The sequence below is a fragment of the Lissotriton helveticus genome, chromosome 3_1, assembly GCF_964261635.1.
Source record: "Lissotriton helveticus chromosome 3_1, aLisHel1.1, whole genome shotgun sequence".
Classification (NCBI taxonomy): Eukaryota; Metazoa; Chordata; class Amphibia; order Caudata; family Salamandridae; genus Lissotriton; species Lissotriton helveticus.
In genome coordinates, this window is record NC_136061.1 from 968574333 (window position 1) to 968646421 (window position 72089).

Here is a 72089-nt window from a genome sequence, read left to right on the forward strand (position 1 = left end):
TTTTTGTAGTTCGTGCAATTTCAATGGGCCAGTTGGACTCTTTATGTTGAACATTACATCAAACTATACATCTAGTGAGTATGGTTTTTCTGCATAATGCTAAGCTCGGTTTTACTGGGAATCTGGGTTTCTTCTTCCTTTGCTCTTCTCTTTTCTTTTTGCCTTGTTTAAGTTGGTTTTATTGTTATTTTTTTTGCACTCATTGTTTTACACACTTTTACACTGAAGATTTCTCGATGAACATGGTGCTCTTTGGTACTGTACATGTGACACGTTTTTGGAGAAGGATTATACATTTCACTAATGAATGAAGAATAAAGTTGGTTGTAGATAAGCAGGAATGTACATTTATAGTATTGTAACGCTAACCTTTTTTGTTTTACAGTGATGTCCCTGAAGAAGGGACAGTTGTCCAGAAATGCATTGGGCTTTAATCTTTTAGTTATGTTTTGCTGCAATGTTTTCGTTATAGTATTGTTAATTTCTGGGAGTTATTGTAATAACTGTACAGTTTTTGTATGTAGATAAGGGATTTTCATGTCTGAAACTCCATAATTGAACATTATTAAATGTTTGTTTGTTCGAAGAGTATTGAATGTCATGTTTTCAAATATGATAGATTGTACATCAATTTAAGGTGTGCACACCTGAGTCCAGTCGTCCGGTAGGCTACTGCCCCTCCCCCTTTTTTTTAATATACAGGTAAGGCATCTGCCACCTTGCACTAAGGATGTCTCTAAACGCATTTTATGCTTCAGGAATTTTCTCTTCTGCTGATTCTTCCTCCTCTGTAACGAGTTCTGGGTGGAATGGTGAACATTTAAATAGATGTGATTCTGGGTACCATTCACTGCTTTGTGAGGAATACAACGTTGCTTATTTCCCACTAATCCTGACAATAACACCTTCTCAGCTAATCTGATGATTGGTCAAACTGAGACCTTTCCATACAGGGAGAACTAAGTAGAGAGTACAGTTGTACAGATACCTGGAGTGCAGGTGAATAAATCTTTTGTGTGTCTCCATTTGTGATCTAAACAAATATACACAACTATTCAAACTGTACAGAAATACTTGCCAAGGCAATAACTAGGAAACTTTTCTAAAGATATAGTTTTTAACTAAAACGACCTTGAACATAAACAATGCGAGTGCAAGTATTAATAGTTTAAATAAAACATGTAATAAATACTTTACCGAATAAGGACTTCTAAACGGATATAAATAAACTGCTACACACAATATCAATTAATTTAAATATGCACACCCCTAATTCGAACGTGCATGAATAAAAATATAGCTCAATTCACAGATATTACTATAACGCTCAGTGCCAGCCTTCACTTTTTTTTGCTGAAGATAAATATGTATTTTTCATGCAGGCTTTATTTGGCCTGTATGTAGTTTGCAGTATTATAAATTGAAGATTTAAATGGTTTCTACTATCTGTAAATGAAAATAGCCTTTTTCTTTTAGTTATTAAACTGCACTTGTAAAACCTTGCATTATGTGATCCATATATTTAGAAAAAACTGCTTTTGTTTTCTTTCTGCAGACTCATAAATCTAGTCTGATGGTTTAAAACAAATTCATTGTTTTATTTAAGGAGCTTTCAAAAAGATGTGAACTTACATCCCTTTCTGAGCATCGGATTTTGGATTTACAGCGTTCAGGAGCTATGGCATCCTGACCCTTCCTCAGCTTACAATGTCACTGCAGTTAATCACACCCCACTCTACACTGAAACAACTTACATGCTCAGTGTTGCTAATTCACAGAGCACAGCGGATTATATTTCATAAAACGAAATCAGAAAACCTTTCAGCTTAATTAAGGCAACTTGTTTTGTGAAGGTCACACTTCCATCTGTCTGTCACTCCAACATTAAATCTTGGTTTCTCACTGTGGCTGACTTTCTCGTGAGGCTCCTCACCCACTGTGCAATGCTAGGTTGAACAATGTAGCCACAGGCTCCACGGCGGATCTCTTGCATTTTAATGGGCTTAACATCCTGTCGGGCCTAAACTAAATTATTTCCTAATGGTAATCCATTGAAATTAATGGATAAGGCCAAGGGTATCCAGATGTGCATGCAAGGCTAGAGATACCAGTGCACATTTCTAAATGATGGCTGAATTTCTTATAGTATCACCAATTGCCGCATGTTTAGTACGCATTTTAGGTCCTAGAATATATGCAATATATCATTCCAAATATCAACAATTTCTGTATAAGCTCAGTAGTGGACATCATGCATCCGGAAAAATAAATACTGTAAATAGTTTGACATATTTTCATGCTTAGTTAAATGGAAGCTACATATCCTTGTTAGAAGACAAGTTGTTGTATGCTACTTCAGATGAAAAACCAATTTGGTTCATAAATGTACATTTTAGTCATTTGAAATCAAGGCGCTCTGTGACATTAATTTAGAATTATCCTTCTTAAGTACTTTCATCACATACTTTGTACTGGTGAAAATGAAATAAATAAAGGATATACATTACCAAAAATGGATGACAGTGCTTATAGTTCTTTTGCAGCCTGAGTTGATTGGAATTGGACTTTAGTTGTGAAAAGGAGCTTTTTGGCTCCACATTGATCCATTCTTCAGTTTTTAGCAAACTACTAAAATATGCTAATCAGAACATAGTTAATGTAATTATCAATTTGCACTCAATGTTCACATTGAAGAATAGGGAGACAAGAAGCCACCCTTTCCGGAAATAAAACTGTGGGCACCTTTTAATAAAATGGTTCTGTACATCCTTCCTGTTTGTATATGTCTGTCTAGTCTCTTCTTGTTGAGGATGTGGAGGAAAATTGTTCCCTCTGACCAACCAAGTAGCCTGGTTGCTAGTTTTGTATAAATAATGAGATGCATGGTAATTGTACAACAGCATAAAAAGATTCTGTGAAAGAAATTCAGATAGGATTTGTTTCTGTCTTAATAAATGTAGGCACTTAAGACCCAACTAGTAATAGCCAGTGCTAAGATCCAGTTCCAAAATACATCTGGATGTATTGATTTTGCACCAGGAATTCCAGATGTTTTTGTACCTGATGTATGGAATTGGGGCTAAATTTGGGAGTAACGTAGGTTAGTGGTATTTGTATCCACTTTCTTTCATCATAATCAATTGGCCCTAGGTTTGCACAGGCGAGTAACGACTAGTCTAACTTCCCACCAAAACATAGGACTAAACCGAATTTGCACCCAACTGATGCTAAAACAAGCACAAATTATCACTATTGTATAGGTGTAAATTAAGCCACTGGAATTATGCAATTTCACAGCCACAGCTTTTTTTTGCATAATAATGGATATTCCGCATTTGCCACATAATTCATCATCTGCTGCATAATCTACAGATTTTAACGAAAAAATTGTTTCTAGCTCAAATGGATCAAAAGTTACCAAGAAACCTTGTGACATGTTCGCAAGCAGTGGAAGGCCCTTTGCAAAGGTTAACTGGTCACCTTTCAGTTGCTTATTTTTGTATTTGGTTGTTAAACTAATATTAATGAGGTGAAATTTTACCCAGACAACACGATAATAATAATTACAAAATAATGAAATAATACTATCAAAAAATGTGCTACATTATGCCACATAATTTGCCTTTTCTTAGAGCATATTTTGGTGCTCCCGTGCTGCATAATTCCAGAGGCCCTGGTATAAGTGACCCCATTGTAAATAATGTGTACGGCATCGAACAAACATTATTAATTTGACGTCTGTTATGAAAGAAGGGTCCCAGGTGTACATGATTGGATTGTATGTCTTATTCTTGTGCTCAAGCAAGGGTTGCGGGGTGCAGCTGAGTGCCACTGAATGGTGAGGATGATGACGATACTGTGTGTCACCTAAGCTGGTGTGAGACTGACAATGTATTCCAAATATTGATATCTTTTGGAGTTTTCTCTTTTGCTCACTGCCCTCTGCTAAGTGTGAGGGGAAACAACAATAAATGTAAAAAACATTTTGACCCCCAGCATACTGAAAGAGACCACATTTGTTCGATCTGTGGGGGTTATTAAGGGAGGCATTTATTTCACAACTGACAATATTGATTACAAAATTGCCAGAATAAAATCAGAGGTTTGCCTTGTCATGACATAAATAATGTATGCACACTAAATTCCACAGGTATGAAACAAGACATCCCAACAATGAAAAAACTCATAAGTATCACAAATTATGAGGAGTGCCCAAACCTCCCTCGGCCTTCCATTGGGGTGTCGATCCTGGGCAATCATGAAAAAATGTAAGACACCAAGCCCTGTGCCCACCTCACACCCTATAGAAAAGGATAAGTTCAACAGGAAATATCCCTGGGGAGAAAAAAAAATCTGCAAATGTTGTATCATCCATATTCTACTATGCAACGTTTAAATGCATAACAATGTAAGAGTGAACAATATTATTCCACTCTTCCTGGTGGTATACCCAGACTGGATCAAGAGAGATATCTCCAAAATATATAACAACCCCTTTCATAACCAACAGTGTCCCTTAAACCACTTAGCACTCTCGGATTCCAGTTTAGGTCCACGCAACAAAAAATCGGTAATCCAAGTTACTTCACCCTGCATGGGGAATAACGTGGACATGTGGAGACCTGTTCCCTTTCCACCTGGAGTTCCTCTTTCTGGGCTGAGTTATGGGCAAGTAAGGAGGTGGTAAGTGGCAGGTGTGGTGGGGGTAGTTGCAGTGGGTCAGAGCCCAGAGATCAGGGCAGGGGTGGGTGGAGGGGTTGCAGGGCTGGGCATGCTTGCCCTGTGGTGCTGTGTGGACTGACGTGGGTGTCAGGCTGTTCCTTGACCCACTGCCTTTAGCTTCATCAGTGTGGGTTTATGTCCATTGTTTCAGGATCCAGGACTACCGGGACCTGTATTTGTAGACCTGGTAGTCCTAAATCTGGAAACCCCGGACCACCCGCGTAGCTAGGGGGGGGCGAGGGGGGCGGACCGCCCCAGGCGGCACTGTTTTAGGGGTGGCAACAGCGCGACACTGGTGTTCCCCGTTGCGGTGGCCTTTTTATTGTACAGTGCTCTGACACCTTCGGGTAAAGTCCGCGCTTTAATGCATTAAATAAAATCCTGACATTAAGGCAGTGCTATGACACATCCATTAGTCTGGCACGGTGGGCGGACGTCACGTCACGTCCTGCTTCCAAAGGCGGGGAAGTTGGTTTTTGGAGCAGGAAGCGGCTCGGCCTGGCTCTGCGGGCGCCACCTCTATTATGGAGCTTGAAGCACCTGCCTCCTGCTCACAGATGCAAGGCCGCCGTCGTGTGCTGTCTCATTACCGAGGCGAGCTGATCTCACATTATGGAGTCGGTGACCGGCGGTTCCAGCAGCGGACGCCAGGACAGTCGAGACTCTGAGCACAGACAGCCCTGGACCAAGAAAGCGGGTGGCAAACTGACTTGAAGTAAGTTCCAGCCACCCGACTTTCTATTAACACCATGCTGCTGCAGAAATACACGATTTTTAAAACGGTGCCGTCTGCAGAGGCACACGCTCTTTGGGGGATAAAATAATGAATACTAACTTTACTACCTCATGTATTTCACAGTTTTTACTACCTCATGTATTTTGTTTGCTCACAATTGTCACTATTACCTTGTGTAAGTAATGCATGTTTTTGCAATCTGTTCTTTTATAATGTTTCTCATTATGTTTCATCTCTGTTCCTAATGTGAAGCGCTCTGACACCTTCGGGTAAAGTCCGCGCTATAGAAAAATGCATAAATAAATAAATAAATAAAAAAGAACAGAAGACTGGTGACTGGCAAGATGGGATGTACCAAAGAGGACTCTAAATAGAAAAAGAAAGTAAAGAAATAGGCAGCCTTCAGGGAGAGGCTGCTGCGAGCAGAAGGAAGAGAGTGGGCACAAGAGATGATAAGTCATGGAAGAGGGAAAGAAAGCACCAGCAGCAACAAGGAAGATGATGGGGGAGTGAGATAATTGAAGAGGGTGAAACATAATGGCATGGAGAGCGTGAAATGGAGATCGGAATAAGACACAGGTTTGGGACAGTGGTGAGTGGAAGGTTGGTGCTGTAAGAAGTTGGGAAATGAAGGGTAGGGGAGAAAATGAAAAGTAAAGCAGGAGGGGCTGATTGGGGTAAAAGAAAATGACGAAAAGAATGTAAGGGGAGAGCAATGGAATGAAGAGGGAAGGAAAGGAGAGTGTAAAGGAGACAAGGGGAGTCTTCCTGGTCCGGGGGACATGATGACTGCAGACAGAAGTGTGAGAAAACGAGAGTAAGAAAGAGAGAAGGAGGCGAGAAGGGAAGGACTGAGGACGTGAGAGAGGGAAGGGTAGGGTGGAGATACAGGGAAAGAATTAGGAAAGAAGTGAGAAAAGAATGACCGTGTGAGTGGGAGGGAAACAGAAGAGGAGGCAAGAGGGGGAAGATTTGGTGAGAAATAGGCAAGGAACTGGAAAATAGAAGGAGAGAGGGGAGGAAGGGTTAGAGAAAAGGGATAGGGGCCGAGAGGGGCGGAGGCTGTCCTATCATGGAGAGGGGGTCTGTGTAAATAAGGGAACCAGGCAAGAGGAATAGGGGAGGGGTAAGGGTCAAAGAGGGAAAGAAGGGGTGTAAATAAAAGTACGAAGCAAATGTAGGAATCCAGGAGGGACAGAAGGAGAAAAGATTGTGAGAGACCCGGTCCGCTTAAAGCCCTGCCTGAGGCTTTCATGCACCCCCATACTCTATTGTGTCTCAGTGTTAATTGCTCAGACTAGCAATACAAGTTCAGCCTCAGGTTGTGAATAAATAACGGTCGGCACCGCACACCTTGCTGTTATCTGCTAATTCATTTTTATCAAATTGCTCAGTGTGTCTTTTTGAGATAAATTACAGTCTGCAGAGGGGTTGTGACCTCTAAGGTACGCGTGTACCCTTCCATTTCCAGTGCTTTGCAGTCGTTTAACAATCTTCTTACAGTTTCTCGTTGCTCAAATGGGTGTAATTTCAGATATTTATGTTTCCGCTGTTTTTATTGCTTGATTTTAGTTGCGAAAAAAGTGTCACTCATAGTTGTTGAAATGTCACTCATAGTTACGCTGACATTATCAAAATGTCACACTTAGCAATCTGAAACCTTGGCAGCTATGCTTCCTTTATGTCCGGCCTGCTGTTGTTAGCTGTACTTCCAGTGCCAGCTGCGCCCCTCCACGTGCACAAACCATGAGCTGAACATTGCAGGCATTGCCCTGCAACTGCAGAAACGTAGACATTGCCGTCTGTTGTATAGTGGGGTGTCGGAGAACATTCCATAAAGTATAGAACCCAGTGAATGCAGGTAATTTCTAACTTGCACAGACATACATTTTTACAGATAAAACTAATATAGCGCACAAACGATGTGTGGAAATCAGGTGTCAATTCATCAAACAAACAGGATTTGCATAGGGCTACATATCACCTGTGAGGTTATCTAGGCACTGTGGGGTGGGGGCAATGCTTCTGCTGAGGGACGTTAATCAAATAACCATGTTTTTAGGCCCTTCCTGAAATCCTGCAGGGTGGCAGTCTGTGTGCTCTCTTTGTACTGCCGGTCACCGGTGTATTTAACTGTGTAGCCTTGGACCGTGTCATGTATGTGCATGTAACTCGCATGATCGAGGTAACTATTAGCAGCAATACTACGTGTCTCTCTGACATCTTTCAAAAGTGCTCACCGTCCTTTTTCCCAAGCACCCCCTATCCTCCCCCCCGTTCCCCCTCCCCCCTAAGGGGCGGCAATCTGAGGGATAGCCCCGGGCGCCACAAGCTCTAGCTACGCCCCTGCTGCCCACGCATTGCGGTGGAGTTTCCTCCCTCCAGGCGGGATCAGTCAAAATCCCCATTCTGGCTAGCGCACTTTAGGGCAGATTTGCAAGGACTGGCGCATCCCTGCATATCAGCAGGGATGCGCCAGGTGTGATGCGCCAGATAAGATGCATCACACAAGTTTACCCTTGCGACATCACTGATGCGCGGCATTTACAATGAAGCGCATCAGGGGGCAAGGATAAACAGATGCTTGACGCATCTGATGGTGTAAGGGTGGCGCATTGCTGGAGTCGTGTTGCAAGCGCGAAGCAACTCCAGCAATGCTCAGAGGCTGCCCATACCTAACATGCTGCGTCACGCCCTACGCCTGCTTCAAGCAGGCGTAGGGTTTTTATGCAGCAGTGCCGGAAAAATGACACAGTGAAATCTTGTAGATTTCACTGTGTCACTTTTCCGAGGCTTTTTCTGATGGAACGCCCACCCTGCATACATTAAACCTGATGCAGGTTTAATGTGGCGCAGGGCTTTACAACGTGACGCATCTCCCTAGATGTGTCACGTTGTAAATTCGTCGCAGCATGGCACTAGCTTCACCCCGCGCTGCGTCACAGAAGTTGCACACAGGGCTTGTAAATCGCCCCCTTTGTATATGTATATATTTTTTAGACGATTTTTCACTTTATAAATGGGTGTTCTTCATAACCCACCTGTGTTAAAGAATGTGTACTGAAAAACAAATGCGTCTCCTAATCTCTTCTTGTGATGGAAAGGCGGGCGCATTGCAACAAGATGGCTACCTGCTATAAAAAATAGAATATGAAAGAAACCATAGAGGGTGAGGCAGGAACTCACCAGACTAACGGCTAAAATAAGATTCCTCCTCTTTGAAATTGCTGTTTGCTATTTACATATAAATTACATGTTGCTAAATTTCAGTTATTTCGCGTGAGGGCGAAGTACTAACATTTGAAATTACTTTGCTCAGGCACATTGACATTTTATGCTTTCTGCTGTGCACCGCGGGCAAAATTATAAACATTGCACAGTGTCACTCCATTACTGCTGTCGAAGGTATGGAGAAAAGAGGCAGTTTTCTGCCTCCTTTGGAATTCGTTCATTTGTGTAAAGAGAGACCTGGGTGGGCTGTGCATTAAATCAGATGCCACACGTTTGTGTTCCAGGGTCACTGGTTAGTCGGTGGGCCTGAAACTAGTGACTATATGGGTTGATATACAGCCTGACAATATATGCTCTCTCTGCCCCCAAACTCTTGCACTTCTGCACCCTTGGCTTCTGCGTACTCTCAGTTTAGGCTCAATGGCATTGTTAGGTAATGGGTATGGTGCACACCTATCGCATTTGGGGAGGGGATCCGAAGTTTTTTTTCCATTTTTTGGTACTTCATACTGTTCATATTTGGCCAAGGGCATTACAGCACTTTATATTGAGCACTACATTAAATCACACAAGGCCGATTTATTTTCCATTTTTTTAAGGTACAGGGAATTAAGTGATTTGCCCCGAATTACAGTATGTTGAGCCGACGCCAGGACTTCAGCCTGCTTCCCCTCTTCCAAAGACGGTAGCTCTGGCCGTTAGGCCACACTGCGGATGATTGAAGCTTGGGTATGTCAGTGATGAGCTTTGCCAAGAAGCCTCATGCTGCTAGGCCCTGAGGCCGAGGGTGGCAAAGGATGCTTCTTACAGCGGTTGGTTACATGTATCATCTCGTAGAGAGATGTGTTTTAGCACCTTTCAGGAGTGCAGGAGTGAAGTCTCAAAGAGGATTTATAGGCATCGCTCTTCACTAGTTCATCTTCCGTCCTTCCCCTTCCAACTCGCACTTGCTCATTCACGTGGGGCCTCCTCGATCCAAACGAGTGTTATCACCTGTGGAGTCCGCCAGGATTTATCCTGCCCCTGTCACTTTCAACCTCTACATCAAGCCCCTTCTGACTCTAATCACTAATAGCTAATAGCATCATCAAAACTCACCAATACAATGATGCCAGCTCCAATGTGTGCTTCACTCTCAAACACTGCCCACATCCCACCCAGAGCTGGACGTCCAGCACATCCCTCAAGCTCAGACCTATTTATACCTTCTACTTGACACACGGCCAACACAGGCTCAACACGTAGACGCCATATGCTTTCACTTCGTTAGTCGTTTGATGAACAGAGTGTGGAATATTTGTCACTACCTCTCCATCCACTACCACCCCTCCCATTACATTGTCATGTACATTTCCACTATTATGACGCCATCAATCTATATTTAAAATTTTCACTGGCCCTACCCCGAACCTTAACCATAACTCTATCTCTATTTGTTACCAATACTCTTGCCTTTATCTTTATCCATACCCTTGCATGTCGCTTCCACTTATCCATATCAGGCTTAGACTTTGGGTACGCATGGAGGGGCGTCGTTACCAATGTAGCAGGTGCAGTGACACCAGGGCAAAGGGTTGTGGTGGCCCTCTGTACATCAATTAAAACTTTCTTTTTCTATTGGAAGGATATGATGCCCATTTTCATTCCTTGCAATAAGGCCAATTGCATGCCCTTGCTACGCCATACCATATGTCTTTTAATGCTACACTTATTTACATTGTTGGGAGCAGGGGCGTCGCTTCGGGGGGGAGGGGTTGGGGAGTAACACCCCCCTAATAATTGTATTTTTGATAAATACTTGAGTACATGTGCTTTCAGTCGAGTATTGAGAGAGGTCAGTCGGATTTCACCAGGGATGTTTACATTCACACAGACAACAATGCACACACACTCTCTCCCTCTCTGTTCTGAAGTCCTCAAAATGTTGATTATTTTACATAATATTGTGTTTTCTCTGTAAGTATTCCTACCAATTAGCAGTCACCTCCTATTCCATTGACCCTCATGCCCCTCTCATGCACCCTGCTTGTCCTACGATGTATGTAACAATATTACATGCCAGTCTGATTGTTGGAAAATCTGAAGCATACCCCCCCACCCCCACCAATCTTAGAGATCAAGCATGGGTGCAACAACAACGTTGTTTTTCTGTTGCCTGAGACCTGGATGCTGGGCTGGGCCTAGAAAGGAGACGGGTTAATTGTTATACCCTTAGCCTCCCTCGCCTGGGTGCCTTATAATTGAATAAGAAGTTCCCCAGAGCCGGAAGTAATCCGACACCGGGGACTAATGGTGGGAACGAGGCGCCAGTCGCAATGATGTCATTGCTCTGGGCCACCGTCCCACGCAGTGTGCGCACGTGGATCAGCCGCGGTTACACAATCCCCTAATGCTGTCAGATGAACTCCGGGTGTGAAAGGAGTATTTTATTTATTGTCAAAATCCGGCGGAAGGGAATATTTGCCCTTCAGGCACACAACAAGAGAGGCGGAGGAGAGAGTTCTTGCACACCACACCCTGAGAACCGGAGCATGTTTAGGCCTTTGGTAGAAATGTGCTTATCGATGTGGTACAGATGAAAAGTACCGAACCTGGAACACGAGCGGCGAAAGTTGCATACAGCATTGCAAGCTCTCACAATGTCCACTAGAGTCCGGTTCTCAAAATACGCACCTGTGGCAGCAGTGACGTAGTGACGTAACGAAACTGGACCCCCACCCCCCTGCAAAGTACGTGGAGGCGCCCCCTTCACCCACCCCCTGCACCCACACACTCCAGACCCAGTCGTCAGGAGATAGGCCAGAGTCCCACCACCCGTACACAGTGGTGGAGGGGGGCCCCTGAAACTCGCCCTACCACTGGGGCTTGCGAGGAGTGGGGGAAGGGGTGAAGCTGCTGTTAGACACCTGAGTGGCAGAATTTCATAGCTTCCCGCCAATATCCAGGGGGACATGGGCCATGGGCCCTGGGGCGGGAAGGGAATGTCCCCTTGGCTGCTCTTTGAATTATAATATACAACAATAATCAGGGTTTGTGGACCCCTCAGGTCTCTAGGCCCGGTGCCACTGCGCCTACTCCACCAATGAAAGCTACGCCATGCTTTCAGCTGTGCAGGCTCCTAGCACTATTTCCACCTTTGACTCTGATCTAGGGGGTCCAGCTTATGGTGACCAGAATTTTAAAGCCAAAAACCGGGACGTTTCACAGAAATAGAAGAAGGACTGCAATTTTACTTCAAGGCAGCGCACAGAATGACACCACTCATCAGCAGAAAATTATAGAACAGGCAGTAAGAACATACATAAAATGCTATTTGAAGTCTAGTAGCTTGCCTGTTAATGAAATTACTTTCTTGAAACAACTGCTAACTATCCCTGCTTTGAAAAACATAAGTTGATAAATAATTTGAAATAATTCCTTCAGGAACTTTTTTGTTTATGTTATTGATTATACCCAGTTCCGTGGGAATATTGGGTTGCCCTATTCTGTTATTATAATTATAACCCAGAATTCTGGCGCTAGGCTGCAGTTCCTTAAACACATTGGCTCACTACGAAATGACAAAACTTTAAAAAACCTTCTAGGTAACAAGGAAGTTCGAAGGAATTTTGCGAGGCAGAACAGTTTTGTGAAACCGGCAGCAAATCATTTCTACTTACAAGCAATGTCCTTTTGGGTAGTTTTCGCACGTTTTAGTGGAATGTTTTGCTCAAGCTTAGGTGCAGGTCACGTGCAAAGTATAGTATTGTACTTTAATCGTATTTATTTAGCGCTTACTGCCCCTGACGAGGTGTCAAAGTGCTTTTCGGTGTGTAGCACGTTACTCCAGAACCCAGTAAGGATTAGTGGTGGATTAGTATAGTGAAATATGAGTTAATTTTAGCAGTGGACATGTGGATCTGTTAGTTGGATTTAAAAGGAAAATGGGGAGATAGAAGAGGGAAGAGTCTAAGAAAGTGTTTATTTGGACATCATTGTAGTAAGATGAGGTTTGGGATGAGTATAAGGAGAGATGGAGGAGGGTAGAATCTCTAGAAATGGATTAGGGGGATACAATGAGTATTGGATGAGTCAAAGGAGGGATAGGTGAAGGAAGAATTTAGATGAGTTGTTTGGGGATCTGTGTGTGTGTGTGTGAGAGAGAGAGAGGGAGAGAGAGAGAGACTTTGAAACTGAGTATTTTGGAAATAACCTGTACTTTATTTGTGACTGCCAATTCATAATAACTGAAGTTCCCCTTTGAAGATCCAGCTCAGGCAACAGCATCTGTAAATAGCCTCTTTACACAGAGAAGCTGCTGAAGCATACATCATACACATGGCAGACCCTGGGATTGCTAGGGACCTGGGGTATTTCAAAGGAAGAAAAAGGGCAGTAGTCCCTATTAAAAGCAGGACATAAAAACAATAACAATGAAAAAATAGCTAGTAAGCAACTGATATGAAGCTCAGAAATGTATCAGTAGCTGTGCCAGTGGGGTAAAACACACATGCGTGACACAGACAAAAGAGTGGCAATATATGTGTATCACAAAAGGTTTAAAGTGCACATGACCTGTATAGTCAAAATAAGGTACATAATATGAGTGTTTCGTAAAAATCGATGGCATTTTGATCCTCAAAGGGATACAGGTTCATCATCAGGACTCTGATAATTGGGAACCTGAGAAGTAGGTCAGAGAGATGTTAATCCACATGTGTAACAACAACGGGCAAGAGAGTGTCTGCAATGCTTGGAGACCCAAACCAAATCTGACAAAAAATGGAATCTGATCATAAACCGCTCGGTGGGCCTATAATTGGTCCTTATCTAATGAATGTGCTGAGAAGGTGCTAGGAAGGTGATGAGGCCAAAAGGTCTAGTGGAGGGGCCACAAGTCACCTGCCCGGGGAGCAATTAAGGTCCAGTCGGGTTGGGGGCATTGCAGCAGTAATCTGATGACCGGAATAGCCTGGCCACAACTGAGTGACAATGCTACGAGTGGTGTGCAGGTCCATGTGAAACAAAAAAGCCTCTGCAGCTGGTATGGGCCTAGATCAGAGCATACTAGCACAGCAGTGTAAATGAAATAAAGAGGCCAGGCACACCTTCGCCTGTCTCTCTCTATTTTTAGGCTTGCTTTAGTAGTCTATTGAAAATGAACTATTGTGCCCGATAGAGAGTTTGATTTTGGCCAGGCACTTCCTCATGAATCAATTGCATTCTTGTCATTCTTAGTTCCCTGCTCCTGATTTAATGGCCTTCCTCCCTGTTTGTATTCTCCTGCCCAAGGAGCATTTTGGTCACATTGTATTTTGATGGATGTACGTCAGTACAACGCGATCTTTTGATTGCGGTACTTTACAACACTGCCATTACAACGCAAGTCGTTACAACGACTTGCGTTGGTGTGCGCGGATTGAGGATTATTATAATTTTATATTCCAAAACCAGCCCACGTAACAGTAGGGAAGGTGTTGGAATATAAAATTACAATATTCCTTATCAAATAGCGCCATCCAGTGCAAGTCGTATTAACGACTTGCGTTGTAATGGCATTGTTGTAAAGGTAGTGCGGTGTAAACACCGCATTGTAAACAATGTTTCCCTATTTTGATTGTATGAGTTTTATCCTTGCGTGGTCGACGTCAGAACCTTGCAGTAAAATGAGTGACTCCCTACTGCCTTTTACCCTCTACTTCCAAAGTTCTACAAAACAAAGCCTCCCTCGTGCCTGCCAGCCTCACCTTGATGAGTCAAAAATTTTTAACCCCTCCCATGCTCATGACGAGCTGAGCTCGTCATGAGCCACGGCGCTCCGGTGCTCATGACGAGCTCAGCTCGTCATGAGCCGTGGAACGCTCCCATGCGGGGAGAATTCCCCTGCTGTGCGAGCGTTCCATGGCAGGTAATGCACCTGTGACGAGCTGAGCTCGTCATGAGCACAGGAGCGCCGTGCCTCATGACGAGCTCAGCTCGTCATGAGGGTGCGGGCGCTGTGCGCGCACCACTCCCCCCCAGCGCTGCGGGGGAATAACACCCGCAGCGAAGGGGTTAAGTGATTTGTAAATCATTTCACAATGAGATCAAGGCTGCCAACTTGGAAGGATGTTTCTTCTTTCACTATAAGAAAGATCATTTTAGAATAGGTGTCATTCATTCGAGAATGTGCACAGTAGACATCTTAGAGAGCTATTTCTTAATGAGAAAGAACAAGCATTTCAAGACGGCCATAAGCATGCATGCACAAAACGACGACACAGAAGGGGGGACACTACTTCAATAGTAGATATGTGCCTCTGCTACAGTGGAGACGTGCTTTGGTGTATTCTACCAATGTCAAAGGGCCTGTACACTGCAAGATTGGTCCCCTTGAATAGGGTGGCAGTCCTGATTTAGGGCAGCATGGGGTGGCCTGGCTCATTTGCCTTTATGGATTTCTTGTAGTAGAAGACCTTTAAACGCAGTCTTGAACATAGGAAATGAGGTAAGGACTCGTTGGCCAATAGAAGCCTCTGCTTGTTCAAGGCTTGTGAGAGACAATGGCTGAAATGAATCGTAGCAATGGTTGAAAGGGTTCATGAAGGGTGAGAGCCCAGGAGAACTAGTAAGGAAGTATGTTGATTGTGCTGAATACCAGGATCAAACGTGCGAAAATAGTACAGTTTTTAGCTGATGTCCATGAGCACAACTCTACAAAAGCCATAAATACACCTTGGCCAATGGTTAATGTAGATCGGGGGAGATCTAACCCCCACCACACCCCATAAAAAGCACTTTTAAAAGATTAAGCAGCGTGCATAACATTTTTTTACCCACCATCTTGTGGCTTTTCTTCGCAAGGGCATTCTTTCACAGAAAAGTTAATCAATGCACCGCAAGAGACTGGTTCGAGCAGAAAATGTCTTATCAAGAAAACATTCTGCTCGAACCAGTCACCCAGGGGGGGAAATATCTCTCACTCTCTCTCTCTCTTTCTGCATATACGTATATATATATTACCTACTGGCGATAGCCAGTAGGTATATATAGTTAGGATTGTTTTTCATAGGGAAATCGCAACATTCTATTGAGAATAACTTTGGCGCCGGTTGAGGAATCTTCCTGAAATTTTCCTTAACTTTGCCTCGCGGCGCTCCGGTCCTTCCCTGAAAGTTTGGAGGGGATCCGTCAAGCGGGGGCCGAGATAAAAGGGGGGTCCCAAAACGTGTTTTCCCCATGTTAATTTTCATAGGGCGGTTGGACTCACTTTTAGCCCGAACGGCTGAATGGTTTTCCACCCAACTTGGCAAAATTGTAGGGACTGGTAGCCCGATGTGCCTTTGCTATGTCTCAAGATATATGCTCCAGTGGTTTTTACGAAAATTTACTTTGAAAAAATATATATTGGGCTACATTGGGCTATATATATGTTAGAGCCCAAATGTAGCCCAATGTAGCCCAATGTAGCCCAATGTAGTCCAATGTAGCCCAAAGATAGCCACCAGAGACAAAAAAAAAACAAATGTAGCACAAATATCAGCCAGATGTAGCCCAACTATAGCCCAATGACAGAATGTCCCAGAGTGTTCTAAAGAACAACTAGAGCGCTAACAGTCTTACTTATGACAAAAGTATGGCACACCTAAATTCACTGAAAAAACATAGGTTTCAGGCCTTATATAGTTAGGAATTAGGCACAAGAAAGCAGAAAAACAAACGTGTAGAACTCAAAAAGGGGGCAGGGTAGAAACACCCTGACCCCTTAGGGCTGCTCAGGTGGTCCCACTAGGATATTAATATATTTAAACGTTATCCGCTAATAGAATTAGCATTTAAAAAACCTTTGAAATTCACTGAAAAAACCATAGGTTTCAGGCCTTATATAGTTAGGAATTAGCATTTAAAAAACCTTTGCAATTCACTGAAAAAACCATAGGTTTCAGGCCTTATATAGGTAAGAATTAGCATTTAAAAAACCTTGCAAATTCACTGAAAAAAACATAGGTTTCAGGCCTTATATAGTTAGGAATTAGCACTTAAAAACCTTTGAAATTCACTGAAAAAACCATAGGTTTCAGGCCTTATATAGTTAGGAATTAGCATTTAAAAAAACCTTTGAAATTCACTGAAAAAACCATAGGGTTCAGGAGTTATATAGTTAGGAATTAGCTTTTAAAAAACCTTTGAAATTCACTCAAAAAACTATAAGTTTTAGTGGTGTTATAGTTAGCTGGACATTTTACTCATACAAAACCATTGAAATTGCTCCTATATAGTAAGTTGTAGTAACTATATTTCGCGCACCCGCAATCCACTGCTGATGATGTCACATATTAGATCATTCATGACATGGTCAGTGACATCACTGATGACATCTCAAATGACATCACTGATGACATCACTGATGACATCATCCACGTGACACTCACATACACCTTTTCAAACACTATTACAATTTTTCATCACTCTTTGTAAAATACAGAGTATCATATTTAAATCCATTGTCACAGCAATACAAGTATCTAAAAATCCACTCAGTGATTCATATACACACATCTAATCACTTACCTATGGATTCACTCATACATGCTGTCAATGAACAATAGAACACTATCAAAAATACTTATACATCAATATCGACATTAAACAACAGCACGCATCCTATTCACATATGAAGTCATCCTACTCACTTATGCAAACAATGGACCATACTTACATATTTACTTAGCAAAACACTTATACAAACACCACTTCTTCTATTCATTTAGATAGTAAGTCATACTTAGTGAATTATAAAATCATTATTACAAGTATACAGTTATCCATACAGTCACTCACACAATCATTGTGTCTTATGTATACTTATTTATATTCAACAACTGACACATACACTGCCTTTTATTTTTCTAGTTTGTTGGACATGTACCATCGAGAAATATATTTGCTCATCACCACACCCATAAAGAGATTCACTCACCCAAACAACTGTTAGAACATGTAGTTTTAACTTCATTTATCTACTGAATCAACTATTCACACATCTTTGGACAGTCACACACCCCCCACCAAACCACACACACTTTCACACTCCCATACAAATACTCAGTTAACTAATCAATAACTAACATAGACTTTCACATAGCTAGTAACCAACTGTAGAATCAGTTTACACAACAACTGACAAAGTGATACAGATATTCACACAGTTTAGTCACTATCCACTATATTTAGTGAGACATTATAAATTGGTCAAGTAAACAGTCAATTACACTGCTACTAAATCCTCCATCCAAATATTTATTTATATATATCCACTTATTCTTCAATGCAAATTGCTATATATATAATGCATATTTAAATAACGAAGCAAACCACATTCACTGGGTGATGTCATCAGTGATGTCATCAGTGATGTCATTTGAGATGTCATCAGTGATGTCACTGACCATGTCATGAATGATCTAATATGTGACATCATCAGCTGTGGATTGCGGGTGCGCGAAATATAGTTAGTACAACTAACTATATAGGAGCAATTTCTTTACACTGAACTTTATATTTTATTATTTAGAACATTTTTATTGGCATACAAAAGAAGGTCGTACAAAAATATATATATACAGGTCTGAGTACAATGGTGGCGGTCGTATCTATGACAGTCCGTTCGTGGCAGCGCGATTGTTCTCCCTCCACTGGAGGAGAAAAGAAAGAAGAAGAGGAGAAGAGGGGGGGGGGGGGTGCGCACGCACGTTATTGTCCTTAATTGTCCTTTATTGGGTCTTCCTCAGGAGCTCGTCGAGCGGGTCCCACATGTGCAGCTTGGCTTTATGTTCTTTTGAGAAAGTGCCTGTAATGTTGTCGGCTCCTCTCAGGAAGGTGACCCAGTTGATCCATGTTTTGAAGTTTGCTTTGGCTGTGTTTTTCCAGTTCGTTAGGATTATTTTAAGGGCTGCTGTGAGTAGTAGGTCTAAGAGTTCTCTCTCTTCTCTACTTTTTAGGTTCGCTGTTAGGTGCTCAGTCGCCAGGCTGACGAAGCTGATTTCCAGATCTGTTTTGAGCATATCGTTCAAGAAAGTGTTGATTTGTGCCCAGAACTTCAATGGTTTTGTATGAGTAAAATGTCCAGCTAACTATAACACCATTAAAACTTATAGTTTTTTGAGTGCATATATATATATATATATATACACATACATATATATATACACACACACACATATATATACAATGCAATACTTTGTATATATATATATATATATATATATATATATATATATATATATATATGCAAAGTATTGCATTGCGCTGAAATGGTGAGCATTTCAAACATTTCACACGAATTGAAAAGGTAGAACTTTACAGGATTGTGCCTACATAATGAGAATTTCTCACAGGACTGCATAAAACTAGGAATCGTTAAGTCATGTGCAAAGTTGGCATGTGCAAAGTTGGCCTATTAAGTGTAATTTCTGTGCTCTTATCAATTGTTTTATATTACCTAGCAGATTAGATACCTCAGTGGGTTGAGCTTCTTTTGCACGGATAAAACATTCATGGTGTGGTCTGTTCTCAGTTTGAAGAAGTCTAAATCTTTCCAGGACTGACTTTCAGGTGCAATGCCCTATGCAAGACAGGAGCAGTGACCTTGGAAGGATGTCACAGTCATCAGCCTCCGAAGATGGAGAGGCTTAGGGCCGAGGCAGATGGGAGTCTCATGAGGGAGAGAGCGGGTTCCTGCATGCAATGTTGTGCCCGGGTGTCACTAGCCAGAGACGTAGGGGGTCAGATGGTTACAGTGACTTCTGGCTAGAACTGCACAGGCAGCGAGAGGGTCCCTGTTGGTTTAGCCCTCTAGTGCTAGAATGTGCTGCCAGTAGGTCCAAAGGTAGACATGTTTACAGTGGACTCAGGTAAGAGAAGGCACCAGATTCATGAAGATTCAGACTGGGATGGTTGAATAAAGACAGAAAGGAGCAGAAGGACATGGACGGCAGGGCCGGAATGTGAACCCAAAGCAGCCCTGGCAATATTCTCAAGCCAGCTCATGAAGTACTGCCTGGCCACAGGAGGATGGAAATGCTTGCCTGCTGCTTTTGTTATTGGTGTCGGACACTGCAACACAGCTGCAAAACATGCCCCACTAAGAAAACCGGCCCCTTGCCCAACCAAACTCTTCCAGCCTCCCGGGAAAAATGCCCGCTGTCCGGTATGGCCAGTACAGCCCTGGTGGACAGGGTTACTGTGGATTGAGGTAGGAGGAGGTTCAGATAATACCTGCAGGAGATGGTTCTTCTCAGAGTGGTGAGTTCAGATAATACCTGCAGGAGATGGTTCTTCTCAGAGAGGTGGGTTCAGATAAGACCTGCAGGAGATGGTTCCTGCCAGTGATATGGGTTCAGATAATACCTGCAGGAGATGGTTCCCTTATAGTGATGTGGGTTCAGATAATACCTGCAGGAGATGGTTCCCTTATAGTGATGTGGGTTCAGATAATACCTGCAGGAGATGGTTCCTGCCAGTGATTTGGGTTCAGATATTAACTGCTGGAGATGATTACTGCCAATGATGTGGGTTCAGATAATACCTGCAGGAGATGGTTCCTGCCAGTGATGTGGGTTCATACAATACCTGCAGGAGATGGTTCCTGCCAGTGATGTGGGTTCAGATAATACCTGCAGGGGATGGTTCTTGTCAGTGATGTGGGTTCAGATAATACCTGCAAGAGATGGTTCCTACCAGTGATGTTGTTTCAGATAATACCTGCAGGAAATGGTTCCTACCAGTGATGTTCTTTCAGAGAATACCTGCAGGAGAAGGTTCCTACCAGTGATGTTGTTTCAGATAATACCTGCAGGAAATGGTTCCTACCAGTGATGTCGTTTCAGATAATACCTGCAGGAGATGGTTCCTGTCAGTGATGTGGGTTCAGAGAATACCTGCAGGAGATAGTTCCTGCCAGTGATGTAGGTTCAGATAATACCTGCAGGAGATGGTTCCTGCCAGTGATGTAGGTTCAGATAATACCTGCAGGATATGGTTCCTGCCAGTGATGTGGGTTCATATAATACCTGCAGGAGATGGTTCCTGCCAGTGATGTGGGTTCAGATAATACCTGCAGGAGATGGTTCTTGTCAGTGATGTGGGTTCAGATAATACCTGCAAGAGATGGTTCCTACCAGTGATGTCGTTTCAGATAATACCTGCAGGAAATGGTTCCTACCAGTGATGTTGTTTCAGAGAATACCTGCAGGAGATGGTTCCTACCAGTGATGTTGTTTCAGATAATACCTGCAGGAAATGGTTCCTACCAGTGATGTCGTTTCAGATAATACCTGCAGGAGATGGTTCCTGTCAGTGATGTGGGTTCAAAGAATACCTGCAGGAGATGGTTCCTGTCAGTGATGTGGGTTCAGATAATACCTGCAGGAGATGGTTCCTGTCAGTAAGGTGGGTTCAGAAAATACCTACAGGAGATGGTTCTTGCCAGTGATGTCATTTCAGATAATACCTGCAGGAGAAGGTTCCTGCCAGTGATGTCATTTCAGATAATACCTGCAGGAGAAGGTACCTGTCAATGATGTGGGTTCAGATAATACCTACAGGAGATGGTTCCTGCCAGTGATGTCATTTCAGATAATACCTACAGGAGAAGGTACCTGTCAGTGATGTGGGTTCAGATAATACCTGCAGGAGATGGTTCCAGCCAGTGATGTGGGTTCAGATAATAACTGCTAGAGATGGTTCCAGCCAGTGATGTGGGTTCAGATAATACCTGCAGGAGATGGTTCCTACCAGTCATGTTGTTTTAGAGAATACCTGCAGGAGATGGTTCCTGCCAGTGATGTGGGTTCATATAATACCTGCAGGAGATGGTTCCTGCCAGTGATGTGGGTTCAGATAATACCTGCAGGAGATGGTTCCTGTCAGTGATGTGGGTTCAGATAATACCTGCAAGAGATGGTTCCTACCAGTGATGTCGTTTCAGATGATACCTGCAGGAAATGGTTCCTACCAGTGATGTCGTTTCAGATAATATCTGCAGGAGAGGGTTCCTGTCAGTGATGTGGGTTCAGAGAATACCTGCAGGAGATGGTTCCTGTCAGTGATGTGGGTTCAGATAATACCTGCAGGAGATGGTTCCTGTCAGTAAGGTGGGTTTGGAAAATACCTACAGGAGATGGTTCTTGCCAGTGATGTCATTTCAGATAATACCTGTAGGAGAAGGTACCTGTCAGTGATGTGGGTTCAGATAATACCTACAGGAGATGGTTCCTGTGATGACGTCCACAGTGACCACAGTAGCAGGGCACTAGGACCAGCCCGAGGTGGGACGAGGGCGGGCGGAAAGAGACCAGCTGGGGGCTAGGAACGGCAGTTAGCTGTTAGCTCACACGGAAGAAGCATGAGAAATAAAGGAGCTGTGACCAGCAACCCGTGTCTGCGTGTATTTGCATGACTCTAGACACTACATCTGGCGACGAAGGTAAGGGATGCGGCTAACTCGGTGCACTTCCCCATAGAAGAGGCGTCCACCCCAGCAACCCGGCGGTAATCGACCCGCCCGGGGCTCGCCCCACGTGTAGAGGGCTCGAGCGTGCTGCACAAGCGCCCACCAGCGGCGGAAGGAGCGAAGCTCGCCCCACGTGTGGAGGGCTCGAGAGCGTCACCAAAAGTGCCCACCGGGAGCCCACTCCGGCGGCGGAAGAAACGGAGGAGCTCGCCCCACGTGGAGAGGCTGGAGCGTCCCATCGAAAGTGCCCACCGGGAGCCCACTCCGGCGGCAAAAGTAAAAGAAAGCTGCCCCACCTGACCGTTGACTCCAGCGGTGGATCCAGGCTGCAAGCGGTAAGTGGAAACGCCGAGTAAATGTGACTCCGGTGAAGAAAGAAAGAAAAACGGCCGAAATCTCGCCAGAAACGAGATTCCCGCACGGCCATCTTAAAGTCAGGCAGCAGTGTCCAATCCCCTGCGAGGGACCATCGGCGGCCATCTTGAAGTCAGGCAGAGGAGGCAAACAGCAAATAAGCACTGGTAAATGTGTGTAACAAACAAGCATCGGTAAATGCAACAGGCAAACAGCAAATAAACATTGGTAAATGCAACAGATGTAACAAACAAGCATTGGTAAATGCAACAGAAGTAACAAACAAGCATTGGTAAATACAACGGAAGTAACATACATGCATTGGCAAAGGCAACAGAAGTAACAAACAAGCATTGGCAAATGCAACAGAAGTAACAAACAAGCACTGGCGAGTGCAACACATAGTGCAAACGAACACTGGCAAGTGCAACGAAAGCATCAAACAAGCACTGGCGAATGCAACGGAAATAAACAAACAAGCACAAGCGAATACAAGAGTCAACACATACGAGCCCGAGCAAATGCAAGGGGTACAAGAAAACAAGCACGAGCAAAGGAAAGTATTAAAGTAAACATTTAACGCTACGCGAAGAGAAATAATTAAAATTAAGAAGGTGAGAAAATAAATGATCCAGAATCATACCGAGATAGCGGCGGATCTTATCAACCTGGAAGGAAACGACTAGACCAAGGATCGCGGCCGAAGAGGGTCAGCAAAGAAGACGGGAAGCAAAAGAAACAGTCCTGTGACCGTAGCAGATCAAAATCTTCCTCCCTCATGGCGGTGGGAAAAGCAACACAATGATCCAATCCCTACATTGAAGTGCCACCCCCAGTGACACAGACTGACAGTCAGAGTTTGGGTCCTAAATGGAACAGGTGGCTGGAATCACTGGACGATTTTCTTGACGCAACCGGTGAGCGAAGAGATGGAAAATGTCTGATATTACTGCTCCAGTTGGTGGGTCATGAGGGCCGACGTTTAATCAGAACATTTTCTGAAAAAGACACAGAGACTTATGAAAGACTCCAAGAGACGCTACGCGCCCATTTCAACGCAAAGGACGACGTGGATCATGAACGCATCGCCTTCAACACAGCACGGCAGGAACCAGGAGAATCATTGCCAAACTTCATCACCCGGTTGTACAATGCTGTCACTTCAACACATTTACAAATGAAGACACAGTTCGACTCCGGGTAATCGAAGGCTGTTCAAGGTCTAATACAAAGCACAAGATTCTTCGAGGGCATTTGTCGCTAAAGGAAATAATCAGGAAGGCCGAAGGTGGAGAGCGGGTCAAAGCAAGAGAACTATCAAAAGAATTGCACCTAAGTGCAAGACACCAAGATTCCAGGAAAGAGACATCTCTAAAGTCTGTGAATGAAGCCCAAGAAATAAACAAAACCAGAAACAGGGAGGGTGAAGACAGATCAGAGATAAGACAACGAGAGAGACAAAGTAACATGAAGTACTCTGAGTCAACAACACAAAAGACCGGGACGATCCAGGATTGCGACAGCTTCACTGACACGACCTCAAGGAGTTATCTAACCTCAAGGAGTCATTCAACATATGGTGCAAGCGATTATGAAGCAGATGAAGTGTCAAGTGGGACAGATCGCACCAATGGACCAGATGACAGCCTGCCCAACAAATGTGCAAGAAAGGCAAACTATAGAAGACTGGACCAGTCACGTCAACACTGGAAATCGGTACATGATCACACCCGTAACCCAGATGTCAGTGCACAAAACAAGCAGGAAGAAGAAGCAAACCGGATAAGACGGACTGATCCACTCAGACACCGGGAAGAGGAATACGAACGCATCCACGACATCCGAGACAATGAAGAAACTGAGAGGAGGCCATTATCATCACACGAGAGAGGCAGAGACACAATACCAAGTGGTCAAACACAAGAAATAAATATGTGGTTATCAAACAACCTCTCCAATAAGATGACACCGAAGTCACTTCGAGAAAGGTACCCGGAGAAACATCCCACAGAGAACTCCGACTATAGGAGCAGCTCGTCACGGCCTACCTGTTTCAGAAATCCTCCATTCAAGACACACTCAAAGGAACGGTATCAAAGGACATCGACAAAAGACTCCTCTGATTCAGAAAGCACGTCTGTTCGATCCCTTGAGTCGACTGAGTCATGGTCCCGACGACGGCCATGGCGTCAACCACCTGAACACACCCCAGAACCAAAGGACATTATTCCCATCAAGAGTAACGTATCTCACACCAATGTCCCTCAGTACTCAATCACTCCACAAGACAACCTGTCATGTCAGTCGCAGGTACATCAAGATACAAACAAGATACCTTCACCCCTGATAGGGTCAGCGAGGCTGACCCAAAGGGCCTACAGAAAGAAAACCGAGATAGTGGGCATTACCCACCGGAGGGGAAAGGACCATCCAGTAACTCTGCAAGTAAAATCAGACGTGTTAACAGAGACAGATCATCATCAGATGAGAGAGAAACATGCACATGCCCAGACAGTCAAAGGGTTCACCAGTCCCAAATGTGAGTGGGAGTGGGTGAGACAACCAGAGGCCGCGAATGAGTCCCCGAACCAAACCAAGATGGTCTCTTCAGATAGCGCCTCACCGTCTGGTATACATGACTTTGAACAGGAGGGCAGTGCTGCCCTCGACAGGACAAGACAAAAAGAAGTAAAATCATATGCGGGTGCTCGGAAGAGAACCCGAACAACATCCCCTCATGAAGGAGATCGAGCGTCAATCAAACAAGAGCCACAAAGGAAGACAGACTGCCGACATCAAGCTGAGCTTTTCACGTTCACCTCAGAAACTGAAGATAAGTGGATCACCCAGAAGCTGATTGGAAACCACCACGAACCTGAGCACAAGAAGACCACGCGAGACGTGTCGCAATTCCAAAGATGCACTCCTGTAGTAAAAGATGTTCTCGTCAAAGCGACAGAAAGCCACACAAAGGAAATGGAGATGCATCTCCATAGCTTAAACAGGCGGCCTGCAGACCTGTGTGGCTGATTGAGGAACTATAAACATGTTGGACGCTAAGTTTATTTTGTTAACAAGGGGGAGATGTAATATTGTGATGCAGTCTAGCGTTTCAACAAAACTGAACTATGATCACTGCGGTGGTCGACGGAAGACGACTCACCCGCAATGTGACGTACTTTAAGAAGTGCAGTCCCAATGTCAAGGAACTACTGACTGAACCAAGATTAGAGAGAGGAGAAGCAGAGACACTACCAAGTCGCAGTCAGGCATTGATAGAGATCACTGACGAGCGCGAGCCTGACAGTCAGGATCTTCAGGCGTGACCCAGACGGGTCACCACAAAAAAAACGTCTCGCCTGAATGAAGAACTATAAACAGACAGTTGACGACTAGAATGAAGAAGGTGCGAACAGTTTGCTGTGTTTTGTTTGATTTGTGTGTGTTTTGTTTACAGAGGGGGAGATGTGATGACGTCCACAGTGACCACAGTAGCAGGGCACTAGGACCAGCCCGAGGTGGGACGAGGGCGGGCGGAAAGGGAGGAGCTGGTGGCTAGGAACGGCAGTTAGCCGTTAGCTCACACAGAAGAAGCATGAGAAATAAAGGAGCTGTGAGCAGCAACCCGTGTCTGCATGTATTTGCATAACGCTAGACACTACAGTTCCTGCCAGTGATGTCATTTCAGATAATACCTACAGGAGAAGGTACCTGTCAGTGATGTGGGTTCAGATAATACCTGCAGGAGATGGTTCCAGCCAGTGATGTGGGTTCAGATAATACCTGCAGGAGATGGTTCCTGTCAGTGATGTGGGTTCAGATAATACCTGCAGAAGATGGTTCCTGTCAGTGATATGGGTTCAGATAACACCTGCAGGAGATGGTTCTTGTCAGTGATGTGGGTTCAGATAATACCTGTAGGAGATGGTTCCTGTCAGTGATGTGGGTTCAGATAATACCTGCAGGAGATGGTTCCAGACAGTGATGTGGGTTCAGATAATACCTGCAGGAGATGGTTCCTGTCAGTGATGTGGGTTCAGATAATACCTGCAGGAGATGGTTCCTGACAGTGATGTGAGTTCAGATAATGCCTGCAGGAGAAGGTTCCTGCTAGTAATGTGGGTTCAGATATTAACTGCAGGAGGTGGTTCCAGCCAGTGATGTGGGTTCAGATAATACCTGCAGGAGATGGTTCCTGTCAGTGATGTGGGTTCAGATAATACCTGCAGAAGATGGTTCCTGTCAGTGATGTGGGTTCAGATAATACCTGCAGGAGATGGTTCCTGCCAGTGATGTGGGTTCAGATAATACCTGCAGGAGATGGTTTCTGTCAGTAAGGTGGGTTCAGAAAATACCTACAGGAGATGGTTCTTGCCAGTGATGTCATTTCAGATAATACCTGCAGGAGAAGGTACCTGTCAGTGATGTGGGTTCAGATAATAAGTGCAGGAGAAGGTTCCTGTCAGTGATGTCATTTCAGATAATACCAGCAGGAGAAGGTACCTGTCAGTGATGTGGGTTCAGATAATAAGTGCAGGAGAAGGTTCCTGTCAGTGATGTCATTTCAGATAATACCAGCAGGAGATGGTTCCAGCCAGTGATGTGGGTTCAGATATTAACTGCAGGAGATGGTTCCTGCCAGTTATGTGGGTTCAGATAATACCTGCAGGAGATGGTTCCTGCCAGTGATGTGGGTTCAGATATTAACTGCAGGAGATGGTTCCTGCCAGTGATGTGGGTTCAGATAATACCTGCAGGAGATGATTACTGCCAATGATGTGGGTTCAGATAATACCTGCAGGAGATGATTACTGCCAATGATGTGGGTTCAGATAATACCTGCAGGAGATGGTTACTGCTAATGATGCGGGTTCAAATAATACCCGCAGGAGATGGTTCCTGCCAGGGATGTGGGTTAAGATATTAACTGCAGGAGATGATTACTGCCAATGATGTGGGTTCAGATCAAACCTGCAGGAGATGGTTCCTGCTAGTGATGTGGGTTCAGATATTAACTGCAGGAGATGGTTACTGCTAATGATGTGGGTTCAGATATTAACTGCAGGAGATGATTACTGCTAATGATGCGGGTTCAAATAATACCTGCAGGAGATGGTTACTGCCAATGATGTGGGTTCAGATAATACCTGCAGGAGATGATTACTGCCAATGATGTGGGTTCAGATAATACCTGCAGGAGATGGTTCCTGTCAGTGATGTGGGTTCAGATAATACCTGCAGGAGATGGTTCCAGCCAGTGATGTGGGTTCAGATAATAACTGCTGGAGATGGTTCCAGCCAGTGATGTGGGTTCAGATAATACCTGCAGGAGATGGTTACTGCTAATGATGCGGGTTCAAATAATACCTGCAGGAGATGGTTCCTGTCAGTGATGTGGGTTCAGATAATACCTGCAGGAGATGGTTCCAGCCAGTGATGTGGGTTCAGATAATAACTGCTGGAGATGGTTCCAGCCAGTGATGTGGGTTCAGATAATACCTGCAGGAGATGGTTCCTGCCAGTGATTTGGGTTCAGATATTAACTGCAGGAGATTATTACTGCCAATGATGTGGGTTCAGATAATACCTGCAGGAGATGGTTCCTGCCAGTGATGTGGGTTCAGATATTAACTGCAGGAGATGATTACTGCCAATGATGTGGGTTCAGATAATACCTGCAGGAGATGGTTCCTGCCAGTGATGTGGGTTCAGATATTAACTGCAGGAGATGATTACTGCCAATGATGTGGGTTCAGATAATACCTGCAGGAGATGTTTCCTGTCAGTGATGTGGGTTCAGATAATTCCTGCAGGAGATGATTCCTGCCAGTGATGTGGGTTCAGATAATTCCTGCAGGAGATGATTCCTGCCAGTGATGTGGGTTCAGATAATACCTGCAGGAGATGGTTCCTGCCAGTGATGTGGGTTCAGATAATACCAGCAGGAGATGGTTCCCTTATAGTGATGTGGGTTCAAATAATACCTGCAAGAGATGGTTACTGCTAATGATGCGGGTTCAAATAATACCTGCAGGAGATGGTTCCTGTCAGTGATGTGGGTTCAGATAATACCTGCAGGAGATGGTTCCAGCCAGTGATGTGGGTTCAGATAATAACTGCTGGAGATGGTTCCAGCCAGTGATGTGGGTTCAGATAATACCTGCAGGAGATGGTTCCTGCCAGTGATTTGGGTTCAGATATTAACTGCAGGAGATTATTACTGCCAATGATGTGGGTTCAGATAATACCTGCAGGAGATGGTTCCTGCCAGTGATGTGGGTTCAGATAATACCTGCAGGAGATGGTTCCTGCCAGTGATGTAGGTTCAGATAATACGTGCAGGAGATGGTTCCTGCCAGTGATGTAGGTTCAGATAATACCTGCAGGAGATGGTTCCTGTCAGTGATGTGGGTTCAGATAATACCTGCAGGAGATGGTTCCTGTCAGTGATGTGGGTTCAGATAATACCTGCAGGAGATGGTTCCTGTCAGTGATGTGGGTTCAGATAATACCTGCACGAGATGGTTCTTGCCAGTGTTGTGGCAAGGGTTCCAAGTCCCTAATTCGAGGGAGTAACATGGCCTCCCTGCCCTACGGCTGGATAGTTAAAGACAAGATATAAGTGGTAGCAGTGGGTCCTGCTAACCCTGGAACCCAGTGCCACAGTACCTGGCTCAAATCCTGCAGGTTTAGACCGTGTTTGAAGAGAGAGAGTAGAGGGGTGGAGACGGTTCCCGTAGATTCAGACGGCTGTTACTCCCACTTTCCCCTGGTGGGAAGTGGCTCACTGCTCTGGAATCCTCGATACGCCATCAGAGTGATATGAGTCACAGGAAGTTGCGTCAATCAGACAGCCCCTCCACAACGTAGTGGGAGCTCGGCATGTGGCCATAACTCACAGCGGCTGCCTCTCCTGCTCCAAATAATTTTCTTATTGCACCAGACATCACTGTTGCACTTCCGAAATGATGTGGCCAGCGAGTATGTGCCCCAGGGGCTCTGAACCACCTCGGTTCCCTGCTGCTGCTGAGTAAAGCCCATCACCGAACACCTACGCGCTACCTATTAACCGATATACCTTGCTCCATTGGCCGTTTTAGCACCGTCTGCTCTTGAGAGGCCCTGCAACACAGTGGCCTAACACAAAATGACCCCACCCCCACTTTTAACCTTCCCCTTGCAGAATGCGACGAGAGCGGCTCCCGAGTCTTCATTATTCACAGATATTCATAGGCCTCGTGCTGAAAGGGGCACCATCTGAGCGCTGGGGGCCTTCTGAGGGTTGCCCCCACCCAGGCGGGCAACTAGAGCCAAATTTCGGGGGAGGCTGAAAATATTTCGGGGGGGGGGTGCCTGCTTTACACCCCTGCTGCTACAGCCTTCATTATTTACACCTGTCTCTGACGCTGAGGCCCTGCGACACGCCCTCCTATGGGAATCCACAGCTGAAAAGCTGAAAGTCCCTGCCCTGTAGCACTAACTAGAACTGAAAGTCCTACGTCAGAGGCCTTCAGCCAGTTCCCATTGTAGCACCCTCAACACCTGGAAGGCCTTGCACCAGTTCCTGTTATAACACAGCTCGCAGCAAAGAGGCCTTGCCCCTGTCCCCATTCCTCATTCATACACACAGCCAAGAGGCCTTAATCAATCTCCTGTTTGTTCCACCTGACAGTGTGAGCTCCATCACTTGCAGAGTTTTGCAGGTTGTCCCCACAGCTGTGATTTGAAAAAGTGGGGTGTGAGTATGTTAAGAGAGGTGAGCTACATTCAACAAAGAAAGCGAGTTAACCAAATGAAAACAACAAAACAAACACCCCCACCTAGAGAGAGAGAGAGGAAAGAGAATGAATATCTGTTAGTACAACAAAATATTCGAAACAAGCATTGGAAATGCAATAGGTCTCGCACCATTAGAGTTAGTGTTTTTAGAATTGTTTATGGGTTTTTTTTGTAAATGTTTAAAATTTTTGTTTCCTGTAGCCAATGCTAAAGAATTACAAATAAAAAAAGCCATAAACATTTCTAAAAGCTCTAACTGAAATGGTCTGAGACCTATTGCACTGTGTGAGGGTGAGGGGTTGAGGGTGAGTGAGGGTGAGGGTGAGGGTGGGTGAGGGTGAGTGAGGGTGAGTGAGGGTGGGTGAGGGGTTGAGGGTGAGTGAGGGTGAGGGTGAGTGAGGATGAGTGATAGTGAGGATGAGTGAGAGTGAGGGTGAGTGAGGGGTTGAGGGTGAGGCGTTGAGGGTGAGTGAGGGTGAGGGGTTGAGGGTGAGGGTGAGTGAGGGTGAGTGAGGGTGAGTGAGGGTGAGTGAGGGTGAGGGGTTGAGGGTGAGTGAGAGTGAGGGGTTGAGGGTGAGTGAGGATGAGTGAGAGTGAGGGTGAGTGAGGGGGTGAGGGGTTGAGGGTGAGGGGTTGAGGGTGAGTGAGGATGAGGGTGAGTGAGGGTGAGTGAGGGTGAGGGGTTGAGGGTGAGTGAGGGTGAGTGAGGGTGAGGGTGAGGGGTTGAGGGTGGTGAGGGTGAGGGTGAGTGAGGGTGAGGTGTTGAGGGTGAGTGAGGGTGAGTGGTTGAGGGTGAGTGAGGGTGAGGGTGAGTGAGGGGTTGTGTCTTAACTTTGGTCCCAGCACCATGAAACAGGAGTCTCTTGAGGGGATAAAGGTGGGCCTGGCAGTCAAATGTGTGCTGTCATTGGCGAGGAGTCAAATAATCAGTGATGCCTCTCGTTGCTCTTAACTTTGGTCCCAGCACCATGAAACAGGAGTCTCTTGAGGGGATAAAGGTGGGCCTGGCAGTCAAATGTGTGCTGTCATTGGCGAGGAGTCAAATAATCAGTGATGTCACTTTCGCTATCCTCGGCGAATTAATGAGCTGATGTCCATGTGCATATACATTCCACTCTGTACCGCGAGGATTGTTGTGGGTGAAAAACGCTCTTAAACTTATATCCTGGAGGCGTGATCCAAACCAGGTTTTCTAGACGCACAACAAAAAGCAACGGTTTATAAAAAATATATAATTGGAGAGGTTAAAATGTGATTCAAATAGTAATTCAATTCCCCCCCCCCCCTCTCTCGTGGTCCTTGCTTCCTGGAAGGGAGCCAAGCCCTTGGGGCGGGGTGCTGCAAAGCAGGACAGGCTGTGGTATGCACGTGCAACAGGAAATGAGGCAGCCTGCGCCCACGAGGACTCTCTCGAGCAGGGTTAGGTGCACAGTTTGTTTTTATAATGTGTCCGTCCTATAAGCTGAATGTTGCACCTTTGAACTTGTCGCGGGAAAGGCAGAGTTTTGTTTTTAATATACAAAATGTTTTACCTCTGCAGAGACGTCTGGTCCTCGAGGAAGGAATGCATGGTTTCCCAAAGTCCAGCAGCATGCCCTACTCCCAGAGTCGAGGCGAACATCCATCACCCCATAAACCGTTTCCCACGGCTTTTTACGAAAGTCAATAGATTACAGATATAAACAAGACGGAGGGAAGGAAGATAAGGGGAGGGGGGAGGAGAAATGCGACACGGCGGGCAGGGGAGGGGGCGGAGCAGGGAGAAGGAACAGACGAAGGAACGGCAGATAAGGGGAGGGGGGAGGAGAAATGCCCCCTGGAGGTCTGAACCTGGTGCTTACTTCTGGAGGGCGTTGGAATCACCCTGTGAGAAGCGGCTTATTGTGGCTCGAGGAACGGAGGGAGAGAGCAGCAGCCCGGGTGGGGCTTTTTCCTGTGCGCGGGATGTTTGTCAAGCATGGTCGCATTTCAGTTACAGGAAACGGTACCCACGTGAGAGCCGGCATACTGACCGCGTTGCTCAATGTGGGAAGCACGTGGTGGCTGACGGGGGGTGGGGGGGGGGGGTATATGGGATGTGTGCGTTTGAACATTGTGCACCTAAAGCAACTGCTTTCAGCGTTGATGAAGCAATAAATGTTCACGCTCTTGAGCAGTCATCTGTGCAACTCCCAAAATGCACAGTAATCGGCCGAAGCACACTTGCGTGCAGTTGTGACATTAATAACTCCCTTTTAGGGTTGGACGCTTTGCTGTGAACTCCGTGAACTGCAAATTATTGTAATGTTTCTGAAGAAAAAAAGCAAAACTCACGCTTTTTTCAATGAAAAGTAACAATATAGATACTTCAAAGTTCTGCTCAGACTGTGGAGTATTCCCCAATCATCGGTGTGCTTATACATTGCGAATTCAGAGCTACAGATTTATCTATACTGGCCGTAGGCTGCTTTGGAGCGACACGGCGGGCAGGGGAGGGGGCGGAGCAGGGGCCTGGCAGCTGGCAGGGGTCAGGCCATATCTAAATTTGAGTGACACAAAATGGGACTATAACTAATGTGGCAGAGATATGGGGAGTGGGTGGGCGAAGCTAATCCCCATATGTACGTTAAAAATGCTAAAAAAATCTGCTGCTGTTTTTATCTCACCATTAACCGATTTCCAAACTCAAAAACCGTGCAAGAAAATAGCAGCAAGGAATTATCACAAGCACTCAGTGGGATTCCATGATGGCGGTACATCAACTACTGGGCTGAGGTGGACTGGAACTGACCTAGGAGGGGGGAGGAGGGAGGAGAAATGCGTCTCGGCCGGAGCAGGGGGCGGAGCAGGGAGAGCGGGCTTTTAAAATGTACTTCACACGGCCGGCCGGTCGTGAAACTGAAAGCATGGCCGGCCGGCCGTGAAAGCCTTTGATGCCGCAGGGGGTGGAGCGGCACCAGCTGGGAGAGTAGGCAAGGCAGGCGGCTGGGGGCATGTGCACGCGCTTTTAAGCTCAATGCGCATGCGCATTGAGCTTAAATTTCTCGTGCACTGCAAGGAATCGCCACGATTCCTTGCAAGTTGGATAAAGAGTGGATAAGCCACCATAGTCTCGCTTGCTCGATGCGCATGCGCATCGACAGGCGAGACCTAAAACAGAGAATCACGACTTCAGACCGGATGCATGGCTTCAGACGCAACCCGTGTCTTGTATGGACGTTTAGATACTACTAAACTGTTACGCTATTTGTGTATTTTTTTCTCGTTCCTTAAGGCGAACTTTTTGTTGGCCTTCAAAACATGCTTAGAGCTGAGTCACAAGAAAGCCCCAATCAAATGTAGATACATTGAAAACAGACTCCATTGCAGAGCAATACAATGTAATATAAATAAATACAATACAAGACAAGTGGAGGATGGAGGGGCTAGTTAATTAGTTTGAGTCTGTCTGCAGAGAGGTGTAATTGGAAGGGGGGCATAGTGTGATTGCCTCTTAGAAATGGTTCTTCTTCACATGTTAATGGCAATGACTTCAAAGGCAGACTTAAAAACACTCTGGCTGAAGGCCTGCAGGGATAAACTTAAAACCGCAGCAGGAAGCCTCAGTGGGGTTACACGGCTCTGGGGTCTGTAGCGAAATTTGAGGGGGCCTCCTGCAAAGTACATGGAGCGGGCACCCTCTCCCGGGCCCCCCACATACCACTTTTTTCTGAGTGCCATAAACATAAAAATCTCTCAGATTAGACCAGCCTGTTTGGTAACCAACTAAGCGCACTGGGATCATAAGAAATACCATAAAGAGACCTGCAGGGCTGATCAAAGCTGTCATCTTACCAAAAACCACACACTGCACACGCATGTTTCACACTTCTTCACCCTTAAAACTATTAAGTACTGCTTCCCATAACATGATACCACACTGCAATGATCATCATACATAACATGGAAACACTTCTCACATAGGATCAAAACAAAGACAACACCCTTCCAGTCCTCGACCCTAGATGATGTAGCATGCTACCCATGTGTGCAAGCGCTTCAGCGCGCCGCAAAGGAGTAGTAAGCACTGTATAAATGTTACAGTACAGTGCAATACTGAGAAGCAACGAGGCACACAGGGGGAATGTGCAAGACAGTTGTGAGGAGCATGTGTTAAATCACAGCATGAGTTATGCCTTGTCACTGCATGCATTTGGGAGAATGGTAGAATATTATGGAAGCCTATGTCTTGACAGTCTAAATCTGGTGGTTGTGTCAATGGCTGCCTGTGATCTATTGTGTTTGTACTTCTTACCTCTTTTGCTGTTAAATAAAGGCCACACTAGTATTACCACAGACCTCATTAGAATGGTTGGCAAGTAGTGAGTTCCTGGCGAATGAGGAGTTCTATCTTCATGGTGGAATGGACAGAACTGAAGTCAGCAATCAGGCTAGTAATGGAATGCAGCGCATGATGTAAAATGAGTTGGGTATGACTGACTGTTCGGAGTGGGTAGATCAGAAACCAATGAGTTAAGTCAATTCTGAGGGACGGTGGAACAATAAAGAAAAGTAGAGCAGAAAACTGCTGGAGGTCTTTTAGAAAAGGTTAGATGCCAACAAGAGGATACGTTTATACAATACAACACTGTGTTTATACTTGTTAGCCTACCCACTTGCTGATTCATTCACTGGAGCTTCATTCAGAATTTGCCATCCGAAACTTGTCATGGTGGCTCTTTAATCTTATATTAGGAGTCCCTTAGGGTATAGATGGCATAGACCATTTATCTCCTGTCAGAGGTATTGTGACTACTCCATATAGTCATGATTTATTGTGATTTTAAGGATGGTCTCGGGGACTAAGCACAACAGAGATTAAAACATCAATGCGGAGTCCAACTCTTTCCATAAGAATCTACTGGATATCCACTAGTTAGTCGCTCAAACACCATTGTGTAAAGACATTGATGACATGCAGAGTGGACACTTCAGACCTTAATCTTTGGTCTTGTTATTGAGATATTGATTTACATGCTTAATGTTTGTGTGGAATTAAGTGATTTGTACCCCTTAATTGTATATAGTGAATACAAGGATCTGTCTCCACTGTACATTTTGTGCATGCCTGTTCATTAGGATTAATTCCTTCATCAACTCCATTTACTGTTTTGTTTTGATTAAATCTCTACTGTCACTGCTTCGATAGATAATTAAAGAAGATAATTCCCTAATTATATTATATATAAATAACTCCATTGTTTACCTCTAATCTTTTTTTCGTAGTTCATTTCCAAGCTCGTAAGGTATTACTGGGTTGCCCTTTCTTCTTTACGAGGGGCTATTAGAGACACTGACAGTATAGCAGGGAGTGAACTACAGGAGGTTCAGTGAAATATCTGTCAGGATAAGGAAGAAGAGAGGCTTGGAAGGCTCAGATGGTCAGTTTGTATGACAAGAAGGCAATTCTCAATCAGTCAGGGACTAAGCAAAAACAACTAGAACTGCAAGTCCCAAGAACATCTGCACAGGATACACCGAGAGGGTTTCAGGTTGTTTGGAAGAAATGGAGAACAGGTTGATGGAAACTTGTTAGGAGAACTAAATTGTTAACCCTGAAGCATACTCACTTCTGGGTTAGATCCACCACTTCAGGGTGTTGTTAAGCAGAGGTATTTTTTCGCATAACAGAATCAGGCAGCGTGCCACCAGTGCTTTCATAAATTCATGCTGCAGCCAGCTTCGAAACACTTGCCCAACTCTGATTTACATCAATGTCAGCTACCCACTAGTCTTCCTCCTGCATGCCAGATACACTGATGTTACCTTGTGTCTCCCAATCCAAAATACATGCGGAACATTCTGTCAGCTTTCCTTTGCACTCTTGTGCTGCACATCTCCTCAAGGCTTGTTCCACCACCCTCCTCCTTTGACCTTAACAGAATATTTGTAAACAATATAAGCCATTTTTAAGTCTAAATATTTAGATCCACCTTTATAAACCCTGCCCTGTTTCCTTATCCTGATTGATGTGGTTTCTCAGGCCTGGCAGTAGTTTTCGATTCTTTCCATAGTCGCTTACTGTTGGGAATAATTGGCCAGATGTACAACTTACTGGATGTAACTTGCAACCACTATTTTTGATATCAGTAAGTAATTTTAGGAACTGACCTATGTATTGAAAGGTTGGTCGTAAAAATCACATTTGGAGAGGGTCCTAATGTGATCTACTTCATTAATATAACAGAAGTAGGTCGCAAATTGTGACTCTGTATTCGGTAGCCATCACAGGGATGCTGGCATGCTAGGGTCAGCAGACCACCATGTCGGTGATTGCTTTTCAAGGTTTTTTAAATGCAGTCTATTTTTTAAAATAAATAAACATAGGTGGGTTTAAAAATAAAAGTTTACTTTCTTTTTTAAGTTTATTTGAGAGTTTAGCAGGGGTTTCCTGAACCACTGCCTATTCCCCAACAAACTTATATTTAAATATTCACAAAGGGGAAGGTGCCCCAGGGGAACCTCTTATGTTTTAAGAATATGTTACGAATCCTATTTGGGAGTCTGTAATTTTTAAATGTTCTGTTACCGGATTTCGGTCTTAGAACATTGACATATCACATATTCATTTGGTATTTGGAAGGGATGCCTAAAACATGTCCGGTCCAAGCACAAATCAGTATAACGTCACAGATTGGACGTTGTAGCTGCTTTCTGGCATGTTGGAGTGGTATGTGCCCAGCTGCTGAATTTTTCCCTAATCTGCCAAGATTTTATTGTCCGCAAATGGAAAGACAGATCCGCGAAAACATGTTTGGAGAGTCAATCGCTTCTTGAAATCAGTAAGAAAAATATTTATGTTACCTGATTCTTTAAGTTATCTAATGACTCCTGTACCGGTAATCTTCATTACTCCGAGTGTAGTCTTCCTCGCCACAGTACTGATGTAGTTAAACCATGTGGCAAAGAAGACATACGAGGAGGTAATGCCCCGGTTACTAAACGTAAGCTTCATTACTCCGAGTGTAGTTTTCCACGCCACAGTACTGATGTAGTTAACTCATGTGGCGAGGAAGACTTACGAGGAGGTAATGCCCAGGTTACTTACCGTAATCTTCATTACTCCGAGTGTAGTCTTCCTTGCCACATGGGTAGACTATATCAGTACTGTGGTCAGTTAGACTTACTATGAGGTAATGTGCGGTGCCTCTGAAATCCTGCATATGGCTAACGTTCCATAACGATGCGTGGGTCCTTTTTAAAATGACCTCATTGTTATACAGTTTCTCGAAACCCATCCAGCAGTGCTTCACCTTGCTGTGCAACCTCTGGTGGCAAGGGATCAAACAGACTGTGAACTTCTGTGCCAGGGTTATTTAACAGTAGAGCTTTGTTTCTTCCAGCATCAAAGTTTTGCTTTGAGTTGCTAGCCACTGAGCTATAGCTGGATGATTTGATCCGTGTGTTACCAAAGCAGCCAAATGAATAATAGTGAAAAACACTTTAGACCAGGGAGAGGAGTTGGCCTAACGGTTAGGGTTGTCCTTGAATCTGGGGAATTGGGTTTGAGTCTCGGCAACGACGCTGAACATCCTGTGATTCTGGGCAAGTCACTTGATCTCCCTGTGCCTTACAAAATTGAATGTGTCCTCATGTAACGCACCTGGTGCTATGTAAAGAGCTCTGATACCTTCGGGACAAGTTCGCGCTATATACAATTCCATTAAAAAATAGACCAGGACTTCTTTATTTTATCTCTAATTAAGTCAAACGACCTTTCACTTAAATTGCTCGTTGTTTAATTGTAGCATTAAGATATAAATTCTGCACAAGGATGCTAAGTATGCTTATAAATGAGGGCCCTTACAGAGGCACTGTAAATAAAAACGTGAACCACCATTAATGCGCACGTGCTCTGACGTGCTGCTTTCTGCAGCTGACGCTGACAGGCACGTGCAGCTTGCGTTCCACGCCTCTGTTCGATCTCGGCCTATGTCTCTGCATGCCAGTCAAGGCACTGCTGCAGTGGGAAATCTCCTCTACGACCAAATGATGTTCTTCCGAAATGCTTGTGCGGGAATTTCATGCTTTGCCACGCCTTGGCTTTGCTAAGTATTATGACAAATCACTCTAACCACATCATTGCATGCAACCTCTGATCTGCATTTCCCGGTAAGAGTCTGCCGCGGCGGCCCGCTTACACTTTCAGTGGTTGCATCATCGCCTTGGCCGGTGGCAATGTGAAGAAGCCCTTCCTCTGGAGAAGTCGCTGCAGGCTCCTCGATTACTCACCGGCTCCTCAACCCTAACTTCAGGAGAGGGCGGTGTGGAGGTTGCCGTGGGAAGAGGTGTTGGGAGGCTAGGTATTATTATTTTTAAATTATTTCTACACAGCAAGAAAAGAGCAGAGCAGAGCTTGGACGATCTGCTCCATTTTACGAGGGTGGGGCTAAGGGAGAAGTGGGAAGGTATGGAAGACCCAGTGACGACTTGCGAGCGAGTTGGAATGCTGCCACCATGGGCCGAAGAGACATCGGGGACCTTGTTAGACTACCATTCCTGCCAGAGGTTAACTAGTGGGGTGTCAGATTTGTCCCATGACTATAACCCCTATTAGACTCATTGCTACAGGACCTCTTCCGTATCCTCCATTCACCCCTTTCTTTCCTGTTTCTTTTTTTTTTCTATCATCCAGTGCCTAATTTCCCAGCAAGTCAATGTGTAGGGGATTAGCTAAACATATATCTCAAGTACCTGTAATCACTGCAATACATACTACGTTTGGTTAACCCCGTGACAGAAATGCTAATGTATCTGTTTATAAAAAACGAATAAAATACTTTGAAATAAAAAATAAAATAAAGATAATTTGTGGGATCAACTTAAAGGGAGGGCATACGGGGGAGCCCACACAGTATAACATTGAGTCAATTACGTTTCTCCTTGTTCTTGTGGTTATCCTGCGCCTGGAGCATCTAGGTTTTGTTCTGCTTTTTCATTGGTTGAATGTATCCTTCCGCTGCTGATGTCAGGGAACTTATTTTCTTTTACAATTTTTTAAAGCATTTACACTTTAGTACCTCCTTTCCCTGTCTCTTTCTCTCTCTCATAATAAACTCCCACAGTCATTCTTGGTATCTACACTCGGCCCGCACTACCTCCACACATCCTTGCCTCTCCCTCCACTGCCTCCCTCTACTTCTCCTCTTAATGTTGTGCTTGGAATCTTCACCCCATAACTCTTCCCTCTGTCTCCGACCCCTATACCGATCTGCTGCCCGCTGCTAATTGCCTACTATCATTTTCTTTACCAATGCTTGAAGAATTGCCACGCAGGTACTTGCTCAGCCAGTCTTGGAATATTATTTTGTATACTGGATATGCCAATGCTTGTGCCACGATTCTAAAAGCATTGGGAAAATCAATACCAGCAGTTAGCAAACACTCACAAATCAAGATCGATTGGCTTTGCCAATGCTTGGGTTCTATTTGTTTTGGAGCAAGGCTACGACGGAATTGATGTGGGTGGTAACATATACTAGCTACATGTTATTTATGCATCCATCCCCCTTTACTAACATAGTTATTCACTTCACTGCTCTTCTGTGGGCAGGCATTGGAAAGCACGTAGAACAGTTCAAAAGTTACTTACAATTGTAGTTTCCTTCACCATTCACAGCAAGGTGTTTTCAAAGCATGCCGACAAAGGTCACTCAGGCTTTGTGTTCTTATGTAGTGAACACTCTAAACCCCATTGTGGAACATGTCAATGTTGTTGACACCTCTTTCTTTCTTCGTGTATTGTGGTCTAACTCCAATGCAAATGTTGTCATAGCAGTTTCTGTGGGTTGTTTCTTTTCTTTGTTAATATATAACAGTTTGCCTTTTTTGACAATACTTGTTCGGATGTGTAGCGAGATCACTTTTAGGAGCATAAATATTTATGCGGGCACGTACAAATATATCACTGCTGCCATTCAACCGGAGCGAGGCTAGGGTGATTGATTTCGGAAAGTCCCTCTATTGGCCCAGCTGATCATGATTCATCTCAAGAGACACCAGGACCTTTAAACCATTTAAAAAGGCTATGAGCCAGTGATCATTGTGAATGTGGCAGTGCTTTCCAAGCACTGCCAACATGGTGAATGGCTTAATTTGTGCCCGTGGTTGAGGGGGGCGAGCACCAGTACTCAATTTTAGGGACTAGGAGTTATTTTGCATCAGTTGACTCAGAGTGAGGAGGATAAAACAGACAAAGGAGAAATAAGATGAGGGAGAAAACCAGGAAAACAGCTCACTTCGTACCTCTGGTGGCGAGGAAGACTTACGAGGAGGTAATGTAAAAAGACAGCTCGTTGCAAAAATATTCTAAGTGCAATTTGCAGTGGCAGCAGAGCAGCACTTCACCTTCTGGATCGTTGGAACATGTGAACATAAGATCCTAAATTCAGTAAATTTTTACTCTACCTTGATATACTTCCTTCAATGCAGCGAGTGGAGGAAGAGCATATGATTAAACTAAACTAAACTCAAGATATACACTAACGAGCAAGTGCCTAGCACTTCGCATGGGAAGAATTCTAGAAGAGTTTGGGAGGAATATAAAGTGGGGTTCGGCAGAGAGCTGACTTCACTAGATCTGCAGCTCTTGCTTGGCTGTGCCAACTTTAAAACACGCTTCGCTTACTTGAACAAATGCTCTAAATTCTAAATGTGCAATGTACACCACTGATATACAAGAGGGCTGTGCATTTAAAATGTGAGTTATTGTGCAATAACGTAGAGGCCTTGGTAGTACTTTAAGAAGGTATTACAACCTTGGCAATCTGCAAAGTGATACCTGATTTGCAACAATTACTTTGGCTACTATGGTCCATGTACTTTAGTCTTCCAAATTGAAAACTGGAAATGTCCCTTCTAAGGGACTAGCACTGGTGCTAGGAGTATATCTCCACCGAAGGATAAAGATTTTTCTTACAGTATAGACAAATGGCAGCTCCTTTGCATGCCACTCATGAGTGAGTTCTCCCTGAGTACTGGCTGGCAAAGCATCACTAAGTTTGGGAGGAGTAATGCCTTGTTCCTACCTTTGTCTAAGAAAAAACTCTTCTGCTTTTGGGTTGGAAACAAGTTGGATTCTCTAGGCTAAGGAGCACTCTACTCGTAACACTAACATACTCTTATGCCATGGGTACTCACAAACTTTCTCTCGGGGGCCACATTTGCAGTGTGGTTTGTGGCTAGGGCCGCACCGGTGGGGGCAGGGTCAGAGGGGGAGGGGCGGGACTAAAGCATAAAAAAATTGTGACCATGAGGTTGAACACAGGTCCCTGCAGCAGACACCTTCGTCCACTGAGCCACCAGACCTGGCATACATCTCTCCCCTCTCTCTCTCTCTCTCTGTCTCTCTATCTCTCTCTCTCTCTCTCTCTCTCTCTCTCTCTCTCTCTCTCTCTCTCTCCCCCTCTCTCTCCCCTCACTCTCTCCCTCCCTCTCCCCCTCTCTCTCCCTCCCTCTCACTCCCTCCCTCCCTCTGTCTCCCTCTGTCTGTCTCCCTCTGTCTGTCTCTCTCTGTCTCCCTCTGTCTGTCTCCCTCCATCGCCCTCCCTCTGTCGCCCTCCCTGTCTCCCTCTGTCTCCCTTTCTCTCTCTGTCTCCCTCTCCCTCCCTCCCTCTCTCTCTCTCCCTCTCTCTCCCTCTCTCTCCCTCCCTCTCTGACTTCCTCCCTCTCTGTCTCCTCCCCTCTGTCTCCCACTCTCTCTGTCTCCCTCCCTCTCTGTCTCCCTCCCTCTCTGTCTCCCACTTTGTCTCCCTCCCTCTCTGTGTCCCCCCTCTCTGTCTCCCTCCCTCTCTGTCTCCCCCTCTCTGTCTCCCTCCCTCTCTGTCTCCCACCCTCTCTGTCTCCCTCCCTCTGTCTCCCTCCCTGTTCCCCTCCCTGTCTCTCTCTCTCCCTCTCCCGCTGTCGCTCTCCCTCTGTCTCCCTCCCTGTCTCCCTCCCTCTGTCTCCCTCCATCTCCACCCCTCAATCTCCCTCCCTGTCTCTCTCTCCCTCCCTCCCTCTCTGCCTCCCTCCCTGCCTTCCTCTCTGCCTCGCTCTGTCTCCCTCTCTGTCTCTCTCTGTCTCCCTTCCTCTCCCTCCCTCTGTCACCCTCTTTCTCCCTCCCTCCCTCTGTCACCCTCTGTCTCCCTCCCTCCCTCCCTCCCTCTGTCACCCTCTATCTCCCTCCCTCTGTCACCCACCCTCCCCCTCTGTCTCCCTACCTCTGTCTCTCACTGACTGCCTCTCTCTGTCTCCCTCTCTGTCTCCTTCTCTCTGTCACCCTCTGCCTCCCTCCCTCTGTCACCCTCTTTCTCCCTCCCTCCCTCTGTCACCCTCTGTCTCCCTCCCTCCCTCCCTCCCTCTGTCACCCTCTATCTCCCTCCCTCTGTCACCCACCCTCCCCTTCTGTCTCCCTACCTCTGTCTCCCACTGACTGCCTCTCTCTGTCTCCCTCTCTGTCTCCTTCTCTCTGTCACCCTCTGTCTCCCTCCCTCTGTCAACCTCTGTCTCCCTCCCTCTCTCTCCCTCCCTCTGTCACCCTCTGTCATCTCAACCCGTGTGTGTGTCAGCCCTCAGCCCGGGCTGAGACAGCTTCCCGGCGCGCACACACACCCGCACCCCAGTACTTCACAGGTCTTTAAAAGACCATTTACATGTTAATAAAGCTTTGTTGCTTGTATTTCACCTCTTAGCACCCCTGCATCTCCACGCTAACAATCACTGGAATACCCCGACCACCGCAGAGCATAGTCCCTCAGAGACGGGCTGCTGCAACCTGCAGTGTTTGCTAGCACTATTTATTAAAAAAACAAAACACAGGTAGGATGTCTGGAAGGTCCGTGGGCCACCAAGGAAGGCTTGCCGGACCGCTGGCGGCCCGCGGGCCATACTATGAATACCCATGTCTTATGCAGTCTTAATGTCATCATGCCCGATTACCATTAAGTTGCCATTGAGGAAATTATGACCACAAATTAATACCAGGGACTATTACATTAGGCCCATGGTTTGTATGGTAATTCTCACTGTACATAAGTTCTAGCCAGCTCATCTACAAACTAAAGCCTAAACTACCATCTGGGCGTTCAAGCCGAGGAATCACAAAACACGGCCACTCAAGGGCCTCATCTATAACAAGAAAACTATAGCACTCAGAGAAGGGCAACTTCTCCTGCCATAAGCTCCGAGAGGGGATCTCTAGTGTGAGTACTTCCTCCCGTACTAAACTCTATTCCACAACAAGTACCCCACGGTCTTGTGAATCGTGTTCACAAGTATCTAAAGCTAAACCTTGTTAGTTAGGTATGGGAAGGTTCTTTTGAAGCACTCTTGTTGTTACACACTAGATTGTGGGAAGGAAACAATTCCTTTTGTTAGTATTACCCTCACACACTCTAGTAGTGTCATGCTTCATCATCGGGTCACCCTGACTCCTACAGGTCAGGGTGGGCTCAACCGTATTCCAGGGAGCTCTTGGAGAGATGTGGCCAGGGAGTGTTAAAGATTAAAAATCATACAGACAGATTCCAGTATCCCTTTATTCGGGGGGGGGTCACTTGGAGTTTTATAGTCCTATGACCCTAGTGCCAACATGTTTTAGTACTTGATTGGCCAGTAAGGGCCAGGACTTTTTTCAGGGCAGAAAAGGGGGTATCCTTCCTGGTTATTGCGGACCGGGTAATCCTTAACCACTTTTATCTAACAAGGGAAGATAGCTGCTCCTTTGTGAATGTCATCAGATTAATTATCTCGCTTTTATTATGATTCTTGACTCCATCCAATTTTGGGAGAGAATACGCATCACCGGGGACTTCAGCATATTAAGGGTAGCCCTTTAGTCAAACTTCATCAAGGGTCCAAGTGAACACCAACCCCCCCACCCCCCCCCCCCCCCCCAGTTTTGTATTTTAATACTGACAGTTCCACAAATAAAGGGATACTGGGATCTGTCTGCAGATTTTTAATCTTTAACACCTCCTGGCCATATCTCTCCAGGAGCTCCCTAGAATATGGTTGAGCCCACCCTGACCTTTAGGAGTTGGGGGTGACCTGATGATGAAGACACTATAGTGTGGGAGGGTAATACTAACACAATTATTTCCTTCCCATCATCTATAACAACTGCTGCAAGAAAGAACTATTGGTTCAAAGACTGTAGGCATGCTAACATAAAAGATGCTTTGTGCATATAATTTCGGCTTCGATCATTCTATACATATGATACTTTAACAATTAGCACTGATATTTTATCCAGCAACTCAGATGAAGTCTGGAGTTACTTAAAAGAATGTATGTTTATGATGAGTTGCATATATTTTTTTTCCTAGCCGAGAGAAGTTCTACCAAATTTCTACTAATTGTTAAATGTAAAAAGAAAGAGTCTCTGTGGACTAAGGAACCCAAAGTAAACATAAAAGAGGCATTTTGGTCTTTCCCTTTTCACTCCAAATCTAGACAGAGTGCGGGTTACTTATTATGCCACACTTCCTAATTACACGCTGGTTTTACAGTTCATGCACGTCTGTTTAGCAGTTTTGCACCAGCAATGTTCACTCTAAACTAACTGTAAGTGTACCTCAAAACCTCATGTAAGGGTTCATATTGACGTCTATCTACTGGTGGGTGGCCCTTTAAAGAGTATTCCATCCTAAAGCCCAGCACGACTCCTAACGCCTCCCTGCAATGATAGGGTAGGTGCTGTGTGGAGAGTTATATAGGGCATGTTTCATTTTCTTATAAAGTGGGGGCTCTTCCCTCCTGGCCGTGGCGTTAGACACTGCACCTTAACATGAATTCAGGGTCATTTTAAAAACAATGTAGACCCTTCATGTCTTTTGTCATGTTTTGACAAATCTTTAGCCCACAGATTTGTTGAGTCGTTTGATTTAGAGCCAGAGTCCTTTTCACGTATGGATTCCCAAATGTGACACAACATACAAATGTAGCTCATCTACACCTTGAAAGCAAAGTCACCTAGACACTGAAGGATGCATCATGGTCAAGTCAGCATGTTTCAAGATATTGGCACCTTAATGCACGTTGCTATGAGACTGTCAGTTGTATAAACCAATTGAAAAAGTCTAACAGGAAGAAAAATAAAACAATACATTGACTACGTCACACACATGCGCTTAGCAGCCCTAGTGTGGTGGATGGTTCTAATGGGCACTGGGAAGAACCTCATCAGAAATTAGGCTGCTAGTTCAAGGGTCTGGTGTTGTGCACTGCTGCCTCATGCACAGTACAGGAGGTGGTGCAGCACTGGTCCAGAGCCTCGAACTGGTAGCTAAAGGCAAGTTGAAAATGCGCCAGTATACTGGACCATGCGATCCATCACAAAAGTGATGTGTCTGCTTTTTGGGGCATGGTATACAAAGTACATTCTTTCAGAGCTTGCAATGAGACTTCAGCTCTTTATCAGAGTAACCTATTTCTACAGTGCCAGGTTAGCTCGGTGCTCTCATACACAGTGTGGTGGACAATATGGAAGCTGCACCAAGGCTAAGTGCCAGGCACTTTAGCATTCATATTTTGAAATTATGTGCTATTGCCATTAAACATGCCAGTTCTGATTTTAATAACAGATAGCCAGCCGGTTTGGGAGCATGAGTGAAGGTGATACTTTAACTGACCAGAATTGAGAAGAGTGGTATGAATAAAATAAAAAGCACATTGTTGCTGAGAAGGGAGAGTGTCTGAACTGGTTCATTGGCCATAAGGTAGTCAGGAGCTACTGGGCTCCAACTGTGGCAATTTGGGGTAGTTATGTCTGATGTCCTCTAGCCATACTACTATTGGATTCAAATATGCTCACCATGTACCAAGCAGAGTAGTGAACTGCTTAGTCATGGAATTAGATATGGCTACAGATTCAGGAATCTTGTTATAATACTTCTAATAACATTTAATAAACCAGTGACCAACCAGTGCTTTGTTGTTGAAGAAAAGTACTTAATTCTACCCCATCAATCAATAAACTGTATTTGGCTTAATGTGCTAAGCCAAAAAAGCACAATTTGATATAAATATACAATAACAAACGTAATACATGCAAATAATTCTGAATTAAAAACCATAAAAGCAGTATCACATTAATTCCTAATGCACATAGTCAGATCATTATCCCCCATGAGATTTCTGATTCGTAAAGCATGTCGTCAATAAGGTAAAACACAGGTGCAGGTTGTAGAAGTTTGCAGTTGCTGTAAAAAAGGTAAAGCCACTTTGCTATGTCTTAAATTGTCTTGTTTATAGTGAAGTCTTGAATGTAGTAGCCTCAGCACTTTATTAAAAAAAATACAATGTAAAATGTAACATACCTTGGAGTGAGTGATTATGGCAGGGACTGTTGTTTAGGTTTTTTGACCAATCATTTCTATATGGGAATGTAGAAATCAGATAGGCCATGCGAAGTCTAAAATGAGTTAAAACATATCTGCACTGGTTTTTAATGATTACTGATATATAGGGTTCGAGCCCCAGCTCAAGAGTTAAATCACTCTATAGTCATGGCCCCTTGATATACCTCAATATAAAAAAAAATTCCCAGAGATTTTCATTTTTGATTTGTGTTTTTGTATCATTAGAGAAGTAATTTAGCTTTGTTAGACATTTTTCTGCCGGATGTGATGCAGTGATGATGTAATATTTCAAGAACCATGAGACCTATATACTTCATTTTGGTGTCAAAACAGTCTCATAGAGACAGAAAATAAGTCCTCGGAGCTGCCCTTCCACCATTTTCAATTGGCGGCTCTATGATGATGTGTTTTAGCCATCATATTGGTAATTTTTTACTATTGTTTTTGTTTCAGGTTTTCCGTTGATTCAAATTCGTAAACATGAGCAAAGCAGGTGGTAGCAGAGGATCTTTACCTCCTGACAGAGTGTTGCTAACTACAAAATCTGAGTACTCCATCAACAACGAAAAATGTGTCAAATGCTGAACGAATCCGAAAGAAAAGCTAACATCAAATGAGGCTGGACAGAAGAAAGTGTCAGATGCTGCAGAAATACGGCAAGTCGAAGTTCACAGAAGATTGAAACTGATGGGTGAAGAGGATAGAATATTTAATCATTGTAACAGCAAGTGCTATAAGTTGTATACAAAGGAAAAAAGCCTGGAAAAAATTAGTCAAAAAATAGCAGAAATCAGTGAATCACAACAAGAATCAGGGACTTCTGAGAAAGCGATGACAACCAAATGCAATGCTCATCGACTTAAAAGATCGATGGCTACCCCTCGTCGACTTCCAACAATTGATCAGAAAGCAGAGGATTTTCAATGTGTTATGTGTGATTTAGCCAGAACTTGGCCAAAAGAGATTGACAAAAGAACAAAGTACAGAGCATGTGAGTCTCAAAAGAACAAATAAACTTTTTTACCTGCAGCCGATTTCTTCCAATATGGAGTTTTCAGCCGAGTAGCTGATCTAAACAGCAAGGTGTGCGTATATACAGTGAATTTCTATGCCCATCCAAACTGCATGCATGCATACTTTTTAAAATATGAATGTGCAATGAGCTCCCAGCAGCAATGTAACCGCCAACCTTTAGTTAAGTTTGCACTCTTTGTAAAAACAAATTAAGTTTTAAAGCCACTCTTGAGTGCTGGCTCCGGGTTCACACTCAGTGAGATCAGAGAAATAATGGTCAACATTCATGAAACTGTATTGATCCATAATAATTCAATTAAGCTTTGTTTCTGGTAAGAATATACAATGACAGAATTCGTTCAACAACAGTGAACCACTTAAGGCGTTCTCACTCCTCTAAGTTCTTGCTGTCAAAAATAAGATCACAGGATGCAGTACAATCAGCAGGAACATTTTTAAGAAATGTCCTGAAAGTTTTAGATTTTGGACTTAACAACAACTTTTATGATGCCCCATGGCTCTGCAGATCATGGGAGTCAACAAGAATGCCTGATGTTGTCTTAACATTTTTTACATCATTGTTTAATATTAGCAAAGCAAAACTGTTAAACGCTAAAGTTCTTGACTTCGGAACAGAAGCTGACAGCATTGATGATGTCTTTGCACATGTAAGCGAAGAAGTGAAAGATAATCCCATAACCCTTCAAGCTTATGTTGTGCAAATGTTCTGTCTTTTCCAAATCATGTTTCATGAATGACATCACGACAAAAAGAAAAGCCAATTCCTCTGTGGGCTGGGATTCATGCTCTGATCTCCCAGAATAGCATCCCACTGAAGAAGGTTGGGTTTTTACCAGTAATACCATCTTCAGCCACAAACTACGCAACAGTATACGCAGATCTAAACAATTTCCAAAATGTGCGTACTCAACTTGAAGTTTTCCATATTGTAGCTGACATTCTTATGAGCACTCCAGTAGAATTTGATGATCTTTATCCAATGGTCGGTGTTTTCCACATGAAAAAAGCTGTGTTGCAGTTTGAGGAAGTTATCTCAGTGGATACCTTGTGTGGAAAATGAGTTCTGACTGTCATACATTTGATGATCTTCGGTGCAGTGAGTTCAAGAGATCAGTCCCGCTAAGTGACCATCCACTGACATCATATTCTGTGCGTGGACACATTAAAAGTGCATTCTACTTGATCAGAAGATGTGTAAATGTTTTGGATCATGCATATGTAGAGAAAGATCCACGTTAATTTGGTTGGGAACATATTGATGGGATGCCAAAACCTACAACATTTCCAAAGCCTCTACCCACAGAACTTACACATACATGTGCTTGCTAAACCGGTGCTACAATATGATGTCCCTGTCGATATGCTCTTCTCAAATGTTCAACATTTTGCAAATGTACCACAAGCGATTGCCAAAACAAATAAATAAAGTGAACTATGAAAATGTGTCTAAGGCAGGAGTGATAAACATTCTTTTTTTCATTCAGATCATAAACATTGTTTGGTGTTTACATAAAAGGATAAAAAAACATTATTATTTGTTTCATTTCTATATATGTCTTTTCTTCCTCAGTTATAGCGGCCATTCTAGAAAATGGCAGAAGGGTTGCTCTAGGAGTTATTTTCTGTCTCTATAAGACTACTTGACCCCCAAAACCTATGTTTTGACACCAAAATGAAGTATATAGGTCTCATGGTTCCTGAAATATTACATCATCAATGCAAATCATCTGCCATTTTAAAAAATACCATCCAGAAAAATTTGCCCCGATTAGCAATGTCTACCCAAAGTTAAATTACTTCTCTAATGATTCAAAAACACAAATCAAAAATGAAAATCTCCGGACACCAATTATTTTTTTGAGGTAATCGGGGGGGCTGGAATTACTGTGCTTCAAAACTCGTTTTATGGCCAATGCTTAATAATCCCTCTAGCTAAAAAAAACTTCAAAATACTCATTTGAGCTCTTCTTTGCTAACATCTGACACAGGATCTAGATCACCCAAAAAGTTTCGACTATCTATCCCGTAAGACACAGTATTTTCATTTTAGAGCCATGGTATTTCGAATGCCCGCTCTGTAATAGGAAATTAGACACAACTCTTCTATTTGTTCCCTTTGTTTAATCTATATGAATGTGGGAGAAGCCTGTAGTGAAAGCGAAGGAGTACCCATACTATATATGTTAGTGTTTCCAGGAAATCAACGTTGCCAAATTTTGTTGTTATGTCGTGTATGTGGTTGTGCTCTGTGGTGATACTATAACCTCCATGTTGGGCAATGCCTACCAGGCCTGAAGGAAGTGGCAATAACCTGTTTCCAAAACCACTGCTGCTCATAATCTCATTGTACAAATCAGAAGCACAGCCTCAAAATAATGAATCATGGTGACATACAGCAGAGAACCTCAAGATAGGCTAGGTAAGAAGGACCGGATACATGTGTGATTTCTTTGTTTAATCAATTATTAAAATCCAGTTTGCAATTGTAAGTATTTATTCTGAAGTCTGCAAAAATCTGCAATTTCGCTCCAGTGCTATGAGCGCAGATACTAAAGAAATATTGAAGTCTAGGTTAGGCACAATATCTAGCTATCTGTAGCTCGTATAATTACTAACTATTTAGGGCCAATGCCGTATCCTATGTTGTGCCGAGGGACATGATGGCTTTGGCTGAACCTATAGGTTATTGAGGCTCCCAATTGATAGCGAAGGTAATTTAATGACTTACACAGCCACCACTGGGAGGAGTTGGAGAACCTTAGATTAAACCTCTTTGTTTATCCACGACAGTCCTGATTCTATACAACAGGGAGAAATTAGGCCTATAGACCCTAGCGAATAGTTCCTCAGAGGTTTCTCTCATTCTAGGTTCCACTCTGATAACTCCTGTGACGATGAGTGAAAAGGCTGCTACCAATTCTGTCTTGTTAAGCAACTCGGTTCATGAGAGAGCTAGGAACAAGACCATAGGAGCTAAGAAAGCCCATTGGTGAGTTAGCTAAGGAATGCTATACCCCTTCACCAACCTTGCTTCAAAGACCGAACAGGCTAACAAAGCAGATCAGGATGACAGATTATTGCTTTCACAATTAACATTTTGTGCATAAGGAGAGCCAGGCAGTGTTATAAAAGTCTGTTTTCATCAGTGCACACGAGGTAAGCAAATAGAAGATAAAAGTGTGTTAGCCCGGCGAAGACATGCCTGGATGGTGATAAACGCGCACAATATAAAAGGCCACCAGGCGTATCTGGGTACAAATTATTTGAAGTACATCAAACACAAGTTTATGCATTACAGACTTGGGGTTTTACCATCTTTGGACTTTCTGCCTGAGCGGCAAACTCGGTCCATAGACGCTACCTGCAGTCTCTGCAATATTGGAAAGGAAACCCTCATGCATGTAGTATGTTCGTGCCCAGCACATTACAGCGAACATAGGGGGTCATTACGATTGCGGAAGGACCGCCACTGCCAGCCATGCGGTGGCGGTCCTTCCTCCATCGGACCGTGAATTTCCCCCCACCACATTACAATGGCGAGGGATCCAGACTGCGACCGTGGCAGATGGAAAGACCGTCCGCCACAGAACTGCCCCAGCCAATCGGACTGATTGCCTGGTGGAGCGGTCTGCATGCATAAAATGGTGCCGGTGCCTAGCAGGCACCGTCCACCATATTATGATGCAGGCTGTGAGGCAGCCTTTCCATGACTGCGACGCCGTCATGAAAAGGCTGGTGGAGATCATGTTTGGGGGCCCGTTGCAGGCTCCCAATGGGGGGTGTATGTGCACTGGGGGGTAACCATGGTACCCTCCTACATTTCAGGGCACTAAGTGGCAAGCACTGTGTGGCGCCTGGCACACAGTGCACTGTAATGCACAACATGCATTTTCAACATTGGTGCGGGTGCTGTTGTCAGCAGCACCCATCGCAATGTTACAAATGCAAGATGCGACCGCCATGGTGGTGGTCGCATCCTAATGTGGTGTGCGGAACCGTCGCATGCGTTGCGGACGGTCCCTCTCACCACCTCGATGGCGGACGGACTCCAGTCCGTCCGCCATCGTAATCGGCCCCTAAGGGAGTTCCTGTGCATTTCTTTTAATAATCTTAATGTGCAGACCTGCAGGAAGGCCATCTTGCCAGCACTGAATCCTGCCAATATCCATTTGAATATTAGACTGGTAAAATTTATATCTAAGTTCATGGAAAACCTCTGAGTTATGTAAATGCACCTTTGCTTGAAAATATTTTTAATGGTCAAAATTTATTTGTACTACAATTTTAATAGTATAACGTTTTACAGCACTTTATTATGTGCATTTAATGACTAATTATGGTTTTACAACTGCGTAAGTCTTAGAGAAGTTTTTATTTTTGTGTTTTTCAATGATATTTTCCAAAGATTTTACTTAATCAAGCAAATAAAATGCATTCATTCATTTACTCACTCTTTTTTTAGAGAATCCGCCAAGGCAATAATGCTTAGCAAGCAGCGCCCCAACCATAACAGGAGAAGAAGGAGAAGGAATGAACATGGAAATGAGGGACAAAACTATCTTAGAAGGCAGAATATCATTGAAAAAAGTAAATATAACATTAAATCGGATACAAGATTTAGTTCATGAGGTTGCAGTGAAAGCTGAGGCAAGACAAGTAGAAATGAAATTGCAACTTGTGTACATTGGAGCAAAATGTCAGTAACAGACTGCTCAGACTTTAAGATTCAGACTAGATGTGGCTACTCTCCAGTCTGAGTCACAGGCATATGCTTCTCACCTACAAATCATTGAAAGTAAAAATGAACGTTAGAGTACACTGTAGAGCATCTACAATTATTCTTACACAGTAACAACATCTGGACCATAGGAGATCCAGAATCAAATGAAATTAATACAGCTCTTAAAACGTTCATGGTTTCGCTGATACAAAATAATGTCAAGAATATTGATGCCAACATTGATCGACATTCTGGATTTCAGCAGATTCATTGAGAGCTGGCGTTTGATTCCAGCAAAGACCCCTTTAGACCCTATTCAATGTTTTAACAACCTCTCTCTGGTGGATTCTATTGCACACAAATGTTTCAATAAACAGCTTTTAAAATTTTAATTTGACTTGCCACTTTTAAGCACACAGAGGATAAAGTAAGTAAGTAATTAATTTTTGCATAGTTAATTAAAACCAGTTTAATACAGCCAAGGTTTTAAAAAGTAGGCTAAAATGCATAAAATACATAAAACCACACATAAAATAAGAACATATTGAGCAACAGTTTCACACACAGAGGAGCTTAGGTAGGAGCTTCACAAGTATAGTATGAAATTTAAAGCATTTGATTAAGAAGAGGTCTTCTTCAAAACCTCCTCTAAAGTATAGTCCTGTTTGGTGGGCCCCCCATTTCCTCTTTATATGTGAGAAAGCTTATAATTAGCCTCACGATCATTAAGCAAATACTTTGTCCTTAGTAACATGACAGAGGTTACATCCAACATAAAATGGGTCAGGGCTGTGTCTATATCTGAGATGATCTGGCAAGTGAATGCCCTATTTTTGTAACATCTTTCCAATTTTGATTTCCTGTTTTCTCTAGGAAGGGTACCTGTGAGTGGGGTATGTTTATGGCAGTGACATACGGCGCATAGGGGGATCCCAAAGGATTTAGGGCAGCCTGGAAAGAAAGGGCCCGGAGAGTGTGTTAGGGAGTTAAATATCTTGTGGCACAGGTGGTGGTGAAAGGAGGTAAAAAAAAAAAAGATTGGACCATAGCACATTAACCATTGGATCTTGGAATGTAATGTCTTAATCCAAATAAATGTAAATGTAGATCAGTTTTTCAAATATCACAGCATTTCTGGCTCTATGGGCCAAATGTACGAACATTCACATTTGCGAGTCGCAAATTGCGACTCGCAAAAGTGAATGTACCACAGTGTCTCACACACTGTTTGCAATACCCAATGTGGTCGCAAATTGCATGCCTCCTTTATATTCATGAGGCAGTCGCAATTTGTCACCCCTTTGGGAATGGCTAGCACTCACAGGGATGGTGGCCTGCTGGGGTCAGCAGACCACCATGTCTGTGACTGTTTTTTTAATAAAGCAGTTTTTTAGGTCTCGCCTCTCAATGCGCATGCGCATTGAGCAGAGCGAGACTATAGCGACTTAAACAGACTTTACCCAACTGGGCGATTTGGTGCTGTGCCCGTGCGCTTTTAGGTCAATGCGCAAGCGCATTGACCTAAAATGCGCGTGCACATCATCAAATCGCCATCTGTTCCCTCAGCCGCACTCCTCCCACACCTTTGAATTGAAGCTTAGCTTCACTTCAAAGGCCCCTGCTGCTTCACACCCTCATGCCACTCTCCCCGCTCCGCCCCCTCCCCTGCCCGCCGTGTCGCATTTCTCCTCCCCCCTCCCCACAGCAATGCCCTCCGTCTTGTTTCCTTTCTTGTTAGCATAGGCGGTCATCACGAGATAGACGTGTGTGGTGCCCAAATCACAACCAATTTTCTGACCGAACAGCAGCTGGCAGTAGCACTTCCTTCACTGGGCGAGACTTACACTCTTTGGAGAAGTGACTCATTTATTACCCCCTTGCCTTGACTCACATCTTTCCGTAAATGCATTTGCCATTGCTGTGATTGTAAAGCACACGCCATGTTATCGTGTCGGCTCTATGTATTTTATTTCTTACTGAAATCGGCCATTTTTTATGCTGGTTACCTACTTCCGTCGTTTGTCACTAGTTTTAGTAAGCACTCGTGTTTCCAAGCTCAGGCGGCCCTATACATTTTTTTTTTATCCAATTGTGTTTTCAATCCCAGGACTCCGACAGCCCTGTCATTTCTTTTTATTCCTACGTAATGTGCCGTGCTGCTTATAGGGGCTTCACGAGCGCTCGTGTTTCCAAGCTCCGACGGCCCTGAAAATCTTTTTATTAAAGTGCCACAGTATGTGTAAACAGAACCGCACTGATCTGCTAGAGGTATTTTTTTTGTTTGATCGATTTCATCCCATTTTAGTTTAGTGTACCGTGGTTTTGTGGAATCCTTTTTGTGGGCAATGAACTCTGCCATGCGGGACCTGTGGCATGATTACTGATAGTAATTCCTCTTTGCGCATTCTGAGAGAAAAGGGCAGTTTATACTCATGAAGCCATGCTCTAAAGCTGCTGCAGCTGTAATTTCCTTCAATGCAAAAGTGAGGTTTGACCGCGAGAGGGAAGGGAAATGAACCGCCATTAATGCCAACAAGCTGCACTCAGTAAATCCATCAATACGAGTTTCTTCCAATCATTCTGTTATCGAACCGTCACATTATTATCTCAAAATAGTTTACCATTTCAGTCTTAGATTTCTTTTTGGAATCAACTCTTTTCATTAAATGAGAAGTCTATTTGAATGCACCGAGCTGTGAGCTGGACTACTCGTGTGCTGGCTGTGTTTATGCAAATTAAGTGCTTTTTAGCATAGGCGGTCGTCACGAGATAGGCGTGCGTGGTGCCCAAATCACAACCAATTTCTGACTGAACAGCAGCTGGCAGTAGCACTTCCTTCACTGGGAGAGAATTACACTCTTTGGAGAAGTGACTTATTTATGACCCCCTTGCCTCGACTCACATCTTTCCGTAAATGCATTTGCCATTGCTGTGATTGTAAAGCACACGCCATGTTATCATGTCGGCTCTATGTATTTTCTTTCTTACTGAAATCGGACATTTTTTGTGCTGGTTACCTACTTCCGTCGTTTGTCACTAGTTTTAGTAAGCACTCGTGTTTCCAAGCTCCGCATCCACCACCACCACATCCACCGCATCCACCACCACCACATCCACCGCATCCACCACCACATCCACCATCACATCCACCATCACCTCCACATCCACCATGACATCCACCACCACATCCACCACCACATCCACCACCACCACATCCACCACCACATCCACTGCATCCACCACCACCACATCCACCACATCCACCACCACCGCATCCACCACCACATCCACCGCCACATCCACCACCACATCCACCACCACCACCACCACCACCCCATCCACCACCACCACCCCATCCACCACCACCACCGCACCCACCACCACCACCGCATCCACCATCACCACATCCACCACATCCACCACATGCACCACCACCGCATCCACCACCACATCCACCGCCACATTCACCACCACATCCACCACCACCACCACCACCCCATCCACCACCACCACCCCATCCACCACCACCACCGCACCCACCACCACCAGCGCATCCACCATCACCACATCCACCACATCCACCACCACCACATCCACATCCACCGCATCCACCACCACATCCACCACCACATCCACCATCACCACCACATCCACCACCACATCCACCACCACATCCACCACCACATCCACCATCACCTCCACATCCACCATGACATCCACCGCCACATCCACCACCACATCCACCACATCCACCACATGCACCACCACCGCACCCACCATCACATCCACCACTGCATCCACCACCACATCCACCACCACATCCACCACCACCACATCCACCACATCCACCACCACCCCATCCACCACCACATCCACCACCACCACATCCACCACATCCACCACCACCACATCCACCACATCCACCACCACATCCACCACATCCACCACACCCACCACCACCACATCCACCACCACATCCACCGCATGCACCACCACATCCACCACCACATCCAAATCCACCACCACTTCCACCACCACATTCACCACATGCACCACCACCGCATCCACCACCACATCCACCACCACATCCACCACCACCACATCCACCGCATCCACCACCACCACCACATCCACCATCACCTCCACACCCACCTCCACATCCACCACCAAATCCACCACCACATCCACCACCACATCCACCAAATCCACCACCACCACATCCACCACATGCACCACCACCGCATCCACCACCACATCCACCACACCCACCACCACCACATCCACCACCACATCCACCGCATCCACCACCACCACATCCACCACATCCACCACCACATCCACATCCACCACCAGTTCCACCACCACATCCACCACATGCACCACCACCGCATCCACCACCACATCCACTTCCACCACCACATCCACCACCACCACATCCACCGCATCCACCACCACCACCACATCCACCATCACCTCCACATCCACCTCCACATCCACCACCACATCCACCACCACATCCACCACCACATCCACCACCACATCCACCGCATCCACCACCACCACATCCACCACCACATCCACCACCACATCCAACACATCCACCACCACTTCCACCACCACCGCATCCACCACCACCACCGCATCCACCACCACCGCATCCACCACCACCACATCCACCGCATCCACCACCACCACATCCACCGCATCCACCACCACATCCACCACCACATCCACCACCACATCCACTACCACATCCACCACACCCACCACCACTACATCCACCACATGCACCACCACCGCATCCACCACCACATCCACCACCACATCCACCATCACTTCCACCGCCACATCCACCACCACCACATCCACCGCATCCACCACCACCACCACATACACCATCACCTCCACACCCACCTCCACATCCACCACCACATCCACCACCACATCCACCACCACATACACCACATCCACCACCACCACATCCACCACATGCACCACCACCGCATCCACCACCACATCCACCACACCCACCACCACCACATCCACCACCTCATCCACCGCATCCACCACCACCACATCCACCACATCCACCACATCCACCACCACATCCACATCCACCACCACTTCCACCACCACATCCACCACCACCACATCCACCACATGCACCACCACCGCATCCACCACCTCATCCACTTCCACCACCACATCCACCACCACCACATCCACCGCATCCACCACCACCACCACATCCACCATCACCTCCACATCCACCTCCACATCCACCACCACATCCACCACCACATCCACCACCACATCCACCACCACCACCACCACATCCAATGCATCCACCACATCCACCACCACATCCACCACATCCACCACCACATCCACCACCACATCCACCACCACTTCCACCACCACCGCATCCACCACCACCACCGCATCCACCACCACCGCATCCACCACCACCACATCCACCGCATCCACCACCACCACATCCACCGCATCCACCACCACATCCACCACCACATCCACCACCACATCCACCATCACCTCCACATCCACCAGCACATCCACTGCCACATCCACCACCACATCCACCACCACCACATCCACCACATGCACCACCACCGCATCCACCACCACATCCACCACCACATCCACCACCACACCCACCACACCCACCACCACCACATCCACCACCACATCCACCGCATCCACCACATCCACCGCATCCACCACCACCACCACATCCACCATCACCACCACCTCCACATCCACCACCACATCCACCACCACATCCACCGGCACTTCCACCGCCACATCCACCGCCACATCCACCGCCACATCCACCACCACATCCACTACCACATCCACCACACCCACCACCACTACATCCACCACCACCACCACCCCATCCACCACCACCACCGCATCCACCACCACCACCGCATCCACCATCACCACATCCACCGCATCCGCCACCACCACATCCACCACATCCACCACCACATCCACCATCACCACCACATCCACCACCACATCCACCACCACATCCACCACCATATCCACCACCACCTCCACTATGACATCCACCGCCACATCCACCACCACCATATCCACCACATGCACCACATCCACCATCACCACCACATCCACCACCACATCCACCACCACATCCACCACCATATCCACCACCACCTCCACTTCCACCATGACATCCACCACCGCATCCACCACCACAATATTTACAAAATTAAAAGCCATTATTATTTGTAATATCAATACATCTAAGTCACGTAAATAGAACACACATTGCATTACAAATGCTATAGGTGTCACATTTGCGAATGTTAAAACTATTGACATTGTAACTGACAAAGCTATTAATTTTGCTATTTTCAAAACCAACACATAAATAAAAAAAGTGTCATTTACAATACCAATCGCTCAAACTTTCCTAATGCGAGACCTTTTGCATTTCCAATGCTTGTTTTTAATGCAGCCCGTTTTCCTTAAAGGAAAACGGTATGCATTTAAAAAAGAAAAATGAAACTTTTCAGTTTAATTTTTTAATGGCAGGCATGGTCCTGGGGCCACTGCCTGCTCTTAAAAAATATTTTCGCACCCATTCACAAAGGGGAAGGGGTCCCCTGGGGACCCCTTCCTGTTTGAGAGTGGCTTACCACCCTTTTGAAAAGGGTGATAAACTGCAAGTGTTTTGCGACTGCAAATGCTGTCGCAAAACAATCATACATTGCATGCCCCTTCCTAACTGCGAGTCGCAAACTTTGCTAGTCGCTAATAGGTTAGTGACTTGCAAAATATGGTTTGTACATGGGGCAGACCAATGTTGCGGTCGCAAACGGTCAGAATTCCCCGTTTGTGACTGCAAAAAAAAACAGTTGTGCATCTGCCCCTCTGTGATTGTACTCTAAAAGATGGAGATAATGTCCAAAAATCATATTTATTAGAATTGAATTTGGGTTCTACAGCAGCTAATTCATGTCCAGGAAATACTAAAATAGGAGCACTGATTTTTTATTTAAATTACTTGCATATTGTTGTAGAAATATTAAATGCAACAGATTGGGCAGGTGTGCAGCTGTAACACCCATTACAGGTAATGTCACATTTATGGTTACATCTGTATTTGGGCTTAATTTTGATGATCTCTCAGTATTCCTAAGAATAGAGGTTGAAGTAGCTAGGATGCGCAAGCCAGGCATATTTGGAGGGGACTGGAATATAATACAAGGGCAAATAGAAAAATTCACTAACAGGACAGCAAACATGTGCCCCAAAATGAAAGAAATAGTAATCACAATGTCCTGTAACTTAGATCTGTGTGACTCAGATTTTAAATCATTACCTAAAAAGAGTAAACCCAAAAGGCACCTGCAAAAGTAAGGTGCAAAATCAGGGCCAACCACCGTCTATTTCCAAGTAAGTTATTTCATTCGGTCCTCGCTTTTCCTAATTCACAAATGGGAAGGTGTCCTAATTTTGCACCTTACTTTTGCAGGTGCCTGCCCACGCTCTCGTCCTTTAGGAGCCTATGCACCCTTTTCCTTTTCCAGCCCTCAGTGGAAGGCTGTCTATGGTAACAGCCCTTTGGGGCTCAGGCCCATTTTACAGTTGATCCCTTTGGGATAATCCTAGTTCTAAAGTGTTTTATGTTTTATCCCTAGGTAACTCCCCTTCCCTTTCCTCCCACTTCTGTCCTGAAGAAGACCCCGGCGTAAAGGACATAACAGCCTACATTTTTCTTGGGGTCGAAACGTCAACATCTATTTTCTTAGCCAGCCAGAACAACAGTGATTCAGCACTGTGTTATTGTTTAAAACCATGGCTACCTACTGTTTGAATACATTGTGAGCAATGGGCTTGAGATATGAGCCATATGTCTTTTAAGTAACGGACTTCTGTGATTTACACTTGATCCTGTATTCACTTTGCTACCCTCACTTGAATCACAATCACCTTCACTTCTTCCTTCTTCCCCTTCCTTCTTAGGGGCACTTAATATGTAACAGTGTTTAAATGATGATACAGAATGATCTATGCCCAGTGTGATTAAATAACACTCTGTACAACAAATATTTTTCATTTTTTCCATGTAATTTCTTCTGATTAATGTATTTTGTGTGTTGCTAAATTGTTTTCTGAGACCACTGGGCCCGATTCACAGAATGAACTTAAGACTAAACGTACTGCTATTTGGTATTCACAGAATGCACTTACTACTTTCGGGATTCATAGAGTGAACTTAATACTTTCGGGATTCACAGAATGAACTTAGTACTTTCGGTATTCACAGAATAGATTTAAGACTACTAACTTTATGTCCGCACTCGGGCCAAAAATTCCTGCCCGGAGGCGGAGTTTCTGGCCTGGAGGAGGAGCTTCTGGCTTGGGGGCGGAGTGTGTGGCCCAGAGGCGGAGCTTGTGGCCCGGAGGCGGAGCTTGCGGCTTGGAAGCAGAGCTTCCGGCTCGGAGGTGGGGATTTCGCCATGGCTGAAATCTCCACCTCTGGGCCACAAGCTCAGCCTCTGGGCCAGAAGCTCTGCCTCCGGGCCGCAAGCTCCGCCCCAAGCCGGAAACTCCGCCTCCGGGCCAGAATTTCCACCCCGAGTGTGGACGTAAAGTTAGTAGTCTTAAATCTATTCTGTGAATACCGAAAGTAGTAAGTTAATTCTGTGAATCGGCCCCCAGTTCCTATGTCATATTTTAAATCTGCACGATCTGGGTGTAAGAAATTGGGTCACTAGTTGAAAGGGATGCAAGCCACACTAAATAATACACAATTCTTGTCAGGGCAAACCACAAAAGTCACTAAATAAACCTGTGTTTAACCCTCTGATAGTTTGCCACGGAAGCAGTCAGGTTTAACTTAGAAGCAATATGTAAAGTATTTATGCACCACTCAAACAGTAATTAACTGAAAATACAACACAAGAAAACCCCCAAACCTATTTAGAGAGCTAAAGTGCATTTTATTGAATACAATGACACCGAAACAACAGATATTCAATACGTAGAACTGGAGTTATACATTTTTACATCTCTAGGTAAAAATAGTGTCAAGAAGCACAAAGTGTTAATCAAGGCTAGCTGGTAGCTCTGAACTGGGTCAAAATCAAGAGTGCAGGCGAACCGCATTGGAGCACAGATTGAGTATAAGGACCAGGATCATTCGGATGAAAAGTTTTGTATCTAACTTTGTCCAATTTCACGTGAGGAGCCTCAGTTGGAGCTTTGCATTGGCAGGGGACTGTGAGGAGACCACGAAGAGCTGGTTACTGGCGGAGATTCACGTTAATGGGAAATACAAGGCAGTCACTGCTGCTGAAGAGCAGAGGTGGCTGGTGACATTTGAAAGTGGTAGGGCGTAAAATGATTTGCTTACCGCACTGCAGCGAGCGAGCGCAGCGAGCGAGCCCGAACCACCATAAAGGGAGTTTGGGGGGTTCTCCCCCTGAGAAAATTTTGAAAAAAGAGAAGAAAAATTGTACATTTTCAAGCAAATTTGAGAAAGCAGGAAGGCTAATAAAGCAATTGTGAAAGTGCAGTTATTACATTAATAGATGTCATAACATAGGTAGCTGCTTATTCAGTATAACCACAGAGCTTCATACATTCCGTCCTATTACGCTGCTGACAATGACCTATTTACATCATATGCATTTTGTGATCTGCATCAGGTACATGTTCTTTGCAGCAGGCACATTAACCTTCTGCTGCTCTGCGCTATCTTTCCATGAGCCAAAACTTCCACTAGACAAAACTATGATCTCTCTCTAGGCAGGCACAACGTGGGCATTGCCGCAGGATAGTGCACATTGCCGCAGTACAGAATGCTTGAATTAATCTCAGCCACTGGCAATCGCTCGAGGGCATCCGATGGCATCAACTGGAACAACAATAAGCATGGGCGGATTTTGCGAATTGGCAATCCGCGAAATTGCGTATTTACGGATTCGCAATCCGCAAAATCCGCGAACTCTCACGAATTTTGCAGATTCCTTTTTATTTGTGTTCGCAAGTGTTTCTGCCATTTCGCAAGGGTTTTTTACCAGTTCGCAAACGCGAACTTACTTGTCGGGTAGCAACGGTCGCGACCATGTTGTTTCTACGTCTTTTTCATCACAGCACCCTCTGTTTCACCACTGCCACCCTCTGTTTCACCACTGCCACCCTCTGGCTCACCCATGCTACCCTCTGGCTCACCCATGCCACCCTCTAGTTCATCACTGTAGATTATGGGGGGAAAAGCACACCTGCCCTGCCTCAACGGACATGAATGAATTAGGGGCTGATTAATGTGTCACTGAATTTGAACTTCCAGGCTGGCACCTGCTTCCTTATCTGTAATTGCTTTCTGTTGCAGTGAAATGTTTTTAACAGGACCTTTGTTGTATACTTGTAGCTATTCTCTGAGCCTGCTGTGAGGGTCAGAGCAGGGTCATAGAATAGTTGCAAGTAGGCAACTGAACTCTGAAGGGGCCCCTCAGGAAGCAGTACAAGGGAATGGTTACTAATGATAAGATTGAACTTTTGCTCCTGCTGAGTGCTTTCGGTTTTGCAAAAATCCAAATATCCAGCAGCATCCACAAAAAGTAATCCTTCCAGACACTACAGGGAATGGTTACTAATGATAAGATTGAACTTTTGCACCTGCTGAGTGCTTTCAGTTTTGCAAAAATCCAAATATCCAGCAGCATCCACAAAAAGTAATCCTTCCAGGTCAAGATCCAAATCTAAGTGACCAGCACATGAAGAAAGCACTGGGAGGAGCCTGCTGGACAGGAACAGGAAGTTGGAGACTGTGGGGCACTTCCTTCCTCCCCCCCCAAAATGGACTCCTTACAAAAAAAAGTGCAGGCAAATGTCAACCTGAGGAGTTATTCTGATAAAAATCATAATTTTCAAGGTTTATGCTCCCTGCTGGTGGATTTCTTGTGCGAAATTGTAAATTTTGCAATCTCGCAATTGCGAGATTGTCGCTGCCCGCCGCATCTACGTGTTCGCAAGTGTTTACTCCCGCAAAATTGTATAGTATTCTAGTTGGCAAGTGCGACCAAGCAAAAAAAACGCTTTGCACAGATTTACGAATTTTCGGCAAGTTCGCGAATTTGCCGAAAATCCGCAAAATCCGCGAGCGGAACGGATTTTACGCCCATGCTTAAACAACAACAAAGTGTCACCCTAAGTGAGACGGGTATATCCAGATCTGGGCCCCATGCACGGTGTGCTACTGGAACCAAGCTATACCTGGCTGAAGAGCGCTAACTAGGGTGAAACTGGTCCTTGGTTGCTTGCACTCCGGTTCAGGGAGGACCTGGCTTGGCAATTCTGGATGGACTCTTCTCACTGGAGCAGGGGCAGGACGAATTTGCATATGGCTGTATCCAACCTGGGGTGGCATGATGAGCAAAATACCGAGAGAGTGGGCCTGAGTGATTACCAGTGGTTGAGATTAATTCACGCATTCCGTCCATCACTTTCTTGTATACTTTAGCAATTCCAATACAGCAGTACCGTATGATGTTGCCACGACATTTGGAACACCTTAGTAGCACACCTTTTATCCATCCTTGAAGGATGAAATTCTGAGCTAACCCGGCTGTGAACTCTATGGTAACCGAAATACGAAGACAGATCTCCACAAAGCGTCCTCAACCCACTGAGCTATCCTAGTGTCCAAGCACTGAATCTCTCACAGAAGGCTGAAGGGTTGAGCTGCAAGACATTTTTCGTCAGGCCTGGAAACCGACAGTGGAGAATTTGCTTTTTCTGGAGCTGAGGTGGATTTAGGGTCCCTAATTTAACAGCTGGGGTTGGAGGGGGTGGGGGGCAGAGTGTGCTCGGCGCACAAGCTACACTGTGTTCTCAGGCCCCCGTCCCCACAGCCGGCCTTGTGTATGAAGGGCCCTGTGCAGCACTCAGCGCTGGTACGAAAACAGGGAGAGCAGTGTATTCTTGGAGGGAGAAAACCAACTGCGCTGATTCATGGAGTTTATTATTATACCCAAAAAATGTTCTGATGGTCAGAAGTGCCAGTATTCATGTGAATCCATAGATCGATTCTGCAAGTAGCCTGCACCATCAGCAGACAGGAGAGGCTTTTCTACCATCATCCTTCCCTTCTTGGCCTGCCAAACCCGGTTCTGTGTGGGAACACTTGTATGGGAAACATCCATCACAACGAAACTTTTACAATGCACTACCATTACGACGCAACTTTTACAACGCAAACCATTACAACGCATAGCGCTGGGGGGCGCTCTAGGATAGGGAATGTATTTAATATACTATCCAACACCTTCCCTACTATCCACGGGGACTGGAGTTGGAATAGTAAATTAAATAAATCACTATCCAGCGCCTAAAAGCATTATGCGTTGTAATGGTATGCGATGTAAAAACCACGTTGTAAAGGCATGCGATGTAAAAGTATGCATTGTAACGTCATACATCCACTTGTATTTCAGTGATAGGAGTTCTCCAACAGTAAGACGCCTTCCAATGCGGGCCTCAGTCATAGGAGGTGTGAGGCCTGGGGTTTTACTTTGAGTCTGGGATGGGAAATCTGCTAGATCACTTGGACAAATCACAGACCAGATAATGCTGCAGACAGAGGCAGAGCGAAGAGGCAAGCTCCCAAGGCCAAACCCGTGTGCTCGCCCAACCCCGTTTTGTGTAAATAGTCCAAGGGTGAGGTGAAATACTAGGCGGGTGCACGTCACCCTTTCCCCTCTCCCGGTCAGAAAGCCTCTTCCTAGTTCTGCTGGATGCAAGGCGGGAGCAATGCATGGGAGCACGCTCGCAGCCAGCATAACCAACCAAGTGTGGTTTAGGAGGTTGGGATTGTGGCCGAAGGTAGCATTACTGTCACCAATTCATCCCAACCGGAGAGGCAGGTGGACCCTGAAAATCGATCTACTTCCAGTTATCCTTTAGGGACTCTTAATTTTGAGTCAGATGGGACAAAAAATATTCATACTCTAATCATCCCCTGAATGAGGTTCACTGAGCTTGGCCCCGCCCTATGCCCATGGAATTCTATGCCTTTAACTCCAGTAAAGCATTTGGCTGGCCACTGCTTCCTCCGAGCATCCCTTTCATTTCAACAATTATGTGGCGCTGCTCACTGCGCCAGAAAGTGCAGCTCGGGTACTACTCCATGGTCATGCGGCTCACTCCGATATTCCGCATCGGGTGCAGTGCTGTTAAACTTGGTTTTTTAACATGCCTTTTAATCTTGCCCATTTAAACTTACTCTTTATTTGGGTCTTAAATCTCTGCTCCCACAGACAGTGTAGGAACGCCCATGCTTTAATGTTGTGCTTCCAGTCATGACTGCTGTAATGTTTGTTGTCTTCTACAGGCCCTACAGGCCCGCCCCGGCCTATGGCGGGTGCAGTATCTCATCACTATCCCACGCTGCCTGGGGGGGGGTGCATCAGAGGAGCGCGTGAAGCCCTATGGGAAAGCTGCGTTCATTATGATGTACAGTAGTAGTACACTTACAGGCGTCTTGGATCCGGCAGCGCGGGCGCGGCAAATGGATGTCAGGGCTCAACATTAATATAGCACCTACTACAGTGCGAGGCCTGGTGGAATGCGGCGCTGGGTACCCGCAGCCCTACGCTGGCACAGTCACTATTATGTGAGGTGTGTGCTGTGTGCATAGAAACAACGAGTGGGCTGCCCTGGTTGTGCGGGTGGCCCCGGCTAGGTGGTGACTTCACTTGGGTCTAGTTGCAATGCTGACCCGGCCTTGCACTTGCAGCATTAGTTACGAATAGGGTTGTTAGACGAGTAGACTTACTTTTTGTTTTTTTCAAAATCACAGCGCAGCTGCGCAGGATCTCTCTAGCAGCTATCTCTCGACGACAACACACACACGTGAGTGAGTGACTGTCTGTGACACCGTCCGTCACGATCACGAGTCGACTAGACACGGGGCACCAGCACAGCAGACTGTGTCAGGGAGGGACGGGAGCACGTCGGAGCAGCCAGCGTCCCGAAATCAATGCCCAATCACTGCATGGCTTCACATGAAGTCACACAGTGATTGGCCATAGAAAGTGCGGCTGCGGCAGTGTGCCACCACCCACGCGCGGAACCCAATATGGATTGCTGCGCGGTGGACCAACCAATCCTGGCGCTGCATGCAGCACCAGGATTGGCTAGGGGGGGCACAGTTACGATCCGCCCTTTCAACTCCGGGGGCTGCAACCCTGGGGTGCTGTATGAAACAGCACCCCTTGGGTCCCTCTCTATGGTAAGAAGACGTAAAGCGCATGTGCGGGCTGATCAAAGGCCCCAAATACATTTGCGCACTGTCTGCTGCAGCTGAGTGTGTGGACTGTCACTCAAGCTGCAGCAGCCCAGCCCAGCCCCACCCCCTGGCCGCCTGGCGCACTACGATTGTAATGAGATTGTTGTCACTCAGTGTCTGGCGGGGCGCGGGCGTGAGGAACAGCGCTGTCAGCGCATTAGCGCAATCCATAATGATGAAGAATCTGAATCAGTAACTTATGCAGTGCTTGACGCGGTGCGTCCACGGTCCACGAGGCTTAGTGGGGCTATGCCCCTACGCCCCAATGGACGCACCACGCCTGCTGAAGAGCACTGTGCAGGTGAAGTTGGAATCTGTAGCTGGGAATGCTGCATTGGCAGTTGGCTGAAGGTACCATGTTGGCCTTTGTGCATTCTGTTTATGAGGAGCCGGATTGGGTCTTTTTCAATGCAAAGAGCCCAGAACCTCTGGGTTGTCTTCTGGATTCCAGTTCTTGCAGTTTTTAGGTTGACATCAATCAAGGGTCTATGACCTGTGGATAGCCTCTTGAGGACTTACTCCAGCAGAGGCCAGCAGCAGGGTCCAGGCAGGTCCAGCTGGTGCTGGTCAGCTGGCTAGTTGTAGGTAAGTCTCTGGAAGTTTGGTGTGTCACTGCAGCGCAAATAAGTGGTCAGCCAAATTACCTTGGATTCACATCTGGGATTTTGTGGTTAATGGCAAGCATGTCCATTCTTCTTCAGGCTACAAATATCAGGGCAGTCTTCTTTCTGAGTCTCCACAGGTCTAGGTGTGTTCTGATTAGATTTTCTGAGTGTGCTACTTTTAAGCCCAGTGCGAGGATGTGTATGGGGACACCCCCTTTTTCTAGCCCTAAACTGGTTATGGTCAGTTCTTCCCTTTACTCTGGGTTTGGCTCCAAACATTCTAGGGGGAAAGAGGCAGGCAGGTCCAGGGGTGAGCTGTATTTGTCAGTGACAGGGCAGACAGGCATCTTCAGAAGGTGCACCTCAGGCTACCCTTTAAATTTCAGGAAAGGCTGCGCACAACCCCCCAGGACATCCTTCTCAGGAGAGAAGCTGTCAGAAATGTAGCAAGAGTCAGGTCAAAGAGATTAGTATCCAAGAAGAGCCACAAGATAGCTAGAATGAGAAAATATCCACATTGGAGACATGAGCAACCTTACCTAAATATCCTTCTGAGGCAGTTTCTGACACTGTTTAGCAAGACTTGCTGCTACACGAAATCCAAGATGGTGGCCACAATGAAGATTTATGCAGAGCAGCGGTCCAATCAATTGAGCTTGTGCAAGACTGAGCTCCGCAATGCTCCTGCTCAAGGGAGACGCGTCGCACTTCAACTGAATGCTGACAGGAAAAGGCAGTGTCTCGTCTGCGCACCTTCTCACTCACAGTTATTCGACAAGTACTTGGTAATTATAAGCAACGCTTCATGAGGATACGAGCAGTAAGAGAGCTTATTGTGTCTCATCAGAGCGCACTCTTTCTGAGAGAAAAACTGTTCCATCGTCTAAAAAAGGTAGAATTCGAGTCAAGAAAAGGTCAGTGAGCTACAGCATTGTTTAAAGGCTACTTTTTGGAACACTACTTTTTCAGTGAATATGGAGTAGTGTTCATTTAATGAACATTTCTGGAATTCTGGTGAACTCATACAGGCTATATGTGAAATTCCTGCACTAAAAGTGACAGGTCTAAGAGAAGAAGGTTAATACAGGCAAAAAAAAAAAATATATATATATATATAGATATATATACACACATACACACACACACATATATATATATATATACATACATACATTTATAAATCTACACATATATATATATATATATATATATATATATATATATATATTCACTGAAAAAACCATAGGTTTCACACCAGTTATAGTTAGGTGGAAATTTTACTCGCATAAAACCATTGAAATTCCCACGTTATAGTTAGTTGGACTCACTATAACTTGCGCGTGCAATGCACTGCTGATGACGTCATATATTACATCACTCATGACATGGTCAGTGACATCACTCATGACATCACTGATGACATCTCAAATGACATCACTGATGACAACATCCTTGTGACAAAGTGGCAGACCTCCTATCAGCATAAAATAACCTTTAACACACACATTCAAAAATAGAAACTAACATTTTCTTAAAAAAGGAGAAACAAATACCAATTACAACAACTTATTAGGTAATTCCAACATCTACATACACATCCACTCATTCACCAACAGTTCTATATAGTCACTCATGCATGTACTTACTCATCATATGTACTCATACACCTATACATCCTGTTACACACTAATACTCATCCATATAGTTACTCACACACAAATTCACACATGCAAATAAACTATCAAAAAACCATTTACTTGATTATACTGCTATATACACACCACTACACATACTTCTACAGAAACGGAAACATATTTACTCTCTTAAACAATCAATTATAAAAACACATACTCACTAACCCACCCATACACACAATCATCCACCCATACAGTCTTGCACACATGCTGTCTTCAAAATACATACAAATAGTGAGTCACTCATTCATGCATCTGTGCTCTAAGTAATATCCCCCACCGAACCATACAGACACTGATACTGATACTCGAAAAAACAACTAATAACCCATATACACACTCATGTAGCTACTCACCAACCCATGCAGCCACTTATACACAAAGTGAGACACAGATACAGATATTTAAATATTTAAACATTACTCGCTAATATATGTATTCACTAAGATACATTTAATAAGTCAGTAAACCCATTTATTCTTCCATCAACCTTTAGATATACATATATAAAAAATATTTATTTTTCAGAAAGATACACATTCACTGGATGATGTCATCAGTGATGTCATTTGAGATGTCATCAGTGATGTCATGAGTAATGTCACTGACCATGTCATGAGTGATGTAATATGTGACGTCATCAGCAGTGCATTGCACGCGCAAGTTATAGTGAGTCCAACTAACTATAACGTGGGAATTTCAATGGTTTTATGCGAGTAAAATTTCCACCTAACTATAACTGGTGTGAAACCTATGGTTTTTTCAGTGAATTTAATAGGTTTTTAAATGCTAATTCCTAACTATAACTGGTGTGAAACCTATGTTTTTTTCAGTGAATATATATATATATATATATATATATATATATATATATATATATATATATATATATATATATATATATATATATATATATATATATATATATATAACATTGCTATGGCAAAATGAAACCCCTCATTTTGTTCCTTTTCAAATTAAATGTATTAAGTGTTACCACTTTATTCCAATCAAGATGACTTCAGGTGTGCCATACTTTTGTCATAAGTAAGACTGTTAGCGTTCTAGTTGTTCTTTAGAACACTCTGGGACATTCTGTCATTGGGCTATAGTTGGGCTACATCTGGCTGATATTTGGGCTACATTTGGGCTCTTTTGTCTCTGGTGGCCATCTTGGGAGACTGCATATCAGAATTTTTTTAATGAAATATAAGAGGATTTGAGAAGTCACTCAAAATGTGCACTAATTTTTCTTTCTTCAGCACTAATCATAATTTCTATGGCAAAATGAACCCCCTCATTTTGTTCCTTTGCAAATTAAATGTTTTAAGTGTTAACACTTTATTCCTATCAAGATGACATCAGGTGTGCCATACTTTTGTCATAAGTAAGACTGTTAGCGCTCTAGTTGTTCTTTAGAACACTCTAGGACATTCTGTCATTGGGCTATAGTTGGGCTACATCTGGCTGATATTTGGGCTACATTTGTTTTTTTTTGTCTCTGGTGGCCATCTTTGGGCTACATTGGGCTACATTGGGCTACATTGGGCTACATTTGGGCTCTAACATATATATAGCCCAATGTAGCCCAATATATATTTTTTCAAAGTTAATTTTCGTAAAAACCACTGGAGCATATATCTTGAGACATAGCAAAGGCACATCGGGGTACCAGTCCCTACAATTTTGCCAAGTTTGTTGGAAATCCATTCAGCCGTTGGGGCTAAAAGTGAGTCCAACCGCCCTATGGAAATTAACATGGGGAAAACACATTTTGGGACCCCCCTTTTATCTCGGCCCCCGCTTGACGGATCCCCCCGAAACTTTCAGCGAAGGAGCGGAGCGCAGCGAGGCAAAGTTAAGGAAAATTACAGGCAGACCCCTCATTCGGCGCCAAGGTTATTCCCAATAGAATGTTGCGGATTTCCTATGGAAAACGATCCTAACTATAACTCCCTACTGGCGACCGCCAGTAGGTAATATATATATATATATATATATATTCCACCAAATGCAGGTACCCAATTTGAGTGAGACCACACAAGAGGAAATATCTCCGTTCATTTATTGACTGCCTGCTGACATACAAGGAAGCCCAGGAGGAAGGCATTTAAGCAGGTAGTTGCGTGGCTCTGGCTGCGATCTTCAATGAACTAAATGCTGCCGAAGAAGGGACTTGGTCCCGAAACGCGTCCAGCAGATGAACTTACGAGAGAAAGCAGCTGAGTTTGTATGTCAGCAGGCAGTCAATAAATGAACGGAGATATTTCCTCTCGTGTGGTCTCACTCAAATTGGGTACCTGCATTTGGTGGAATAGTAACGGCTGGCCTCGGTCGTCCAGTGAGACCCGCCACAGCAACATGGCTCCGAGATAGCGCCGAGGGCCATTTCGTGTTGGGAACGAGAGTGGAGCTGGCACCTTGGCAGGAGGAAGCCCGCCCGTCCGGATTGACCAACACAGAGCGGGGCATGCAAGTTCAGCATAACTGTATCTCGACCCACTGGGAATTATATGTTTTACTCAGAAGACTGCTTAGCGCACCCACATGGGTGAACAAGCTGCACACTACAGTATCCAGAAGGTGTTGCGGTGAAACGCCCAGGAGGCAGGCATTTAAGCAGGCAGTTACGTGGCTCTGCGCTGCGATCATCAATGAACTAAATGCTGCCGAAGAAGGGACTTGGTCCCGAAACGCGTCCAGCAGATGAACTTACGAGAGAAAGCAGCTGAGGTTGTATGTCAGCAGGCAGTCAATAAATGAACGGAGATATTTCCTCTCGTGTGGTCTCACTCAAATTTGGTACCGGCATTTGGTGGAATAGTAACGGCTGGCCTCGGTCGTGCAGTGAGACCCGCCACAGCAACATGGCTCCCAGATAGCACCGAGGGACGTTTCGTGTTGGGAACGAGGGTGGAGCTGGCACCTTGGCAGGAGGAAGCCCGCCCGTCCGGATTGACCAACACAGAGCGGGGCATGCAAGTTCAGCAGGACTGTATCTCGACCCACTGGGAATTATCAGCCTGATTCATGTACG

General features: G+C 45.0%; 1 long non-coding RNA gene across 1 annotated transcript; it reads left to right on the forward strand.

Moving 5' to 3' along the window:
- Positions 1 to 5178: 5178 nt before the first annotated feature.
- LOC144824819 (uncharacterized) lies at positions 5179 to 49136 on the forward strand. Its single transcript, XR_013609135.1, has 2 exons — positions 5179 to 5437; positions 47105 to 49136. It is a non-coding gene; the product is annotated as an uncharacterized LOC144824819 (long non-coding RNA).
- Positions 49137 to 72089: the final 22953 nt, after the last annotated feature.